We start from the raw sequence: 71,576 nt of genomic DNA, 5'->3' as shown, positions 1-71,576 counted from the left end.
AGGCCAAATACTTGGGTTCTCAGCCTTGAAGAAGGCTGCGAAAGGAAAGTCGGATACATTCTCTCCTCTCTACTGATTGTATTCTGTCTTTCACTAGCGAGTTTACATATTCCACTAATGACTACATGCTAAGTTAGCAGCTTCAGCTTGGGGCCTGTTGTTCAGGCTGCAGTATTTCAATACTTTAGCACTTTTTACACCAGCATCAGTGGGTTGTTATAACTTAGTACAACACCTGTTAGCACAATGGTTATCAGTTATAAAATATACAGGATTCATCTATAGGTCAACTCAGGTTTGGGCCTGTTGTCCAAGCCTTAGCACTTCATTCGGTCCTTTGACCTATAGGTGAATCACGGCTCTCAAACCATTTCTATGATTAGTTACATTAGTTTTCATCCATCAGTTGATGATGTCTCATGTCCCGATCCACTATCTGGGAGGTTTCTTAAATGATCCTAGGAGTGAACTTAAGACACAAATGAGGTTAGATGCCATACAACCTCGTAAGCTCTATTTCCCATAACAAGCAATAATAGCGATAGGACAGAGAGAAGAAGAAAAAATCAGAATACCTAAGCCTGCAAACGGAAGAGATGCAGCAAGATCATTTACCACCACCACGAATCCAGCGACATTCCGTTGTCTCATTCTCAGTACAGGTTATAAGGTTGCTCCAAGCTCCGCCAAGAGAGAGATGATGTCGAAATCCCGAAATTTCAGCTCTGAGTCCTGAGAGAGTAGTACGCAGTCTTTTTATTGTCCCAGTCCCCACAATTCCTCCAAAGAGTGTGCCCATTTCCACGGAGGTCATCGTACATGCCACCCCGTGTTCTTCCATGTTCACAGGCCCAGGTGTTCATGGTGGTCTTCACTTGGCTCGCGTGCAAGCGCAGTTTGACAGGCACTGCCAAGGGTGTTGTTGTTCTGGCTTCAGGCAAATATGGCGGTTTCTTCAGGGACAGTTCATCTCCTTCAGAGCGTACTCCTCCGTGGTGACAGGATGTTGAGGCCAGGTAGTGGTAGTGGAGCAGCAGCAATGTCAAGACAAGCACAGTCTAACACAGTCTTTTACACCATCCCGTGGCTCGACATCGCTGTCCTCGTGGTGGCATGAAGGATAGATATATAAAGAGAGAGAGAAAGGATAGAAATAGCACGCAACATGATAACTAATAACATTTCTGATGGATGTATAAATTTTCTGTTAATAAACATGTAACTAACAATATCTTTAACAAATATGAATATCTTCAGTTAACAAGCATATCTAACAACATCCCTAACAAATACGTCATGCTCAAAATTAACTAACTCTACAAAACCAAAACATTTTATAAGACTATATAGTAAATTGGAATCACCACCAACATGTGATCCATTATTCTTCCATGGTTCTGGCAATGTACCACTGTTTGTGGCCCTGACAATCCACACGGTCTGCTGCCCTGGTCTGCCGAAGTTGGGGTCAGCATACGCAGCAGGAAAATTGGTTTCCACGCCCCCTTATCCTAAAGCACATGTGTCATCTGGGCCTAGAAACGTCAATCCCAGATTTAAACAAAGGTAAATGAGCAATAACACTACAAATAACAAATAAAACCAATATTAACACTAACAATGGTTAACAACATTTTAACCAAACATAAAGGTAACAGTAACAACAACCATGTCAATTAATAATATTTTAACTAAACATATTTAACCAAAATGTGTCTGAGGCTGGGCCTAAGGATGTGTTCCCGGTCCTTGGGAATTGGGGGGAGAAGGTGGTTGTCTGCATGAATAAGCACAATTATAAGGCAGTTTACATGGACACTGACAAGATGAACACTTACATACCACAAGAGAAAATATGGCAAGAGCTAACAGAGCAACCTCCACAAAATTAAGTATCAAAAAGGGATAAATTCTGGTTGTTGTTGTCAATTGTGGAGCTGAAGATGGTCTGGCTCACTGGAGCTGGGGTCTGCCTACGCAGCAGGAAGATGTATTTCCACGCCCCAGCCCAGAGCGCATGTATAGTTTAGGCCTTGGTATTTCCATCTCGCCTTCATGGGCTCAGTAATGACCTTTTAAAGCCCAGGCCCCATTAGCAAAGAGACCTTCCCCTGATTTGGTATCTATTGTTTGCTCATAATACTGGCAACAGGATGACATAAAACCACAAATTTGCTTTCCTCCCATTCTTGGTTAACATTTAGGAAGCTGGAGCTTCCCCCTGAATCAAGGGAGAGAGAACGGTCACCCAAAGCAATTTTGCAATGATAGACAATACATCCTAAAAACATTAATAAGACAACATCAGCACTATACAAAAATTTAAATTCACATAAGGATCCCCTGTCGTGACTCAGGATATCTGTCTCCAGGGGGGTTTACCTGCAAGAAAAAGGAAAGAAAAGCTTCTCGGTTCATTTTGGGAACCGGAAGTGGGTTATAATTAGAAAGATGGAATAATCTACCTTGTATTAATTTTGTGCTCCTTTCCATGAGCATCTTTGGCTTTCCAGGTGTATTTGTTTATTGGGGTATCCAATACCAATGGTACTGATCCCACCTCGGGGAGTTTGACTAAGACAGGTTTTCCTGGCAAAGGAGATGGATTTCTGGGGTGGTCAGGGCCATGTGGGGCTGGTATGATTGTTGGAGGCTTTAGACAGAATGCTGTGATCTTTGGGCATCCATTTACTGACACATTTAACTCCACTTCTCCTTACTGCAGAGGCCATAAATCAAAAGCCTTTTGAATGGTCTCTTTAGCTAATTCAAAAGCAGCTTGCTGTTCATTTCCCCATTCAAATTCACACTTTTTCCTTGTCACCTTATACCAAGGGGTTAAAATTTATCCTAAATGGGGAATATGTTGCCTCCAGAAGCCGAATAGTCCAATAAATTTTTGAGCTTCTTTTTTATTTTGTGGTACAGCAAAATCTAAAAATTTTTTTTCTCTTTTTTTTTTTTTTTTTTTTTTTCTGGGCTTTAGGCAGTATTTCTCGATGCCCACAGTGCCACTGAATTCCTAGAAACTTCACTGTCTGAGACGGTCCTTGGATTTCTTGTAGGATTAATTTCCCAACCCTTCTGTTTCATGTGATCTACCACTAATTCAAGAACATGTTGTACCTCCTCCTCATCATTTCTTTGAATCAAAATATCATCTATACAGTGACTTAATTGTGTGTGAGGAGGCAGCTGTATTTCATCTAAGTGTTCAGCTATAATTCTATGACAGATAGTGGGGCTGTGCAACCACCCCTGTGGTAATCTAGTGGAAGTATATTGCCGGCCCTGCCGTGTGAAGGCAAACTGATCCCAATGCTCTTCTGCAATCGGGACGGTAAAATAATGCATTAGCCAAATCTATTACAGCATACCCAGTTCCTGGATGTTTCTGAACTTCTTCTATTAAAGTGACAGTGTCCGGCACAGCTGCTGCAAGCAGTGGAGTATGTTTGTTTAGTTCTCTAAAATCCACCATCATTCTTCAGGATCCATCATTTTTCTTGACAGGCCATATTGGATTGTTCCATGCTGTCGTGGTTGGCTTTAAAGCTCCTACGTCTAATAAATCTCTAATTGTCTGTGATATCTCTTCATGTCCTCCTGGAATTCTATATTGCTTCATTATGACTAACTTAGTTGCAGCTGGGATCTGCGCAGGAGGCATTTTCACTTTACCAATGGTAACAGGTCTGGCACTAGTATAGGGTTTAACTCCAAATTGATACCGGCCATCAGAAAGATTTAAAGTTAGTCTTTTTAGAATCTCTGTACCTTTTATATATCCACAAATGGGGACAATCTTGACTGAATGTAATCATTTTGGGAGGTTTCTTATTTTCATTTCTATTTGTGTTTGTACAGCTTTAATTTATTTTCCTCCTAAACCTGTAATAACTACAAGTTGTCCTTTAAATTTCTTGTGATTCCAATATATTGAGGCCTCTGCTCCAGTGTCAAACAGGGTATTTACAGTTTGCGGGGACTGCTTGTTCTAAAAAAAATTTTAAGCTCCACATGGGGTCGTTGGTCCTTCTGCACCCACTGCCCTGGAGCTTGGCCATTAATTCATTTGTACTGATCATAATATTGATTCACTTCCTTTGCCTCGTGCAAAGGGTACAAGTCAGAAAACAGTGTCTAATCGTCTTGCACCCCCGGAAGCGGTGATCCACTTACGGTGGGGGAAGGGGGCCTTCTGTGGGCAGATGCATGGTCCCGTTGAGGTTCAAGAAGGGGTGCTGTAGGCTGAGTTGTCCCTGGATTCTTAGTTTTAGAACTCTGCACTCTCTTGCTAGGTTTATTCAGCCCTCTCTGTGTATATATTCACCACAGCTCGTTAGTTGGAACTCTATCATTTTTATTTTTATTTTTTTTTTCACGAGACATGCTGTCTTTTAGCAAAGCCATAAACATTTCCTTACGAGAAATCTTATTTTCACTGTCTTTAGGGCTGTCTTGAGTATCTTGATTCCCTGCACTCCTTTGGGGGTCCCACTCCCCAAGGTCACCCTACTGCTGTATTTTTCTATCTCATCAAAAAGGGGACTTCCTATCTCAGTAATCAAAAGAGTCATGATAACATTTTTACAGTAGTACTGCATCTCACACACTCACACACACTCTTACATTAAACAGATCGATCTTATATTACCACACAAGGAGCTCCCTTACACCATTTACACAAACAACACAATTACACTTACAACCACAAGTACCACTAAGACAATTATGAAAAACGACAAATCTAAATTTAACACCATACGTACAAGTTCCAAGTCTCAGAGTCAATATCAGTGCCAATGGTCAAAGTTCACAACAAATCCAGCCCTCTCCTTTTTCTATACTTATATTGTGCTACTTGCACTGTGGCTTTCTCTGCCACTGTCTGATAAGTATCCAGCTTATCAGCAAGCAACTTATTCCAGCATTACAACATCACTATTTGACTCCGTAAGCCACATATCTGTTGCTCCATCTGGGAGCGCTCCAACAACAGCCTCTCTTTACTCTGGTGTTGTTTTCTATATGCAGTTAACAAAATCCATCCTCTTTTACTTTAATTTGTAATCTCTTTTCCTTTTCCAATAGGTATCCTTTTCATATAATTTAGAACATCTAATGGTTCGGCTTCTTGCAGCCAGCTCTCCCATTGTTCACACGGTCCTCCGACCTGAGCCCACTGCTGGGCCCAGGAACTACAGGGAGGATTTTTCAAACCGGGAGTATCTGGTGGACTTGACAAATTTCCTTTGAACTTAAATAATGGCATTTTTTTTGTCGGATCCCACTTCTGACACCAATTTATGTTTTGCTGATTAAGGATACCAATTAAACTCGGACACCAGAGTGAAAAGAGTAGGCGTACTTTACTAGTGATAACCAAGTAATGTAACAGCGTAATACAGAGAACATGCAGTAAGAAGAAGCAGAATAGTGCACTTAAAGCAACAAACAGAGTAATGCATCAAATCATTACTACACGAGAGAGAGAGAGAATAGTAATTAAGAGAAATACATCACCACTTGCATATATAATCATCATCATCCAGCCCCGCAGGCGCTGGGCAGCCCCGGTTACAGCGAGGATTTGTTGAGCCTGTCCTGGCAAGTGGGAAAACCTACGCGGTGCGTCCACCCATAGGTGAGGCATCCAAAGTCGCTGTGAACGGGCCCAGCCTTATATACCAGAGATCGACAAGCCAGAATAGCTGGCACCTTTGTTTTGAGCGGAAAGTTTCTGGTTTCATTCTCCTGTTGGATTCCACCCAAAGCTTGGCCAGGGCTTGGGGGGGAACCAAGGGAGTTTCTAACAAGGCCAAATACTTGGGTTCTCAGCCTTGAAGAAGGCTGCGAAAGGAAAGTCGGATACATTCTCTCCTCTCTACTGATTGTATTCTGTCTTTCACTAGCGAGTTTACATATTTCACTAATGACTACATGCTAAGTTAGCAGCTTCAGCTTGGGGCCTGTTGTTCAGGCTGCAGTATTTCAATACTTTAGCACTTTTTACACCAGCATAAGTGGGTTGTTATAACTTAGTACAATACCTACTAGCACAATGGTTATCAGTTATAAAATATACAGGATTCATCTATAGGTCAACTCAGGCTTGGGCCTGTTGTCCAAGCATTAGCACTTCATACAGAAAACTAATTTTCACTGTTTTGCTAAATCTAAAGCAGTTTTAGGCTATTAGGATCAGTCTCCTAGTGCATTACATGAACTTTAATGTCATCAGTGAGAGGGGGGAGGGATAATCAGGCTTAATAGGCTTAGCCAAAATACAGCCACTGGCATTCAACCACATGCCGATAGTTGCCAGCTTTCTGGATCTCTGAGGCTACTGCACCATCTCCAGTGCTACTGTACGATAAATCAACTTTTTAAAAATGTAGCCATAGAACCAAGGTCAAACTGATATCCCCATAGCTAAAATGACCTTGCAATAATCAAAAGATGAACAGGTACCCTTCATTTTTCTGCTGAATTTAGACATGCACATAAAAAGATACTCATTTTAGTTCTGCTTTTCTAGCAATAGGTGGCACTATCAAATGCCACTTTCAGAATTATCTACTGTTGCACCATAGCATTCTATATTCCAGTGGAAGAACAGCAAGGAACATGGCTGAGGTTATTTTTCTTTCTGCTTCCCCTAAACAGAACAGCAAATGCACCTTGCAGTTGTTTTATTTTTTTCTGTTTTAAACTGTAATCATGCTCAAATACATTTTTACACCAGTTAGAAACTTGAGAGAAATATGTTATTGTTTTTTAGAGTATGCTACTTTAGACAAGTGGCAAGCAGATAAACATGCTCCATGCTCCACCAATCTCTATGCTAATATTAATACTTTTAAAAATCATGGTTTTAAAAATAGATGTTCTGTCAGCACTTTCAACCACCTTTTTGTGACCTGTTAAAGTACATAATATCACTACTTTTTCCCTCAATTTCCATATTTTCCCAGATTTGTAGATAATACACACGGTTCGCAAATAACACATCTTCTTAGCTTGCAAAATAAGCACTCTGCTACTCTTCCCCTTCAACTTGTTGACCACCTTTCTCTCTCTTCTTTCTCCAAACTCACCAGTTTCATTCTCTGTGCAACTGCCCGTGCTGCACCTTTCCTTCTCCTGCTCCAGGCATGCTGGCTCTGCAGGCCTGAGTTCAGAAAGATGCTTAACAGCTGCAGCACAGAGTCAGAACCCTGAGCTCAGTATTTTTGAGGCTGCTCATGTACAAAACATTGTTTTGGAGATTTGCCACTTCTCCAGTGTAATTTTTGAAGCCCCAACTCTCATAGAACATGCTTCTCACCCGAGCTGTTTGCATAAGGGATAGACTTCGTAAGAAAGAAAAGTATACCAGACTAAGTCTCTTTTGGATTTGAATTTCTTTTGTTTCAAAGTAAAATGCGCTGGAAGCCCAGAAAAAACTTCCGTTTGTCTCAAAGCAAGGAAAGAATTAAACACCAAAGCTGTTTTCTGAAGTCTTCGGGTTATTATGGCAAAAGCATCAAATCGGTCTTAAAATTGCTACGTGCCATTAGGCAACCTTCTACTTTCTCCACAGATCAGCCACTTCCCTGCAATTTCACAGCACTGTCTAAGGCAAAGTGTGCCCAGACTGCACCGACAGTGAGCTGACACGACACACTTCATGTTCCATTGCCCACTGTCCTTAGCTGTTGGTGACTCAACTGCTGTTCCCACAGAATAACGACACACTTGGCCTCTGCCTGTGACTCACGTGTTGCTACAGGGCTTCTTTTAACTGAAACACACAGCATGTACTTTCTGTTTTGGAGCAACAGCCAAACATGTAGTAGAGAACTTATTTACAATGCACACAGTGACAAACAGACGGCATCCTAGGAGGAAAAAAAAGGATTTCAATAGATTTTTAAAAAAGTTTTTAATTTACAGTGCAAGTTAAAGGATGCAAACCAAGCAATAAAGCAGATACAACTGACTGTTCTTTTAGAATTGAAAGAAACACTTAAGTGATATTTCTCATTAGCTACATCATTTAAGGTTCATCTTAATTGAGTCCATGGACTGCAAGATTAGAGGATCAATCTTGTCTCTGTTGGTGTAAATGGCCGTGTTTGCTGTGGCTTTAGTCAGTCAGGGTTATTCCTGACTCCAGTGATTTACATAACATCAGACGGAATGTTTTTCCTTTGTTGCCACAGCAATTCACCTGCTGCAGGTTCTGCAGTTTTGGGGGAGGCGACTGCTCAAACATCCACTCAATTCCCCCAGAGCTCAGTGACATTGTTCAACAGCTCTGAAATACCGATTGGGTGAACCATGACACTCACGACTTTCTAACAGCAAAAAAATGCAGCGGCTTCCAAAGCACTGCACAAATGGAGAGTGGGAGCAGCGATCTGCACGGCAGCAGGTCTGATCCATGTACACACTGACATGACCAGGAAGTCTGTACAAAATGTGCCTGGAAGTCTTTTTGTAATGCTGATTTCAACTATAAACCTGTCCCTGTTGCTGCAGTGTCGGGTGGATTCACGTTATGTTACCTTGTTTTCTGGGTGAAATTAGTATAAAGCAGCTGAAAGAGCTCAGACTATGATATGAATTAAACCCAGACTAACTCTATAGAAAATCTCACGAGATTCTTAGATCTCAGGCATAAACTACAGCACAGCTGCTATGAAGTGCACACCACATACAGCACCAGGGCCACGCACACACGCCGACACAGCCAGTTCCTTCTGGAAGGAATCCCGCCAGCACGGACTGACGGCAGTGTGCGGTCGCTCCGTGTCAAAGGAAACCGAGCTGCCTACTAGGAAGTGTAATTTGGAGCAGTTGCAGTGTTGATGTGTTGAATCTTTTAGAAACTCTGGTAGGAGAAAAAGCCAACTGCTAACGAACCAACATAATATGAAGTAAACTAGGATGGGAAGCCAACTGATGATTTAAGCAATAGTTTTCCCAATACAATGTCATGCAAATGCCCTAGAACATAGCAAGGAATCTGCTTTGCTTTCAGAAAGAGCCAAAATCCAGTGCCTTTGGTGTAAGAGGCAGCATTCATGTCTAAACTTAGGGCAAGAACATTCTTGCATTTGACAATGCCTTTCTAAGGTCTTGCTGTCATTAAAAAAGACAAATGAATAAGATAAAGCTTTCTGAAATTAGGCAATGCTAGATTATTTTTTATCTAGATTAACTCCCTTATCCCTTCCATGACACAGCTGCACAAATGCTTGTAGTGGCAGAAAGCAAAAGACTAAGATGAAAGGCCAGCTTGGAAAGCAGAGAGGAGAAGACAGATACTACCTTTTTGCAGTAGCAGCGCTGAAACTGTGGCCTGAGACATCTTGCTATTGAAAACATCAAGTCCTTTTAACTTGTGCAACATATCTGAAATCAGCCAGAGGTAATGCTGACTGTCCTTGAATTCATCCTGCGTTATGCTTACAGAAGCTTAATTAAATTAGCTGTGTGGTGTGCACATGCTCATTACAACTGACTGTACTCTGTGTTTAAAAAACAAACCCAATAATCTTCCTTTGGAAACACATGCTTTCATCAGGTGCACAGGTGATAAATAAAGTAATTTTCAGCAGATTATTGACTTCAGGTTTCTAAGCCAGTTATGTAATTTAGAATTCCAAGCACATACACCAGTGCCCTGAAATCAATCCTGTGGGTCACCACTGTGTCTGTTACAATGCACACTCCCTTTTCGCTGATATACACCTCTGCACCTCCATCCCATCAGAGACAGACAGCTTTTCACCTCCCCCAGTATAATGCACACGCATTGCCATACTATCAAACCCAAATCCAAGATTTGTTAAGTACGCTTCTTTAAAAATCACTGAAACTCTTTCACATCCCATTTAATCTCTGCATTCTTCTTCTCTAAGGGTGAATATAACTTCCCAGCTTCCAGCAGTCTGGAGATAATTCTGGACAAGCCTCTAAGTAATTAGCTGGGGAGCAAACTTTCTTTTTCCATCAGCAATGCTAGTGAGAAAAAAAAAAGAAGAAGCCTGCGATGCTTTTTGTTAGCTGTAATGGTGGGAAAAGCTGAAAAATTTGTGGTGAGTGCATGTCAATTAGAATTAAGAAGAAAAACCAGATGATTAGTTATTATTCCTACTATATGTCTCCAAGGTAAATCTAAGCAACAGAAAATGAGAAGTGGAGACAAGATGACTTTAAGAACTGCCAGAAGTGTTTCACGTCCCAGTATACTCACTTGTTTATGGCTCCTTCAGTTCTGCAGGTCAAAGATTCCCAGAACCCTGTAAATCATACTTACCCTAGGTATTGCACATCCCTAAGTGACTACACACCTACAGCCTCTTTGCACTATTCGCTCGAGCCGGTGCTAAATACTCCACTCCTAGGCTAGCAGAAAAGGCAGGTATCTCCGTAGAAACCTGCAGCTTGCTGAAGCGTGTGTGCAGGTGGCACAGAAATATCTACTTCCCACAGGCACTTAACAAGAACATACTTGCTCAATAATTACACACAGTGTAATTTAATTACACACAATGTAATTTAATAAAATATTGCAGTCTGGTAAAGGAGAAGGAAGAGTGCTGAATTTCCCTTTCTTTCCTGATGGTTTGCGGGGAGCCCAGCACAGAGTACCAAGTGCTGAACACGGAACCTTCTGGATGATGCTGGAATTGCTTTCTGCACACGAGCTCTGGTCTCTGCCACGGGAATATCAATGGCAAGACAAATTGTTTTGACCAGCTGAAATAATCTAAGCTTTAATCAACAGTGGTGAAGGACAGTTATATGCTTTGCTTATCCTCGACGTAGTTTTGGGCAGTTTGGAAACAAGTGCTTAATATTAAACAATTCATTTCTTTCCAACGGTCACACAAGAGAGATTCCCAGAGTCTTATTACTTGAATTTACAGGCAGCAGTATTGCTGAGGTAAAGGACTTTACTCAGCCCCGCGGAGTTACAGATGAGGACAGACACTGAAGACTCATCAAGGAAAGCTATTCCTACTCTGATTTGACTCACATAAAACACCTGCTGCTGCAAAAGAGCTCTCACGACACCTTGTTGGTTTTGCTTACCCACTCGCACAGCAGGTGCTGCTGATTTCCACGAGGATTGGACAGTGTCTCCTGTCACTAGACAGCAGTCCCTCTGGCTGATTGTAAACAAAGGGTGCTGATGGGCTCTGAAGGAAGCTTCATTGGTCCTGTCCAGAGGAAAGTTTAAATCTTTTTGAAAAGTGTTTTCTAACATTGCTGAACTGTGTTAGCAAAACAAATTTGCTTGTCCTGGCCACTCCGCTAACTGCTTTCAGGGACACATTCTCTTTCCACTGAACTCAAAAACAAAACTCTACTGTGTTCCGGGCATCAAGATTTAACTTTCAGTGTTTCCAACACTTGCCCCTTGTCAAAGAGAAACATCTGAGAAATGTGTTTCCTCCTCAGTGTCTACTCTGACATCTAAAAGAGTGAACACAACTCGATGTATTTGCTGGGTAGCTGCCAATGTGTCAGAGGTGCATAAACTCGGTCCCAAACTTAATTCTTAATATACATCAAAATCATTTGTATACTACAACAGTTATGAAGTAGAAATTCAACCCTCAGAGCAGAGGTGGGTTTTATTTCTCTGTCACTGAAGCTGAAGCTGGGAGGCAGTGAGAAACAAGGGATATTTGTGAACACAGGATATTCAACCATATTGAGTAATTAGGCAATCCGATGATTCCTTACATTGCCTTGGCCCAGTGCAGGTATCTCTTGGAATGCCTCTAGAATGATCCAAAAGGGTAGTATCCCAGAAGAACAAACACAGGACAATCCTCAAGAATTTTTTTCTTTACAGACTGACCATCAGTTTGAGTGTACTGACATTCCAGAAACATTGGTTATTGTCTAGCTGATTTCCAGTGATGTATTTCTATAAGAAATGTGTAATTCAGGGTTTTTATAAAACTGAAATACATTTTAAAAATAGGGTTTCTTAACAAAACACACACTTATTTGAGTTGAATTATATAATCGACTTCTTTAAATATAATCACTGGAATATTAAGCCACGACTGAAAAACCCAAAGCCCTGCCAGTAACACCAGTTCAGGGCCAAACCAAGCGCACAGACCCAGATTTGCTGTTGGGCTGGACAGGCTGCAAGGCACTCGGGAAAGCCAGCAAGAGAATTCCCTTCCACCACCTTCTGTGTGCCTGCAAAGGACAAGTGTTTGGATTGTTCTGCTGGATGTGGCAAGAATGCTTGTTCAGGGCCAAGCGCACGCAGAGCCCCAGGTTTGCTGTTGGGCTGGAGAGGCTGCAAAGCGCTCAGGAAAGCCAGGCAGAGAATACCCTATTCTCACGGACACAGGATTTCTTAAAACAAGCCCATTTATTGGATTTTGAGATGCAGAGGCTATACGGCCTCTTGACAGAAACCCGGACTTGGTCACGGTGGGACCGTGACACAGCATCATCTCCAGAGCCAGAACAGCTCCCTTCAAACCATGGTCCAGAAGAAGCAAAGGGCATGCCCCAGTGTCCAGAGATGCCAGCTCAGCTGGAGGTGTGTGGTGCAGCCCTGGGTGGGAACAGAGCTGGGAGCTGCAGCACCATCACGTGCCAGGGGCCGGGAGCGCAGCAAGAGGGGGTTGGGATGGACGGTCCTGGCAGCTTCAGAGGCAGGACCTTGTGCAGCCAGTGCAGAACGGACACGTCTAGGTGGGAAGCAGCTCAGGGTGTGCATGCTTGAGCACCCCCAGGTCCTTCATGACTCCGGGAGGTGGAAATGTGGCCGGCGGTTGGCAGGCCTGGTCCTCTTGTAAGGTCTGTCAGGGGTGCTGGGGCTGATCAGTCAGGGGGGCTGCAAGCACACGCCATCCACAGGACTGAAAGGGTCTCTCTCTCCTCTTGCTCGGGAGCTAGGCCAGCTTCAAGTTCAGCAGGGAATGGCACACGCACGCAGCACTGCCACCCGTAGCTGGCCCTAGACACGGGGTGTTTCCAACTGACGGGTCCCTCTGACCTGTGTTCCCTTCTGCCATTGCTAGCAGGCAGGCCTCTGGAACCACCCCTCCCGGGTACAGAGTGGGGCCACGCAGAAAAGGATTTGGAACTCACGTGTGAGTAGCTCCTTGATCCCCCCTTCTCTCCATTTTCTGTGCTTATACATCCCCCTCATCTTCCCCGACTCCTCCCTTTCTCCACCCTTATCTCCTCTCACACAAGGGACCCACCCCTGGTTGTTTTTCCCCCTTGCTCCCAGGTTTGCTCCATCTGTGAACACATTTGGTGTTTCAGGTGCTCTTAGCGAGGTCACCTTGGACTTCCATGGCATTCCTCATGCTGTTTCCTGGGTACTGCTGTCCCTGCCAGATTCCTCTCCCTAAAATGACCCCATCTCTTCCTTCAATTATCTGTGAACTGCGGCCATCTCCCACACCATTCTCCCTTAAGCACATGCAAAATCTGGTGCTGGAAGAGCAGAGTATCCACGGAAGACAAGATGCCTTCTCTCAGGCCGCCTTCTGCCTGCTCTGAGCAGACCTGGGGCACCACCTTCAGGCCAACTTTCAGAAACCGAAGCGGCCTTGAGTCCAGTTTGGGGCCCAGCCCTGGTGCCTCTGAAGCCGTGCTACACCTCAAGGGCCCTGAGAGCAGCTGTTCCACTTTCAGACGGAGCCTGCCCTGGCATCCTAGGGACCAGGCTGGGCACTCAGCTGCGTGCCTTATGTCTATCCACACAAGCCAGGATGCCAGCAGGGAGCTCCCACCACACCTTTCGTGAGCTTTGAGGCTGCCACTCTTCAAGCCACGGCCTCCAGGGACCCAGCCCTGCTTGGCAAAGGCAACGCAGGTGGCTGGCTCCTGCTTCTCTCCCGTGACTGCCCTGCACGCCCGCATGTGAGCACGGCTCCGCCATACAGCTGCAGAAGGGAGACTGACGAGCTGAGGCCGATGCAGGATTGACCAAAGCCATGGAGAATGGCATGTGGGGCTGAGAGCAGGAGCAGCCTTCTCTGTTTAGGGCTTGCAGTTGCCTGTCCTCGGCCACGGGTACCAGGTGCCACAACCGCCCTTGTCGGTGCTGGCCCAGAACAGCAATAGAGCGCACAGACAGCAAGGACAGGAAGCCTGCCAGAGGGGGTTGCTGGGGCTGACATGGCCAGTGTGGACAGTGCTGCATCTGTGCCGGAAAGTTGACACTGCTTGGGTCTGCTCGGTTTATTGCACTCGCACATCACTGCTTGCCTGCCGCGGCTGTAACCAGATCGGCTCTGCAACACCCAAAAGTGCGTACTGCCTGTAGTAGTCACGTTCTCTGGTGTACGTTTGTTGGGAAGGACCTGGTGGCAAAGGGCTGCAGAGAGCAGGGGGCAGCGAACTCCCCGAAGAGGCTGTGGTGCCACACTGGATTTTTCCTGCTCGCCGTTGGCAGGCGGTGCTGGGGGCCGACGCTGCTGCCTGCCACAGGGCCTGCACACCCCGTCCCGCAAGCCGAGCATTCAGCGGGGTCTGTCGGGGGTGTCCGATCCCAGCTTCTGCCTCCCCTCCTGCTTGGAAACCCCCATGTTGTGGCCCCCCCCGCCCCTAGAGACGACCGCGCCCAGCCCCCGGAACCAGCGACACTGTGACATCAGCCCCGTTGCCAAGGGTACCACGGGCACCGCGAGCCCTGTGGGCAGTCTGTCAGCTGCTGCACTGGTGGTGACAAGCCCTCGGTTCTGGCAGCTGGCACATGCCGCTGGCAGCGATGCGTTTGCTCCCGCTCCTCATCCTGCTGGCCCTGTGCTGGCCTGCGCACGGCGCCTGGGACAGCTGTGGGTAAGTGGCTGAGGCTCTGGGAGGGAGCTTGGGCAACCTGATGGGGTTCCCTGGAGGGTGCCTGCTTGTGCCCCGTGGCCACACCACGGCTTCCCCAGCCCCATGCGGGAGCCTCGGCTCCTCGCAGCACCCGGGCTGCTGGCACAACTCGCCTGCGGGGCTAAAGCAGAAACGGGGGCGGCTGCCTGCCCACCCCACGGGGCTCCGTGGCCTCACTGTCCATGCAGCACCTCGTGGGGAGGGCAGACGGCTGACCTTCAGCCGGGACAGCAGCCAGCCGTCGAGCAGGACGGTGATGAGTTTCTGGTTACAGGGGGACCTGCGGGCTGCGGCCCATGGCTGCTCACTCCGGCACCTCGCGCGTCGTGGGGGGCACAGACGCCCAGCCAGGGGCCTGGCCCTGGATCGTGAGCATCCAGGATCCCTACGCAGCAGGCACGGGGCACATATGCGGAGGGTCCCTCATCAGCCCGCAGTGGGTCCTCACAGCAGCCCACTGCTTCATCAAGGCCAGGTAAGGAGGGCCAGGAACGGGGATATCCCCCCAGCACTCGCAGGTGCCCCGTCCACAGCATCACGTGCTACTCCCGTCCCCTTTTCTTGCGGTACGCCCAGTGCCTGGGCACTGCAGAGCCTGGCTGAGAGGCTGCTCAGGAGAGGGCTGGGCTCCTGCCACGGCTTCCTACAGCCTCCAGCTCGACACGCCATGAGCCCAAGGCATGCAGGGGCAGTCGCAGCTTCTGTAGTGTGCTTTCCTCTCGCCCGTGTGAAGCAGATGACAGGGAACTGCTGGGCTGCTGCAGCATGTGGCTCCTCTCCCTCTGAGCCCTCTCCCCATCTGCCTTCCAGGCACATCAGCATGTGGCGCGTGGTGATCGGGGCCACCCAGTTGACTCATCTGGGCCCGGAGGCCCAAGTGCGCAACATTAAACGGCTTCTGGTTCACGAACACTACAGTAGTATCTCGGAGGAGAACGACATTGCGCTGCTGGAGTTGGACCAGCCTGTCCAGTGCAGCTACTACGTACAGCTCGCCTGCGTGCCCGACGCCTCCCTGCGAGTGTCCGAGCTGACGACCTGCTACGTTAGTGGCTGGGGGTCCACGACGGCAAGAGGTGAGTTCCCAAAAGTGCTCGTTTCCCGAGTGCGAGCTCGGCACACGGGGGAGGTGGGCTTGGCTTCCTGACAGCAGGGCTGAGAGCCAGAGTGCGGCTGCGGGGTCGTGTGCCCATAGAGAGATGGGCCTGGCCCAGGGCCCATGGCCAGACAGAAGGGCAACGCCGGTGCAAAGCCAAGCCCCAGGGAAGGGCTCACCCAGACAGGGCAGGAGACCTGGCAACGAGCTGCTGGGTGTTAATTCCTTTCTGTGCCCACAGCCGGAGGATCAACGGATGTCCTGCAGGAGGCCAAGGTCCACCTCATCAGCGTCAAACTCTGCAACAGCAGCCGGTGGTACGCAGGGGCCGTCCACCCCCACAACCTGTGCGCTGGCTATCCGCAGGGCGGCATCGACACCTGCCAGGTAGGAGCCTGCGACAAGGCAGCGCCCAGCGGCACAGGCAGCCCCGGCACAGCCGCCCAGACACACCCCGGCACGGGCTTTGCCTGGCCAGTCGCCCTCCCACCGCTGGGTCCCCACCGCTGGTGGGGCTCACCTCCCCTTCCCCAGCTGCAGGCCCTTGCCCAGGGTCCCACTTGTCCCGGGACTCTGCCCAGAAAGCCCATCCAGCGCTCCTGGCAGCCCCGAGGTCCAGATCCCCATCCCAAAACATCCCTCTTGCACACAACCAGCATCGCTGTGCAGAGATGCGAGAGAGCCCTACCGCACAGGCTTACTACCCTCTCCCTGACAAGGTGCTGCAGGCCCCAGCACTGAGCAGAGCCTCTCTGTGCAGCACATACAGCCCTGGCCCGTGCTGGCAGAGAGCCAGGGAGCCAGCCCTAGTGCTGCCAGCGGCCACCCGACACCACCTGAACCCTCCCTCTCTCTTCTGCTGCAGGGTGACAGCGGTGGTCCTCTCGTCTGCAAAGATAAGAATGCTGACCACTTCTGGCTTGTTGGGGTGACCAGCTGGGGGAAAGGCTGCGCAAGAGCAAAACGGCCTGGAGTCTACACCTCCACTCAGCACTTTTATGATTGGATCTTGGTGCAGATGGGGCTGCACCCAGCAGCAACGGCTCCTCCAACGCCACGGCCAGTCTTCACATCAACACCCTTTCAGAAGCCGAGGCCAACAACGCAAGCGGGCAGCTCTACGCCCTGTCCATTTCCACGCCAGAAGCTGGCGCAATTCTTTAAGCTGCTGCAGGAGCTCCTGCAGGGCCTGTGGGGGAAAGAGGCTCCAGCAGCAGCATGAGCAGGACCCAGCTCAAGCTGCAGCGCACCGCGACCATCTGCTGGGGCACTGCCTGCTGATCCAAAGGCAGCCTCAGTGTCAAAGGCTGCTCGGTCCTGCCCACACACACAAACGCTCCAGTTGAGCATTCCAGTTGTTGAAATAAAGTTGCTGGTTTTCACCATGCTGCAGTCCAATTCAGTCTCCTGTGCAAGGCAAAGATTCCATGCCCGGCACCTGCAAAATGAGGCTGCAGGCAGCCAGGTCGGGCACAAAGGGAAAGAGTCACTCCGAAGGGCTGGTCAGAGGGGAGGGTGAGGGTGCGGTGGAAGAGGGGGGTGAAAGGTCTTGGGGACAGCAGTTGGAAACGCAAAGTGTCTTACGCCGGCTACCGGTGGGACCCGTGTGTGTGTGTGTGTGTGTGTGTGTGTGTGTGCACGCGCGCACAATGCACCAGTGAACTTGAAACTGGACTCTCTCATGACACAGGAGACACAGATCTGGAAAGACCCACGGTTTGCCCCGATGACTGGGTAAGGAGCTTGACATCCAGCCATGGATATTACATGGACTTAATTTCCATTCCGTTAGTTGAGGAATCTCTGCACGTGCTGTGCTTATGAATCGAGGGAGTGAAGGTGTGTTTATGTTTCGCTAGTAAACACCCAATCCTGATCATCTGGAAAGGCAGAAAAGGACTGGCCTGTGCTCATGTTTATGTAAGCGGTGGTTATGAGTACATGGGCGCTGGTAAAGGCATCGCTCTGCCTGTGTCAATCTGTTTTGCCGTTCACATTAATTGTGTAACTCTGTGTGTGTGTTTGTTTACGCGCTCTTTGGACGCAGCAGAATGTGGGAACAGCAGCAGCCACATCCATCAGACTGGGACAGGAGAAGCCTCCGGGGTGTGAGAGTCCACCGGGTTCAGCTCTCGTGGACCTGAAAGGAGAAATCCCCCGTGTTCAGAAGTCTGCTGGATCTGGCTGCTCTGTAACAGAACGGGGAAGGGGGCCCAATGAACCTCTGCAGCAGAGACGATGGTGTGGACAGAGAGGCAGCAGTGCCTGGGCTGTGGAAGCAATGGGGAGGGCTGGCAGCTGGACTGGCACTGGACAGTCACTGGGCTGCCTGCTAACAAAAGGGCAGGAAGGATGCAAGCTCAAAGCTTTATAAAAAAAGTGATTTGGTGTTTGTTTTCTCCAGTAGGTACCATTAAAGCATCTGGGCAGGACCCTTCCCTGCAGGCCCAAGAGTGGCTTAGCTCTCCTGGCAAGCTTTGCCTTGAAGCAGCATGCAGTAACAGCTCAAAGTTTTGATAGCCAGCCAGCCTGTATGCTGGCACAGGAGGATGAGTCCAGATGATCCCCCTGTTCCCACAGAAGCCACAGCTGAAGTAGTTCACACTCCAGACGCTGGCCCGTGAGCCCTGCCCAGGCAGCCGCTCCCTACCTCTTTGGGAGAAGCTGGATTAACTGTTCTGCAGACTGGGCCTCTTCATTTCCTAGTCTGGGTGGAACACAGCAAACAAAGACAAGGCACAGGACTCTCCTGAGCAGTGTCCACTCACACATAGAACACTAAGAATTCACCTACACACAGGTTCTGTCTACAATACGGCTGTAACACCACATCCATATGCCTCAGTCCTCCGGCACAGTCCGTGCGATCCGTGCATTCAAGGCTGGCTTGACACATCCTACAGGAAAGGCTTTTATTAGGCAAGATCTATCATGCCCCAAACCACACCCCTGAACCAAATGAACTTCCCTAGACTGCAGTGGGAGCCCAGACACCTTCTTCAGGTGGACACACCTCGTCATAGCTGCCATGATTTCTACCATGAATGCCAGCAAGGAAGCCCATGTCTGACACTGTACTGATGGAGAACAGCAGGAGGCTGGTCCTGAGGGTATGTGTTCTCTCGCTGATGCTGAGCAGAAAGCATTATGCACTCTGACAGCATGCAGGAGACAGACCACAACCCAGATGACAACAATAATGAGTTCCTGAGAGGAGGGAATCATCCAGTGATCCGCAGAGGAAGGTGAACAGCTTTGCCAGCAGGTCTGTTTAGACACTGTAGCCCAGAGAAGTACCACAGAACCCTGCAGGCCGAATTACCAATACAAAGGCAGTTACTGACTGTATGGGGGAGGGGAGCCACATAACAGGTTATGCTCCTTTTCCATCAAGACATCCTGCAATTTTTATCTAGGTACTGCTCCAATCAGCTTTTGAGTTCTTGCTGGGGGAAATGGGCAGTGGGGTAAGGACAGAGTTGGAAGGACATCGCTTGAATAAGATTTAAATGGATCAAATCAGTATTTTTAATTGCTAGCAAAACAAAGAAAAGAACCTGTAAGACAGCATGCAAGGTCAGTAGAGGACCCAGCTATTCATCTGGCAAAATACAGCCCTGAAAGACTAATACTCAAGAACTCATCTGGACCTAACAGATGTATGACATTCCTTCTCAGCCAGGTCAGAATCCTGAGATGTTGAAAGAAGATATACTGGATATACTGAAAGAAGATATCACTGGAAGAGACAAGAAATACAAGGCAGAGTAATCATAAAAAGCACTGTACAGGAGAAGTGTCAGCTGGGACTGTTATTTGTCAAACTCCCCCAGATCACAGCTGTGACACTACCCTTACCGTGACACAAGCAGGACCCTTATGGTAATAGGTGCATGGGTGCTCTGGAACCTCTCCTGCCCAGCCGTGTCCCAGAAGTCTGTACACACAAAAACCAAGCTTAGAACGACACAACTTCCCAAGCCCTGCGTTCCTCACAACTTAAAGCCAGGATGCAAAGTCCAGTCCACCTACCCAGGGTCACAAATTAGGTTTCACCTCACTGATCTGAAAGATTCCAGGGCTGAGATTATGCAAAACTAGGGCCTTTTCTTAGCTAGGCTTAGCTATGAGTAGTGCAGACACTGAACATCGCTATAATCATACTAGCAAAAGAGAAGTCATCAGTAGACATGACTTGTAAAGGATAGTAAGACAGAGCTCGTCAAAAGTGCAAAGAGTGATAACAATATACGATACTTTATCACTAGAGATGACAACAGGAAACAACATCTAAACGTCTTGAAACAGCTTGATTTCTGACACAGTGATAAATAGCCAGGTGCCTGCCATGGGAATTGTTCCCTCTCCTTTCACAGGCAGGAGTGGCCTTGGGAGGGGAAGCATTTCCTCCAAACTGCCCGGGCAGGGGAAGGGAAGGTGATCACTGCTGTAGGGCTCGTTCTCTTCAGATCTGATCAAAGCACACTGGGATTTTGACCATTTGATGTAGAGAGCTGTGAATCACGGTATTCTTCTTGTTGTGGTCCTCAGAATCCTGACACTGTGGTCAAACCAAGTTATATTTTCACCCTTCCCAGACTATTAACCCAATCCCAGAATATTGTCAGTGCAACAAACTCTGTATTACCTTATTCATTTAGACCCACAAGATGATATGGCTTAGAGACACAGAATCAATCCACAGAACAAAAAAACAGGCATTATGCGATGCTAATCGCCTTCAGCAAACAGCAGATTAAAAAACCTCCACAGAGTTCATGGCTGCTTTTTGTCCCTTCATGATTTTAGTAGATTTGTTTTCTTCCATTACAGATAGCAGACACTCTGTTCTACAAAGTGTCCCAAACACCCTACATTTTGGTGGGAGGGTTGCTGAGGGGATCAGGGATGAAGGACAGAAATCTACAGGCAGTGAAGCTTCATTAATTCCACTAATCACAGACCAATTTGTTTACAGGAAAGTTTTGTGGTTTGTTTGTTGTTTGCCTTACAAGGGTGAACAGCTGTCCTAATATCTTCTGTGTGTGGAGTAACAGAGGAGCAGCCACTACTGAGAGCGCTCTGCTCAGGCTCAATTCATGAATGGAAAAGTGATTCTGCATTCGACAGCAAGGATAAAACGGAATCCTGCTCTTCAGTGGGAGACAGAATCTAAATATCCTGTAATATAGTTTGCTACATCACCACATGTCAGGCTTGACTTTCCTAATTTACACCAGTAAGTTCTTACAGAAGAATAAATCTTTTCAACTCAAGGCTTCTGATTTACACCAGGGCAAATGGAAGTGCAGGAGGCCCTTCTTATCCTAATAAAATGTGTCAGCTACTGTTAAATGCAGTAATGGCAGATACAATAACATGTTAGCATTGTATTGCAAGATAACAATATCAGCACTGGATTGAAAGGGGAACTCAATTACTGTTTGTTGTTGTCATTTACACCACCATTCTCAAAAATCAATTAATTGGTTGCAGTGCTCTCCAATTCCAGCTGCTTTTTAATTAAAAGAATGAATCAAACCACTAGTAAAAAGAAATCAGAAGCACCCACTTTGGGGAAAAAGTTTTCAAAGGATGGCTTTAACATACGCTATTGCGTTCAATTTTAGGTGATACAAGGCCACACAGAAGGTATAATTTCCTTCAGTAAAGTCACACCTGAAACTATATGGGGAGTGTTTTTTCTCCTTCCGTTCCCAGATTCTTCCATGGTACAAGGGTGTTTGGCCGCAGATACATAGTTTGTAGAAGACAGTGCCAACAAAACACCAATCACAATGCAAAGACCCCTTGTCTAAATGATTCTCATTAACATTTAAAAAAAAATTACTCCGTTTTTAAACAAAGATAGCCAGTTTAAAGGTGTTTGGGCTAGAGCTTTCAGCACTATTCTCATTTTCAAGCTGAAGTGCCCTCTGCTGGCCACGATTCCAGGTGCCTTTGCTCATACATTTCGTATGGAACTTTTTCTAAACATCAAACTTCGTTAGAAGAGGGCAGACTTCTATAACAATATATCATTTAACTGTTGAAAATGATTTTCCTTTTTACATCAACAGGATCTGCATTAGGGGAAATTATAAAGGGCATTTAAACTTTGCGCCAAGAATCGAAACTTCGTTGGCTTTGCTCAGGTGCTCTGATTCGGTGGATAGATGACAGGCAGGTGAATGAAGAAGAGAACAGCAAAACAGGTGGACCAGTGCTACAAACACAAAAGAGAAGATTAAATGTGATGGAACAGAGACTGCAGAAGAGATTCAGCATGGAGATTCAAGAAGAGAGAACATACAAAATCCATCCAGGAACTAAACCGTTAGGCAGCTACATCCCTCCTCTTCTGCATACTGCAAAATGTAGTTGCTAAAGGGTTTGTGCTGGTTTTGGCTGTCACAGCATTCAGAACGACAAAGACAGAGGGGCTAACCCCAAATATACAGGGGAAAAGACCCCCCAAACATTCAAAGAGGTTTTGGAAGAGAAAGTATATCCTGGATCAGTGGAGAAAGGGACAAAGAACACAAGTGACCTCAAATTCAGGTCCAAGATGCAACTAGGAGAAAAGAAAGTTAGATACCATTTGAAGGGGAAAAAAAAATAAATTAAAAAGTCAATAAAACCAGACTTTCCATTTGGCTAAATTAGATTTCAGCCCTGAACTTACCTAGGATGGTGAAGTCAGATTTCTCCACATCATTTCTCTGGTCAGCAGATGGGTAGGTCATCCTTTATTTCTCCTTCTGAACCTTCTCTCAATCTACAGATGCCTGTAGACTCGAGAGCTGCTTCCTCCGATTCCCTGGTGCTTTGCAGCAATCTAGTTCTTCAGAGCTCAGCGGGGGTAACAGGAGACTTGTCTGTCTTTGAGGATGGAGGACAGCTTCAGCCAAAGAATGTTAGCTTTGTGAAGCAGCAGTAAACTCCCGAGAGGTACCTGCCTGGACCCGAGGAAGAACAAATTACTCCCGAGCTGTTCCATCTTTTCCTGCTCTTACCTTGCCATCCAGATGCTTCGTGAGGAAAACAACGCAGAGGAGACATCTTTTCTTTCCCTTATATATTACAAGCCCAAAATGTGCATTTTTTTTAGGATAGGGTGTTTCTCTGGTAGAGATGAACAACAGCACTGAGGCAGTAAGAAGGATCTGTAATGCTGAGAACCACAATTAAAACTTAAAACTGATCTCAGGCTGCCCCTATAAATCTTTCATTTTTCTTACCATTATCATTAGTTAGACTTGTATAATAAAACAAATATCATCTTTCAAAGGGCAGGTGGAGAAATCAGGTTTCATGCTTGCTAACTGAAAGACCTGATAAAGGAGACGAAGTATTAAGATGCATCCAGATCATTAAGTCTTTGTCTTCAAAGGATTTTCGTCATTAGCAAGTTACTTTTCATAGAATTTTTGGGTGCATGTTGAAAATATTTTATTGCCTTCACATTCACATTTCACATTTAACATAAAGATTTGCCACTTCTCCAGTGTAATTTTTGAAGCCCCAACTCTCATAGAACATGCTTCTCACCCGAGCTGTTTGCATAAGGGATAGACTTCGTAAGAAAGAAAAGTATACCAGACTAAGTCTCTTTTGGATTTGAATTTCTTTTGTTTCAAAGTAAAATGCGCTGGAAGCCCAGAAAATACTTCCGTTTGTCTCAAAGCAAGGAAAGAATTGAACACCAAAGCTGTTTTCTGAAGTCTTTGGGTTATTATGGCAAAAGCATCAAATCAGTCTTAAAATTGCTACGTGCCATTAGGCAACCTTCTACTTTCTCCACAGATCAGCCACTTCCCTGCAATTTCACAGCACTGTCTAAGGCAAAGTGTGCCCAGACTGCACCGACAGTGAGCTGACACGACACACTTCATGTTCCATTGCCCACTGTCCTTAGCTGTTGGTGACTCAACTGCTGTTCCCACAGAATAACGACACACTTGGCCTCTGCCTGTGACTCACGTGTTGCTACAGGGCTTCTTTTAACTGAAACACACAGCGTGTACTTTCTGTTTTGGAGCAACAGCCAAACATGTAGTAGAGAACTTATTTACAATGCACACAGTGACAAACAGACGGCATCCTAGGAGGAAAAAAAAGGATTTCAATAGATTTTTAAAAAAGTTTTTAATTTACAGTACAAGTTAAAGGATGCAAACCAAGCAATAAAGCAGATACAACTGACTGTTCTTTTAGAATTGAAAGAAACACTTAAGTGATATTTCTCATTAGCTACATCATTTAAGGTTCGTCTTAATTTAGTCCATGGACTGCAAGATTAGAGGATCAATCTTGTCTCTGTTGGTGTAAATGGCCGTGTTTGCTGTGGCTTTAGTCAGTCAGGGTTATTCCTGACTCCAGTGATTTACATAACATCAGACGGAATGTTTTTCCTTTGTTGCCACAGCAATTCACCTGCTGCAGGTTCTGCAGTTTTGGGGGAGGCGACTGCTCAAACATCCACTCAATTCCCCCAGAGCTCAGTGACATTGTTCAACAGCTCTGAAATACCGATTGGGTGAACCATGACACTCACGACTTTCTAACAGCAAAAAAATGCAGCGGCTTCCAAAGCACTGCACAAATGGAGAGTGGGAGCAGCGATCTGCACGGCAGCAGGTCTGATCCATGTACACACTGACATGACCAGGAAGTCTGTACAAAATGTGCCTGGAAGTCTTTTTGTAATGCTGATTTCAACTATAAACCTGTCCCTGTCGCTGCAGTATCGGGTGGATTCACGTTATGTTACCTTGTTTTCTGGGTGAAATTAGTATAAAGCAGCTGAAAGAGCTCAGACTATGATATGAATTAAACCCAGACTAACTCTATAGAAAATCTCACGAGATTCTCAGATCTCAGGCATAAACTACAGCACAGCTGCTATGAAGTGCACACCACATACAGCACCAGGGCCACGCACACACGCCGACACAGCCAGTTCCTTCTGGAAGGAATCCCGCCAGCACGGACTGACGGCAGTGTGCGGTCGCTCCGTGTCAAAGGAAACCGAGCTGCCTACTAGGAAGTGTAATTTGGAGCAGTTGCAGTGTTGATGTGTTGAATCTTTTAGAAACTCTGGTAGGAGAAAAAGCCAACTGCTAACGAACCAACATAATATGAAGTAAACTAGGATGGGAAGCCAACTGATGATTTAAGCAATAGTTTTCCCAATACAATGTCATGCAAATGCCCTAGAACATAGCAAGGAATCTGCTTTGCTTTCAGAAAGAGCCAAAATCCAGTGCCTTTGGTGTAAGAGGCAGCATTCATGTCTAAACTTAGGGCAAGAACATTCTTGCATTTGACAATGCCTTTCTAAGGTCTTGCTGTCATTAAAAAAGACAAATGAATAAGATAAAGCTTTCTGAAATTAGGCAATGCTAGATTATTTTTTATCTAGATTAACTCCCTTATCCCTTCCATGACACAGCTGCACAAATGCTTGTAGTGGCAGAAAGCAAAAGACTAAGATGAAAGGCCAGCTTGGAAAGCAGAGAGGAGAAGACAGATACTACCTTTTTGCAGTAGCAGCGCTGAAACTGTGGCCTGAGACATCTTGCTATTGAAAACATCAAGTCCTTTTAACTTGTGCAACATATCTGAAATCAGCCAGAGGTAATGCTGACTGTCCTTGAATTCATCCTGCGTTATGCTTACAGAAGCTTAATTAAATTAGCTGTGTGGTGTGCACATGCTCATTACAACTGACTGTACTCTGTGTTTAAAAAACAAACCCAATAATCTTCCTTTGGAAACACATGCTTTCATCAGGTGCACAGGTGATAAATAAAGTAATTTTCAGCAGATTATTGACTTCAGGTTTCTAAGCCAGTTATGTAATTTAGAATTCCAAGCACATACACCAGTGCCCTGAAATCAATCCTGTGGGTCACCACTGTGTCTGTTACAATGCACACTCCCTTTTCGCTGATATACACCTCTGCACCTCCATCCCATCAGAGACAGACAGCTTTTCACCTCCCCCAGTATAATGCACACGCATTGCCATACTATCAAACCCAAATCCAAGATTTGTTAAGTACGCTTCTTTAAAAATCACTGAAACTCTTTCACATCCCATTTAATCTCTGCATTCTTCTTCTCTAAGGGTGAATATAACTTCCCAGCTTCCAGCAGTCTGGAGATAATTCTGGACAAGCCTCTAAGTAATTAGCTGGGGAGCAAACTTTCTTTTTCCATCAGCAATGCTAGTGAGAAAAAAAAAGAAAAAGCCTGCGATGCTTTTTGTTAGCTGTAATGGTGGGAAAAGCTGAAAAATTTGTGGTGAGTGCATGTCAATTAGAATTAAGAAGAAAAACCAGATGATTAGTTATTATTCCTACTATATGTCTCCAAGGTAAATCTAAGCAACAGAAAATGAGAAGTGGAGACAAGATGACTTTAAGAACTGCCAGAAGTGTTTCACGTCCCAGTATACTCACTTGTTTATGGCTCCTTCAGTTCTGCAGGTCAAAGATTCCCAGAAACTTGTAAATCATACTTACCCTAGGTATTGCACATCCCTAAGTGACTACACACCTACAGCCTCTTTGCACTATTCGCTTGAGCCGGTGCTAAATACTCCACTCCTAGGCTAGCAGAAAAGGCAGGTATCTCCGTAGAAACCTGCAGCTTGCTGAAGCGTGTGTGCAGGTGGCACAGAAATATCTACTTCCCACAGGCACTTAACAAGAACATACTTGCTCAATAATTACACACAGTGTAATTTAATTACACACAATGTAATTTAATAAAATATTGCAGTCTGGTAAAGGAGAAGGAAGAGTGCTGAATTTCCCTTTCTTTCCTGATGGTTTGCGGGGAGCCCAGCACAGAGTACCAAGTGCTGAACACGGAACCTTCTGGATGATGCTGGAATTGCTTTCTGCACACGAGCTCTGGTCTCTGCCACGGGAATATCAATGGCAAGACAAATTGTTTTGACCAGCTGAAATAATCTAAGCTTTAATCAACAGTGGTGAAGGACAGTTATATGCTTTGCTTATCCTCGACGTAGTTTTGGGCAGTTTGGAAACAAGTGCTTAATATTAAACAATTCATTTCTTTCAAACGGTCACACAGAGATATTCCCAGAGTCTTATTACTTGAATTTACAGGCAGCAGTATTGCTGAGGTAAAGGACTTTACTCAGCCCCGTGGAGTTACAGATGAGGACAGACACTGAAGACTCATCAAGGAAAGCTATTCCTACTCTGATTTGACTCACATAAAACACCTGCTGCTGCAAAAGAGCTCTCACGACACCTTGTTGGTTTTGCTTACCCACTCGCACAGCAGGTGCTGCTGATTTCCACGAGGATTGGACAGTGTCTCCTGTCACTAGACAGCAGTCCCTCTGGCTGATTGTAAACAAATGGTGCTGATGGGCTCTGAAGGAAGCTTCATTGGTCCTGTCCAGAGGAAAGTTTAAATCTTTTTGAAAAGTGTTTTCTAACATTGCTGAACTGTGTTAGCAAAACAAATTTGCTTGTCCTGGCCACTCCGCTAACTGCTTTCAGGGACACATTCTCTTTCCACTGAACTCAAAAACAAAACTCTACTGTGTTCCGGGCATCAAGATTTAACTTTCAGTGTTTCCAACACTTGCCCCTTGTCAAAGAGAAACATCTGAGAAATGTGTTTCCTCCTCAGTGTCTACTCTGACATCTAAAAGAGTGAACACAACTCGATGTATTTGCTGGGTAGCTGCCAATGTGTCAGAGGTGCATAAACTCGGTCCCAAACTTAATTCTTAATATACATCAAAATCATTTGTATACTACAACAGTTATGAAGTAGAAATTCAACCCTCAGAGCAGAGGTGGGTTTTATTTCTCTGTCACTGAAGCTGAAGCTGGGAGGCAGTGAGAAACAAGGGATATTTGTGAACACAGGATATTCAACCATATTGAGTAATTAGGCAATCCGATGATTCCTTACATTGCCTTGGCCCAGTGCAGGTATCTCTTGGAATGCCTCTAGAATGATCCAAAAGGGTAGTATCCCAGAAGAACAAACACAGGACAATCCTCAAGAATTTTTTTCTTTACAGACTGACCATCAGTTTGAGTGTACTGACATTCCAGAAACATTGGTTATTGTCTAGCTGATTTCCAGTGATGTATTTCTATAAGAAATGTGTAATTCAGGGTTTTTATAAAACTGAAATACATTTTAAAAATAGGGTTTCTTAACAAAACACACACTTATTTGAGTTGAATTATATAATCGACTTCTTTAAATATAATCACTGGAATATTAAGCCACGACTGAAAAACCCAAAGCCCTGCCAGTAACACCAGTTCAGGGCCAAACCAAGCGCACAGACCCAGATTTGCTGTTGGGCTGGACAGGCTGCAAGGCACTCGGGAAAGCCAGCAAGAGAATTCCCTTCCACCACCTTCTGTGTGCCTGCAAAGGACAAGTGTTTGGATTGTTCTGCTGGATGTGGCAAGAATGCTTGTTCAGGGCCAAGCGCACGCAGAGCCCCAGGTTTGCTGTTGGGCTGGAGAGGCTGCAAAGCGCTCAGGAAAGCCAGGCAGAGAATACCCTATTCTCACGGACACAGGATTTCTTAAAACAAGCCCATTTATTGGATTTTGAGATGCAGAGGCTATACGGAGATGCAGAGGCTGCGTGGGAAGCGGGGACCTGGCTTCTGTTCAGCTCGTCACGGGGCAGAGGAGGAAGCACAGCACGTTGTCCGGCAGGTGCTCCACCGGGATGCAGGAGTGCCTCGCTGGCGGATCCCCCACGGTGCCCAGCTCTGGTGGAAGACGTGCTCGAGGGGTGGTCTCAGGGGCACCAGCAGCAGGCGGTTGGTGATGTTGTTCTTGGGGGTGCTCAGGTGTTCGTAGGCGCTGCCCCATCCCTAGGCTGGACGCAGCCCTGTCAGAAAGGAGCTCTTGGGAAGGGCTTGGCAGATGCAGCGGGGGTCCCCACTCGAGGGTTGGCTTGAGCCAAGGTGTCATTGGGGTCTGCTTTGCCCTCGCAGTCATCCTCCTCTCCCTCCTCCTCAGCATCGCTGGAGCTTCCCCGCTGGCTGCCGCTGTCACAGTCAGCGCTCCTCCGCCTGCGCAGCCAGTAGAGATCAAGGAGCACGAGCAGGGTTTCGGCAGAGGCCCAAAACCACCAGTGCTGGCAGACAGCAAGGCGCACGCCTTCCGGAATGAGGCCGCATGACTCCTGGCTCCTCTGCTCCATCTGCTCCGATGAAATTCCTAGGAAAGCCACCAGTTTGCAGCCCAGGTGAACGTCTCCTTGTGTACCCACAGGAGATAAACAAAAGAGGAGGTGAAGACAATTTGTCTCCCATATCTCCTCCCAAGTGCTTTGAGGTAACGCTTACACTCAGAACGGGGAGACACAGAAAACCCAGGCACTAGACCTCTTCAGGTTCTGGCCTCCTCACAGCTGTCAGGAGGTGAAGGGTGTCACTGCAGAGAAGCTTCAGTGAAAGAGACACCTGCTCCTCAGCTACTGCTGCCAAATTGTAACTCTCAGTCAACTGTAATCTCTGCCATAGCTGAGCTAGTACCCTACATACAGAACTCCTCTCCCTGCTAATCCCTGGAATCATCCCATCCACCTGGAGAGGGCAGTGGAGATCCTCCTGATTCCTCTAGCCAGCCTGCTCCTCCATTAAGGACATGTAAAGCAGTTACCTGGAAAACGAACCCCTGCGCTCTGCTCCTTTGGAGTCTTTTTAGATTCCATCCGCTCCTGAACCATCTGTAAACTCATCGAGTCTGGACTTCTTCTTTTCCCTGTTAAAATAAGTTTGACCTTTATTACAATTACAGCTTGACCTTTATCACAAAAAGACACCAAGAAACAAAACATGGCCAGTGTGAGAACATGCATACTGCTTGCAGATGCAAAGGTGGACATGCTATTTAAGCAACCCCAGTTTAGAATTCCTACAAGTCTTAGGGAAAGTTTTAGGATGACATTTGTCTTGTTTTAGTTTTGCATGTTTACCACCTGCACCCAGAAAGTCTATTGGAGAAAACACTCTGTCAGTTTTGCTGATGTCAGATGCACTCGAGTGTAACTGCCGTCCGACAGGCCATCGAAACACAAACATGAAAAACAGCCCAACTTCATTGGGCCAAACCCCCACTCTTCTTTAAGTCTCGTTGTTCTCTGTCAAACTCCTCCCTAGACAAGGGAGGCCAAAGACACCCTGCTGTGTCAGAAATTGCAGCAGGACCAGGGGAGCGACGGTCCCCCTGTCCTCGGCTCTGGTGAGGCCGCTCCTCGAATACCGTGTTCAGTTTTGGGCCCCTCACTACAAGACAGACACTGAGGGGCTGGAGCGCGTCCAGAGAAGGGCAACGAAGGTGGTGAAGGGTCTAGAGAACAAGTCCTGTGAGGAGCGGCTGAGGGAACTGGGGGTGTTTAGCCTGGAGAGAAGGAGGCTGCGGGGAGACCTCATCACCCCCTACAGCTCCCTGAAAGGACGTTGTAGCAAGGTGGGTGTTGGTCTCTTTTCCCAAGTAACAAGCAATAGGAGGAGAAGCAGCGGCCTCCAGTTGCACCAGGGGAGGTTTAGATCAGCTATTGGGGAACATTTCTCCACTGAAAGGGTTGTCAGCATTGGAACACGCTGCCCAAGGAGGTGGTTGAGTCACCATCCACGGGTAGATGTGCTGCTGAGGGACATGGTTGAGTGGTGGACTTGGCAGTGTTGGGTTAACGGTTGGACTCAATGATCTTAAAGGTTTTTTCCCAACCTCAGTGTTTCTATGATTCTCCAAAGGAGGTGCTTGTGTCATTGGGATGGCATTTGAATGAGCCATTGGAACCGCTGCTGGTGACGTGTCTGCAGGAGCTGGGGGATATCCTGGAGGAGGGAGAGTGCACCCAGCAGATGGAGGCTGCCCAGGTGGAAACTGAGGAAGAAATGGTTGTGGTGGTACCCCCAGGGGAAGAGGAAGTGCGGGGGGTGGTGGAGGATACAAGGGAGGTGGAGGCACAGGCACAGAGAGCGGTGTTGATGCTGGTAGTGCTGGGGCCTGAGTCCTCTGGGTACATTCACTGTGCGGGCGTCCTCGATTTGAGCTTCTAAAGAAACCCCAAAACACCAGTCACTGCTTGTTACACTCTGCCCTGATTTTAAAGAGGAAAGTGAATGGAGGAGGAGCATGGTGGCGAGCACTTCTTGTTCTCAACTTAAGCATTTTTCTCCCCGCTTTTTGTTCATTTGAGACTACTCTCATTTCTTGGTCCTCATACTTGCCTTCCACATCCTCACCCCCAACAAATCCCTCAGTCTCCCCTTCTTATAGTCAGTTGGGCAACTGTGGCTGAGGCTGCCCGTGCTAAAAGAGACACGTGCCAAGCGCTCTTCTGCCACACCTTGACACGCTTAATACTTCACAGTTCTGATCTTCAAAGTACTGCACAGACATTAACTCATCTTCTCTCAAACTTCTTTTAACATCTTCCGCACACGCTTCCTAGGTTGTTGCCTCATGGTGACGTCTTTGGCCCGTTCTTGGCCCTGAATTGTTAGTTTTTGCTTACTGAACTTGAGGTTTTAGACAATCTGTGGGATGGACCCTGGTTTTTGTTTTGACTTATCTTTAAGATTTTATACACACAATGCACCCTTACAATCGATCTATAACACAGAGATACCAAAAGGAAGGACTAACGATGCTGCAATAAACCAAAAGAGACTCCTCTCTCTCCAACCGAGAGAAAGCAGCTTGGCTACTTGAGATGACTAAATAGTAAAATAACAGCCTTGCCTTTTCCAATAGTTTGCTCAATCAGTATTAACTAAGGTGTTAAAAAAAGAATATTGGACGCTGATTTCTATTGGGAAATCAACCTCTTCAGCCCTATTCAGCCAATAATCAAGAGGGTGCCTTTCCATCTGATCCTTTAATTATGTTTCATTTATATATGTAATTATGATTTCCTCAGAAAGACTTCATTCTTCAGAGTCCTCTTTTCAATCATGTACTGCAGTTTTATTTTAAATAATCTTCCTGAGAGCACAGATCCCCTTTGTGAAGGCCAATTCAAATTAAGCCATTTAAAAATTAATTACCACATGTATTCTCCACAACGATCTGTGCATACTTATTCCCTTATAAATCAGCTGTTGTGTCCGTTATGTGTTACGGCCTCGTTTAACAGGTTACAAGCACCAACATATTGAATTTCTGTAGCATACTTACACTTCCCAGTCTGGTCTGCCACTGGCCGAGCGAATTTTGCCGGCTCTCACTGGATGACCTTTTGGCATGGGGAGAGAAAAAAAATCCCTTTCAGTTTACCTGAAGAGAATTTTTTAAGAGAAATTTGTAAGTTACGGTTACTTACCAGTTGTGGGTATCGATCGTCCTTGGTAGCCCAGAAGACTCGGCAATGCTGGCTGTCTCAGTCCAGGAACCTGATAGCCCTGGTGAATCAGTGCAAACAGTTGGAAAATAAGCTCTACTAAAATACGAGAATCACTGCATATGGTGGAAGAAAACCTACCTTCTCTTCCCACAAGCCGTGCATTGGCAGGGGGGAAGATTGAGGACGTTCCGTGGCAGCCACCAGCGCGGCAGGAGTGGTCAGAGCCACGAGTGCTGGTGGAGGTGCTGGTGGCTGCTGCTGCTGCTGCCGCTGCCTCTGCTTATGGATCATCTGTGCATACCCAGTTCCATTTTTGAAGTTGTTCACAGCCTAGAGGCAGGAAAACATTTACAAAGAGGTAACATGAACCTTCAGTAGCTCGATGAACAACAGCCTCCACAGAGTAGAATTACTTGTGTATTCCCGTATATACTCTCCATCCTAAAATAAACCAACACACGGATATATTCAGATTAGATGTAAGGAAGAAATTCTTCCCTGTGAGGGGGGTGAGGCCCTGGCACAGGTTGCCCAGAGAAGCTGTGGCTGCCCCCTCCCTGGAAGGGTTCAGGGCCAGGTTGGATGGGGCTTTGGGCAACCTGGGCTAGTGGAAGGTGTCCCTACCCCTGGCAGGGGGTGGCACTGGATGGGCTTTAAGGTCCCTTCCAAGCCAAACCCTTCTGTGATGCATGAACACATCCCATTAAACACTGGTGTTAATGACTGGTAACTCAGACTATCTGTGTGTAAAGCACTCCGGTGTTAACACTGAATTTAAACTGAGGCAATCCTGTTAAACACAAGTGTGACCTGAATTTGCCAGCTTGTCTCTCAAGAGTTGTCAGCTTCTGTAACAACAGGTCATGTATTTACAAAGTAAATTTAGCCTTATTCCATTCAGCCTTGATAAGCAGATGTAAATTAATATTTTCTTCCCTTTCAGCTAATTGACTGACTAGACTTTTCTTACAAACAGTTTATCTAAAAGTCACTGCATTACCTGGCGTAGGCACTTGTTGGCAACTAAAGTATCGGGAGAAACACCTGCCTGATGACATGGTGGGCATGTGTGTTCCTCACGTTCCAGTAATGCCGTTCTAATACCTGGGTATAATCAGAATCATCAAAATAGGTTTTAGCTAAACTAAGGAAACTGTTGGGGTTCTAATTAGTTATAAAAGCCCTTAGATGGTTAATGGGTGAATATGGTCCTGAATTGAGAGCATGAAGCTATAAATGCTCAGCAGTGTAAAAAATTTCTAGTATGCAGGAAATAGCTGCCCAGTTTTGATATTTCACTACTGTAACATTTGAAGACGTAGAGCAGGCCGTGTCTTGATGTTCTGACTAGTCTGTTCTCCACTGTCCAGCACAGTGAGAAGTCCCCAAGCTCAAGGTTCATGAATAAGACACATCTCCAAAAACCATTAGTAGGTTCAAGTTCTGACGGTTTTAACCAACTCTCCCGTGGAGAAGAATGTGGATTAAATGCCCAACGAGCCATTTGCTGCAGACCACAGTAAGTCACCAGCGTTGGCTCTATAGTTTTGTATGAGAGAAAGGACTGTGCACAAACTCAATGCATTTGCTAACTAACACTGTAATCAGCTGCAGCATTACGCACTCTTCTTGTACTCATCCTTCCGCATGGAAAGAGGATTTAACTAGATGCATAAAGAGGGAAAAAAGCCTTCTGCCTTTGTTTTTTCATTTCTACAAGAAGAGTCCTTTCCTATTCAGGGTATACTGAAGTATTAAACAGAGCTGGTAACAAAGGAATTTTACGATCTTTCTGCTTTCAGAAGATCAGGTGTGATGTTTTGAATTAACAAACATGGGAGTAAAACTTACAGTCGTCACAGTAACTGTTTCGACAGCAGGGAATAATAACTGCATCGGCCACGATTCCTTTACAAATGCAACATAAGAGCTCCTCTGGAATAGGGTCGTCTGAAGAAAAGGAGGAAGAGGATGGCTCCTTTGGTAAAAAGGGAGGCTTTTTCTTCTTTCCTCTGGCATAAGCTTCCCTGGAGGGGGGATGGGGAAGGAAAAAGAAAAAAAGTCAAAGATGGGTAAAGGAGAACTTTCCCAAGCTTTGGATTTTATCCAATGAAGACAGTAGGTGGCATTCTCACTCCACATTAGTCTTCAAAATACAGGCATTTAGTTTAAACTACTTTTCTATAGCCAGAGCACTAGAAAAGGGAGGCGGGAACAATTTTCCTTCTGCAGAACTCTTCCATTCATTGGATCAACTAAGAAATTAGCTCAGACTAGAGAAATCATTTTCTGACAGCTAGAAAGCAGGTGAAACAAATCCCACCTCTCCTTTGCCAGACGGGAAATGTAAATTGCAGGCTCAGGATAAAGTCAGTCTCTGTGTAATTATGTTTTATAAATGCAAGAAGAAGTCTATGTTAGAGCTTCTGCAAAAGGAGATCCATGACGGAAGAACAGAGCTGCTACCGAGTGCATTTTAAAACAGCCACTCTTGTCAGCACACAGCAGGATTTTCTTAGTTTACAGCAACAGGAAAACATCCCTCTGCTTCACACATGGGATCTGATAAATGTCAGAGGGGGAGGGAATCTCAGTCCAACAGCTATTTGTTAAATTCTGCAAGAAGCCTTAGCAAGATAAAACAGAAGCAAAAGCAGCTTGCAAAAAGAATGACGCCACTGTAAACACGACTGAAATGTTTTGCAGAAATACGGATTCTTAGCATACCACAAGCTTAACCAACGTTCAGGGGCGTGAACAGCAGCACTGTCCTATTTTAATATTAGAAATCATCACAGATTTTAAGGTTAAGATACAATGACAGTGCTTCTTCCCCCGTAATTACAGATGCTGGCCAGCTTGGTGGCATTGCCACTCAGACACTGACACGTGGCTTCTCTCCTTCGCTTTTTGGTCAGACCAGCTAATTCCATACTCACGCATTAATAATTGGTATTGCATATCTTCCAGTCTTTGTCAGCATAGCGCCCTTTGTATTGGGATCTTCCACCTCCACCATGAAACTCCTGGGAATTCCTGTGCACTTTTTAAGTCTGGGAACAGACTGAAAATTACTGTCCTGTTAAGAAAAGCAATGCAGACATAGCTCATCTTAAGACCCACACTTAAAATGACATTTCAACCACTATTTTGAGCAGGAAAAGCCTTTAATCCTCTCCTTTTACCTAGCCTAAGGGTTGCTCGACTGAAATACTCTTTTTCCTAAATGAATACAGCCAGGATGCTCCAAAGGCTCGAGCAGTGTTCTGAACTCAGTCGACATTCTTTGGCTCAACTTCAGGGTCCTTAAGGGTGAAATATCCCTCAGCTCCCCATCCCCTCAGAGGAGGGGCACAAACCCCCTCCTCCTCCAAAGCGCAGTTCAGAGGGAGACCTTAATGCAGGGCTCTGGATCGGCCACTGGGGAAACTGATATTCACCCGCTACGGATGAAGGTTGAATTCAGAGCTGATGCACGTACGTTCAGTGAGTAACGTTAAATGGCATGAATACTCAACCAGAGACTTGTGTAATTATAACACGCAAATATTCAATAGATGGGGTCAAGAGAAACGTCATCTTTTTCTACAAAATACTGAAAACTGCAAAGTGTCATTAAAAAGAGTTAAGACGAGAAAAATTTGCAGTAACATTGGAATATATAAAAATATACATTAAAGTTCATAGAGAAAGATCTATGCACATATATAATGACTATGACCTCGAAGAAAGAAAATTTCCCATTGAAAATCCCAGCTTTCCCTGGAATTTTGAAGGGCTTTGCACCACTGCCATAGAACCTCTGTATTTCAGCCCAAGAGACACAATTCCTAATAGGGGTATTCATGTAATTGCTGTGTAACTGCCAAGGTAAAACCATTAAAAACCAAGTGACACCAGAAGCGCCCCACAATCTTACCCCATTTCTTGGGCAGTTCTTTATATAGCGCCCAGGTTTTCCGCAGCGAAAGCAAATACTCGGAATGGCAGAACACTAAATCCACTGCCCAGGGGGAACAGAGAAGCTTTGGAGATGAGCACAGAGCACAGCGCTGCCAACTCTTTAACAGCCAGCAGAGCACACCTCCTCCCGGGGGGGGCAGCTCTAACTGCCACACTGCTGCCAGTGAGGACAGGGGAGGAGAGTCAGGACAGCTGCAAAAAGTTCATGAGACTTCTCAAAGGGGAAAAAAAGGAAACAGAAAATAACCAAGATCTTTTTACCAGGCTGCCTGTGACATGAGCCATCAAAACATGAGAGTGGGTGATGGACAGCTGGGGAGAACAGTCAGGATTCGACAAAACAGTTCAGACAGCATGAAATCAGAATGAGAATGAACATTCATTAAAAAAAATCTCTTAGTATTTGGCTTTGCCCGAGAGGCACCTCTGTGTCACAGGGTAAATATCCCATTCCGCTGCCAAGATGCAGATTTATTCCAACAGAGAGTTATTCCACTAACCAAGAGCTTTTCTACACAATGACCTCTGCAGCCTGGGGCAATGCAGCCGTGCATTCGAGTACATGCACACCCAGGGTGTGCAGGCTGGCAGCTGAAACCTTTGCATACTTCTCTCTTCATTGCTGCTGAAACATTTTGACTCCCCAACCCTACACTCTGGTTCTGCAACAATTCCCCACACACTCAAACTACACTTTCAGGCACATCCCGTTGCCTGCCCAGGATGGAATCCCCCAAGTGCGACTGTTCCCAATTCCATTTTTCCCGTAGGAAACAATGGGATAGAGAGGAATGTGTGCAGGCACTTCAGCAATGCACACAGCCGAACCACACAGGAACAGTGGTGTGAGGTGGCAGATGGTGAGACAGAAGCGAGACCTCTGGGGTTGTCAGCTGCCAGTTCAACACCTGGGAATGACAGAAGTAGTAGAGGAAATTCTAACTGCTTTTAATATACCAAGAAATAACTGCTACTTGCCCGAGGTTTAGAGTGGAAAATCCCTTTATAACACAAAATTAAACTTCATGATGTCCTGGTGACCCTGTGTGACCCCTCCTCAAACAGATCACCATTCTGAAACCTCTCAGCTGCTTCTCCTGTGACACTGAACACCTGACAAACTCTTTCACTGCCAGTGGTGCTGCTGCCTCTCCTGATCCATCACATTTTCATCTCCACCTTCAGATGCCTGCTGCTCAGCAAGGTCAGTGAAGGATGAAGGAAAACAGGACCATGACAACAACAGTAACCAGAGCAGGGTATGAAAGAACTGACAGCAGAGCTCTGAAACAGAAGGCACAGACAGCAAGGCATTACTGTGCACAAGCTTTCACAGTGCAGACGCAGTATAGACAGGGTAAGAATCTGCTCCCCAGCTCTGGAAAACCCAATCCCCTCAGCAGCAGCACTACTGACACCTGCAAGCTTCCTTCCTTAAGTTCTAAGGACAGAGGAGCATCCCCTGGATCCAGATGCAGCCCCCCTCTGAGCACTGCCATTCTGAGGTGTTGCATTTTTCGTATCGAGCAGCAATAACTTATAAAGCAAGATTTCAGTTAACTGTCTTAAAACCTCAATCCCCAACAGGAATTGCCTCAAAAGGTCGATCAGAGACGAGCCGGCTCCACCTTCTGCATGGCCTCCCCTGCCCACCACACACAAAGCTCAAGCCCTCCCCAGCCTGTCCCAGCCAGCGCCCCAGGAAGGTGCTGTCAGACCTCTCCGCTCCCCTGACAGCCCCCCGGCCAGCTCCCCAGCACAGGGCACACGCCGGCTGCAGGCCACCAGCCAGCCTTAGGGACAGGGAGTCACTTCAGGAAAACTCACGTTTTCCCCAAAGACCACGTTCTGCTCCGAACCCGAGCTACCGCCACGAGCCCGCAGCACCCTGCCTCTCCGCAGCACCCGAGGGGTGCAAACCCCGACCCGGAGCAGACGCCAGCCCTGTCCCACCTGCTTCACACGGCATCCCTGCAGCCACAGGCACCTCCTGAAAGGGGGGAACCTGCGAGAGCAGTTTTTAAATGTGTTTCCATGAAGACCAGGCAGTTACAGAAAACAGATTTCACAGGGAGAAAACCAGGGAAAAGGAGGAGGAGGAAGTCAGTCTGCCTGGCTACATGAAATGGGGATGAGAACAAGCAGAGATGCAGGGCACAGCAGAACTGAACAGGAGCTTGAAGGTGACAGGAAGAAAAAACAGGCAAGATGAACTACACAGGTGTTCTGAACAGGAGACTTATTTTGTTTAAATATTGATTAATTCTTCCTTATCAATTATTCTGATGATTAATTCTATTTCCACACAGGCATTTTGTCAACATTTAAGAAGATGCACAGGGGACCCCAGGAGAAGCCCCAACACTCACCTAGGAACGAGGTGACGATCTGCAGACTGACAGCACATCGGGCGGGACAAGCTTGAAAAGAAACACGGTGGCAACCAGTTACATCACGTTTACAGCAATCCACAGCCACAGGCAGTGAAAAGCGACTATTTTCTGCAGAGCTGGTGCAGAGCAGAGAGGTGGAGGTGAAGGAGCAGCTGACGGGGGAGGCTGAAGCAGTGTCACCCACGGCAGGAGCTCTGCCCGCTGTTTGCAGGCTCAGAGCAAGTGGTGCTGCCGGATTTCCCAACCAGAAGCACTCCCAGGATCCCAGCACACAGAAACTTGTCCTTTAATTACTTTTCAATTACATCTTGTACCTTCATTGTGTGAGATTTCTGCTCTGCCTGCAGATGTCAAGAGATACTTTTCTGAAAGCGGAGCAGGTCGTTCCAACTTGAAACAAACAGGATTTGTCTTTTGGGAAAGGTGCAAATTAGAAGCTCAGCTCAGAAACTGAACTTTGTCCAGAAAGCCAGAGGAGCAGCAGGGCTCTGCAAAGGGGCTGGGCTCCAGCACACCCCCCTGCTCACCCCCCCACATCTCTCCCAGCACTGCCGAGCTGGGAAAAACTGTCCCACAGCCAGAAGGCAAGAGCCCGCCTGGGCCAGCTCTCGCCCTCGGGCTTAATGCCGGTTTGTGATCAGCACCTCTTGGCTCTGGTGACTGGCACCCTCTGAAGCACCACTCTGAGGGGTTTCATCAGATTGAACCACCCAACCCAAATCACCACAGAGAGCAGAAAATATTAAATGCGTCACTGCTTTCACACTTGTAGTAAAAATAAAGGGCTAAAATTCACTTCCCTGGGGTAACCTGACAGATAAACCCCGCAGACACAACAGACCCTTACAGACAGCAAAACCCACCAAGTTCAAGGTAAAAGGACAAGCACAGTCACACATCAGAACGTCTGAACAGCCCCAACTGTGACAACAAACCTTATTTGGAAAAAAAAATCAGAACCATGAAAAATTAATTGGGTTTTTAGACCACAGCTTCCCCTTCCCCGGCGATCCCACCACCCCCTCCAGGGAAATCGGCCCCAGCCCCTGCACTCACCCACTGCTAGGCCGGGGACACCACCTCTAGTGATGGCTCTGGGGCTGGTGCTGGTTCTGGTGCCACCTTTGCAGGAGACAAATTCCTTCAGCCATCCAGAACAAAGCGAGTGTTTTAAAAGGAGGAATTCCCACTTGCTGGGTGAACCAAATCTCTGCATGGAACATCCCTCAGTGCAGACCCCAGAGAGCTGGAGGACCTCCTGCCTAGGCCGCCTCACTGCAGACCATGGAGCCCTGGCAGACTGTCGGCAGGAAGTAGGCCCTGTGGGGGCCAGGGGATCCCCGGGGGGGCTCCAGCACGTTGTCCCCCCCCCCAGCACCTGCCCACACTCCTGCCTGTGCCGTGAGGGGGGATTGGGGACCTGGGGGGGTTCTTGGGGGGGGTGTTATTGGGGTTCTGTGGGAGTTGTGGGGGTCATTGGGGTGCTGGGGGTGGGATTATTTGGGTCCTAGAGGGAGTGTAATGGCGTCGTGGGTGGTTGGGGGTCCTGGAGGGGTTTGGGAGGGTTATTGGGGTCCTTCGGGGGGGGTCTTGAGGGAGATATTGGTGTCCGAGGTGGGGGGATTGGGGACATCCTGGAGGGGGTTCTGGGGGAGATATTGGGGTCCTGGGGGTGTCTTGAGGGAGGTATTTGGGTCTGGGGGAGGTTCTTGGTGCTTGGGGGGTGTTATTGGGGTCGTGGGGGAGTTGAGGGGGTTATTAGTGTCTGGGGGGGGGGTGTCTAATGGGCTCCTGGGGGCGGTTTCTGGGGGAGATATTGGGGGGGTCCTGGGGGACAGTAATGGGGTGCAAGAAGGGTCCAGTGGGGGCTACTGGAGTCCTGGGGGGGATCTTGTGGGGGATCTTGGGGTCCTGGAGATCTCCTGGAGGCGCTAATGGGGCTTAGGGGAGTTCTGGGGGTGGGCTGGTAGGGTACCGGGGAGATATTTGGGGTCTTTGGTGGTAAAATGGAGAACTGGGGGGCCAATAGGATCTGAGGGGCACTAAGGAGGTGGGGGGGGGGTGGGGGGGCTGAGGGTGTTTTGCAGGGACCTGGGGGTGGAAAATGCAGTTTGGGTGGGTTGCAGGGGGGATTTGGTATTCCTGGGAGTCCCAGGGGTACCTCCCCCCCCCCACAGGTGCTGCTGCTCCAGGGGTACCCCGAGAGTGTCAGCCCCGACTAACTCCAGTACCAGTGCTGGGACGCCGTGGGGGTGGGGGACGGCACCTCCACCATCACCAGGGCCACCCTCACCTGGGTGCTGTGGGGTGAGTCCCCCTGATCCCAAACCCCCCCTTTTCACCCCAAAATGGCCCTTGGTCCCCAGATCGATGTTTGACCACAAATCCCCCAGTTTTACCCCAGAATTTCTGTTTGATCTGATTCGCGGAAGCAGACTCTACAACTCAGAGAGAGTTATACAGCAGGTATGTTTACTCTGGCACTGGGGTGCAAGGGGATTTCTCCACAAAGCTTGCACCCCAACAGCACATTTTACCAGAAACTTCTGGAGTGTGGATATACATATTCATTGATTACATAACACAAACATCCATATACACGAGTGAGGCTGGGTTAGCTGTCGTGGTTAATAATTGTGCCAGCAGCCAGAGTTACCACACATGTGGGGACAGCTGCGAGGCTTTGGGGCTTGGTCAAGTGAGACTTTGAATCATGGTCAAGATGACTCTGATTAGGCATAAAAAATTCATCAAGGATAGACTTCGATCTCCAAACCCTAGAAAATCCATAGAACACCCTGGACCATAAAGAGAGTGTCTGGGATTGTGCTGAGGATCAGTTATTTGACAACCTGGCAAAATGGCTAATGGATTAATTAACTTGGCAATGAAACTAACTTTTGAGTGTCCTGAAAGTGAACTGCCTTCATTATAATACTAAAACCACGCCCCCTGCCCAGGTTAAGACCCTTCCCCTGAGCATGTGTAGGAGTAGCAGCATTATGTAAGCTGTATTCTAATTTATGTTAATCACTAACCAATCAGTATCTAATAGGCATGTTAGGAAAAGCACTAACCTCTGCCTTTTGTGTATAAAAGAAACACAAAAACCTGCTGTTGGGGTGTTTGATTTGTAAAAAAGTCCACGCAGCCCCCAGGCCTGACTAAACACAGCACCTCTGCTGAGCGTGTTCAGGGGGGTTATTGCACACCGGGCACCAACCCGCTGTCGGGTAACAGGCTGAACAATTTCTAGTGTTTCCTGCAGAGCGTGAAAGCTGCAAGAATTGTGGGTTCTGCTGCTGAAGGTCATCCTGTCCTTCTTTACGATCATTGTAATCAATGTTAATAAGCAAGTAAGTTAACTTTAAATAACAACTGAGACCCAGAGGACTGTGGCTGCTAAGCAGGGATGACTTAATCTCTGATCAATAGTGATTTCTCAGGCAGAGGTCCCTACTAGGGTGGTGTCATCTCTCCAGGTGGCAGCTACTCACAGTCTGGAGTTTACGTTGAGGTAGACCTGTACCAAGTGAGGGTTTCTTCTGCACACTGGATTGCAAACTGGCCACTCAGCAGCTCCGCTGTGAATAGCTGAGACATCACTGCAGAGAGAGGCTTGAAGGACGGCTGGAGGCAGCAGCCACAAAAAGCACCACAAGAGAAATTGTTTCCTCTTGTCCTTCAGACCCCCAAACATATGTTAGGGGGTACTTGCTGCATCGACAAACAGGGACACAAATACATTACAGTGCTTTAAGTATTAGCAGAAAAATGTGAAAAGGGTTTTTGTTATGTAAGGCCATTAAAATGGGTAGAAGTTACGTGCCTGAAATCCTGCCTATAGAAAAACTTTAAAAAGCAGCAACCACAGCCTGTTACCTTCTGATTTTTCTTTCTTTTTTTTTTTTTTTTTTAACCGGCCTGTTGGATGGTCGTCACCAAAAAGTCAGTGCAATGCTGCACAATTTACTCCGAGATCATCAGGACACAGCACAAATACTTCAAATTAAACATCTATGAAGGAACCCAGACTAATGAAATTATAGAGCATTCACATACTGTAATGGCTGTTGGGATGGATCAGATAAAGGTATGTGCTTATGTCAGATAAAGAGCAGGTGCTTAAACTGTAGCTTTTGTACAGTGCTGGGAGTGTGAAGCTGGTGACAGTAGAACAGCCACGTTTCAGTTCAGTTTGTTCATTACTAATGGTTAGTTTTGAGCACCTGTGTCGAGGACTCACCCAAAAGGGTTCTGTCCCTGTGCTCAAGCTCCACCATAAAGGGAAGCTCCTGCGGGGTGGAGCATCCAGCTCTCCGTCCTGATCAACACCCCAGGTGTGAGCTGCAAACACAGACTGGCCCCTCTCACCCACAGAAGGTGGTGGTCTCGTTCCCCCAGGAGAGTGGCCAGCTGGTAGTTTTGCTCAAAGCAGCAAGTTTAAGTGTTGAAGCACAAACAGATTCTTCTTACTAAGCAAATAAATAAACCAGGGCGTGTAAAACAGAACAGAGTGCTAGCTGGCGTAAGTGACACCACGCTCTGGCAGGCAGTGGAGTGCCCTGCCAGCAGGCTCTCCAAACTTTTGGTTATCTTTTTTATTTTTTGTGTGTGTTTGTGGAATAATTTCAAGCAGAGCTAGGACCACAAGGCAGGGATCTCAGCTCCTTGTTCCTTGCTGTGATCATTAGGCAAGTTCTTCTAAAGGTGAAGTGCTGTGCTGGGATCAGTTCTGCACAGGGTATACACAAAGAACGATGAAGAAGTATTTGGTCTGAGGTGTATCAAGCTGAGTGTTTTCTGCTCTGTTTAGTTTCAAAATACACCAAAAACTGTGGCTGTGTCTTGAGTTGCCTCTGGTGTGTGCTGCTCCGCGACTCCTGAGCCCCTGCCTGGGCTGCAGTGCCGTCGGAGGGTCCTGCCTCTCGCTTGGCCACTGATCTCCTGCAAAAGTGGAACAATCAGAAACTGCCGGGTCTGAAGCTGCTGCGGTGCAGCTCGCTTTGATGTCAGCCTTAACCCTTATTTTATCCTGATGTGCGTTTTATGGGTCTGCGGAAGAAAAAGCTAACTCTGAGGTGAGAGGCCATTGTGTAAATCAGAGATGTGTTCTTTATCAGGGACACTATAGTATGTGTGTAGAACAACATCATCAGTGGCACAAACATCACCCTGGGGCTTTGAGTCCAGATCTCTGTTACTGTGACGTAAATCTGGAAGAATTGGGAGCTATTTGGTACCTTTGAATGTTTGATCTTATACTGGACTTTAGGAGAGAAGAACAGGAAACATAAGAGAAACTGGATCCCCAGAACATGTAAAAAGGTGCTGAAATAGTAGTTTAAAGGTAAAGCTTAGAAATAGGAATAGAAAGCCTATAATCTTTATCTAACTTGGACAGAAATGATGAGTTAAAAGAAACAGGCTTATCTTTAATATTGGAGTTATTCTGCTGATCGGATGGAGGGAAGGAAGGGGTGGGGAATGGATAAGGGAAGATAAGGAGGTATATTTTAAGGCTGTTGCTGCAGACTGAGTTGAGCTCTTCGAAAGGAACATGTTGCGGGAGACAAACAGAGCTGCTGTGGGGATGATGCCGAGAGAAAAGACGCTGGAATCCCACCACTGGCTGTGAAAGCAGAGGGTGGGTTACTCAGGTCACTTTAAGAGAGGGTTTGAAGCAACAAGGAAACTGACATGCTCTTAAGGAAAAAAAAAACCAACAACAACAAAAAAAACCCACAAAAAACCCCAAGTGATGGCAGAATGGAAGAAAGGGGTGTGTTTGTTAAGAACATCTGCTTTTGGCAGGGGTGAACTTGTGCTGCAGAAATCAGTCCCGAGCATGGACCCTCACGAACGTGATGCTGACTGAGGTTCACTGACAGCTGCTGATTATCACTGCCTGGAACTGCAGCTGAAAGGGGAACCCAGAGGGGAAGGAGTGTGTATTTTATGGCCAGTCTTCTGAACTGCCTGCAAGATATATTTCTAGGAGTTAATCGAAAAATAGCCAATCTGGAAGAGATTTTTTTCTTTCAGACTCCTCGGAAGCTCATTCCTGAAACCTGTCAGTCACCAAGAGAGAAAGAAAGTGGGAGGGAGAGAGTGGCTAAGACAAGCCCGAGGAAGGAGAAATTGTGACTAAGAAGAAAAAAAGGAGGAGAATATTTTCAAGATGGAAAAGTTAACAGCTTTCAGTAAGAGACTTTTTTTTTTCCTTTTAAAAGATTGTATTTTATTTCCAAGTACCAAAAAGAAAAGTCAGTATAAGTCAGTGTGTGCATAGTGATGATCACAACATGCTCTTAAAATTTCTGAATGGTTTGTGGTTTCCACTTGCTCCAGTACTGGATCTGGACCCCTGCAGGTCCTGGCCCCTGTCTCTAATCAGTGACTCGCTTTCCAAAGAGCAGACAGATCTGTGTGACTTCACAAGACTGACAGGATGCGCATTTCATACCAGCTTAACAGGCAGACGTGTTCTGCTTGGTTTGCCTTGTGAGTGCCCCACCTACCACGGCTTGTAGGCACATCGGCAACCAGCTTCCACCGAGCGCAGCTATCGATTGCTCCCAGCACCAGCGACAGACACTGATGATATTTATCACCATCCTCCTCTCACCAAGTCATTCACAAGGAGTGTTCTCACAGACAGCAGCATTTTGGAAAGTACCTTTCCCAGGCTTCCCACAACATGAGTTCAGCACGCTCCAGTTCATAGAGCTGTGCTGGCTGGGGAAGGAGATCAAAGTGGTCTTTTGTGTGCCCGTCAGTCTCTTCTGTCTGGAGATGTTTGTTTTTAAGCAGAATATATAGAAACTTATTAAAGCTTGAACACGGGTCTGTATACGAATGGCTGGATGGTTCACTGGGAGAATTTATCTGGAGAATTCCCAGTGAGAAAATTGCCGATGTTTGTTAAAGGACATAATCTGGAACAATAACATGTGAATATATAAATACATTAATATATAAATATATATCTAAATAAATCAGTGACATTACGCAAAACACAAGCCCCCCAAGAGCACTAGGAAAAAAGTATTATCAAAAGATGAGAAGGGTTTTTTTCTGGGTTTTAATACACTGTAGTATCATTCTTTATCTTTTCCATGATGACAGCAGGTTGGAGAGACCATCAAGCCAGTAGCCCAAACAACAAAACAACCGTGTAATTTGTACTGGTTCACAGGAGCCGGTACAACCTCCTGATGACGGGTGACAGGGACGAACAACACAGCGCCAAGCAGCGGTGCCTCACAAACCAGCACCTGCCGCCTTCTCCATCCTCCGTGATAACACAACTGTTATCGAGGACATCTGCAGAGACAATAAAACGCCAGTGTTGCAGCCCAGAAACAGAAAAAGGCTCTCCCAAAGGCAGCTCTCCTGTGTCCCCAGCGCCAGCTCTTCCCAAACACGACCCGCGTGTGTCACACCGACCCCAGCACAGGCTCGCCGTGGGGAATCAGCGCAGCGGCTCCCACTGCCAACCCGCAGCAGGCGCTGGTCATCATTCAGCAACACCCCGGGATCCCGCGCAGCTCCTGGGGGACCAACGCCCTCCAGCCCCCGCTGTGCTCTCCGTCCCGGCACAGAGGAAAAGCAGCTGGCCAGGAGTGAAGCCAGTGAGGAGTCAGCACGGGGCTCCCTGTCCCCCCGCTCTCCTCTCCTTGGCCCTGAGCGACACCTTCCACCCCTCCAAACTGGCAGCAGATACGGCAGGGACAGAGTAGTTGTGGCTTCATCACTGGCATTAGCCAGCCTGTGCCTCAGCTTCCTCCTGCGTGAGCTGGTACCAGGGCAGTTGGTGCCTACATCTGGGGAGCTTTACACCAGGCCAGATAACACTGAAAAGTTGCAGGGGAGTCACAAGGCTGTTTTTGCTCAGAGCAGCCATCAACAGGGTGTAGGTACAGGGCCCAGTGACATCTGGGCTGTGGGTAAGCAAAGGCTGAGGGCAGCCATGGAGCGAGGGGCCGGAGTGTCCAGGACCCCATTGCCTGCGGAGCAGCTCACAGCTGGCCCCAGGTTACGGGGTGTCGTTAGGGCTGATGTCATAATGGGGCAGATACAAACCACCCGACGACAGGGTGTCAGAGCGTCAGTGCTGCAGCCGCGCCGCCACCAGTCACTGCAGACATGCTGCGCTCTGTCCCGGGTCTGCCGGCGGCCTCTGAGCCTGCCCAGCTGCCCCCCATCACCTACCAGCTGCCCCAGGCCAGCGTCTGGCAGGGGGGGCCAGGGCCCACGGGGGCCCCGGGGCAGCTGGTGCAGCTCCACCCCGGCATGTGGCTCAACCCCATGGTGCAGCTCTACCCTGGGGTGCAGTTCTGCTCCTTGGCTGCTCCCTGTCCCCCTGCCCACGGCTGGGGACAGCAGGTGATGGTGGGGATGCTGGTGCCCCTCCAGCCGATGGGGGTCACCGAGGACAGCATCCGCAGTGCCAGCCCTCACCTGGCTACAGCACCAGGAAAAACCACGACAAAGCGCACAGGTGAGATTTGGGGGTGGCAGAGCCTGCGGGCAGGTGTCCCGTGTGCAGGAAAGCTTGCATGGCCCCGGGGCTGGGCTGACTTTGATTGCTTTTTCAGCAGGGGTGACCATCCCCAAGGCCCCGGCCATGCCCCCGGACCTGCCCGAGCTGGGGTCAGACGCCTTTGCCGAGGCCTTTCCTGAGCTGGCAGGGGACAACGTGCTGTTTGAGGACGAGCTGTCTTTCACCATGGACATTACCGACACGCTCGCCTGGCTCGACGCCGTGGATGGCAAGGACGCTGTCCCTGAAGTCCCCAACAGCCCCTGCTCGACCGCCCTCTTCCAGAAGCTCGAGTATGTGGCAGAGGGTGGCTGCCCCAAGCAGCAACCATCAGTGGCGGGGCTGGGGCACAGCAACCCCTTCTCGGGGGTGGCGACATCCCCCTTGCCAGACCCCGAGGGGCGGCAGGGAGAGGTGGCAGCGGTCCTTGCCATGGGGAGTGCCCTGGAGCCTGCTGTGGAGAGTCCCCTGGAGCATCTTCTGGAGAACCCTCTGCCCAGTCCCCTGGCTGCCCCCCAGCGTCACCCACCCCGCACGGCCGGGCTGACGGAGGAGGTGCTGCAGAGGCAGCCCCGGGTGGTTCTCACCCGCCTGCCCCTGGAGAATCCCCTGAAGGGTGCTCGGGAGACCCCTCTGCCCAGTCCCCTGGCTGCCCCCCAGCGTCACCCTCCCCGCACAGCCCGGCTGACAGAGGAGGTGCTGCGGAGGCAGCCCCGGGTGGTTCTCACCCGCCTGCCGCTGCCCTTCGGTGTCAACTGCCGGGGGGTGCCCGGATTGGGCCGGGCGCACGGCAAGCGGGCCAAGCGCCCTGTGCTGGCCGGCAGCCCCAAGACGCAGGAGACCTCCCCGCCACCCAAGAAGAGGAAGAACATGAGGGACGCCGGGGGACAAAGGGCCCCACACCCCCCCAGTCGCTATTGACAGCGTGATGGAGAAGGTGTGGAGCACGAATCCCCGCAACATACGACCTGCACCTGCCCGCTCCCGCCCCAGCCCTTTCCCATATCTCTCTTTCTTCCATAATTTATTAAAGGTTTCATGTTTGTTCCACAGCGCCTCTGCCTCGGCTCATTCCTGCAGCGGGAGGCAGGGGGTTAATGCAGCCCCTGACCCAGGTGTAGATCTGACCCTCCACCTCTTCACCTACTGTATGAGGAACCCCCCATGATTCTGGGTGGAGATGTTTAATCAGAACATTAATTCCCAGACTCGTTCTAAACGAACTACAAAGAGCTCTCAAAAATCTGTCTGCTCCCATGGAAGCAGGAAAATCCTTCTTTAGCTTTGAGAGCAGGACAAAACCATCTGGGACTCGATACGCTCACCCTGCAACAAGGAGGTGTCCGTGCACTGATTCAAACCCCCTGTTGCACCAATGTTACAAATCTCGACAAATCGAACACCATGTCCCGTGCCGTTTCCAAACATTCAAAAACATTACATCAAATCGCCATAGCTCCTGATGGATTTTCACTTTCTGACCTGTTTAGGTGGATACCATCCTTAAATTTTGCCCCGGTTTGAGCCCAGAGGGCAACTGCGCACCACGCAGCCGCGCACTCACCCCTTCCCCCCCAGCGTTGGGAAGGAGAAAGGAAGCAAAAAGCTCAGGAATCGAGATAATGACAGGGAGGGCTGGCTCACCCATTACAGTCACGGGCAAAAGACAGACTTGTTAGGGGAAGAAAACAAGAATAGCACTTGAATTCAAACACTAACAACACCACCACTTAACAGACACAGTGGGACAGTGAAAAGCGTTACGATACCACACCTTAAAAACCCCTCGCCCCACCCCTCCCTTCTTTCTGGGCTCAGTTCCATGGATAACGTCCTTGGCTCCATGGGGCTGCCCTTCTCCTCACCCTGTCCTTCTAGCACTCCTGCCCCACGGAATGCACTGAAACAACCCCTGAGAACAGGTTACCTCAGGGCAGGGGTTCTCTCCTCCACTGATGCTTCTACCCCCTGTCCCTGTAAGTGGCAGCCTGCGAGTCTGCAGAGCGGGGAGGAGGAAGGCAGCTGCTGCAGCAGACACGATGCCGTTGCATTCCTGGAACAAGACACAGCAGACAGAGCCAGCAGTGCCTTCTAGTGTGTGCAGCGCACACCAGGTGCCACCAGGAAGCACCTGCAATTTCACACCTGAAGCATAACGGTGATTTCTGGTGAGTCACGTGAACTTCTTCCACTGGAACCATGACTGCCTGCACACTCTAAAATGGTTAGTCACACTCATTGCTTGATAGTTCCTCAAAGTCTACTCACAATCTCCTGGTTTAAGCAGTTATGGATGTATCAAAGCAAGGTTATCAAGCAGACCAACAAAAAGAGAATGCCAAAGCAAAACGGACAAGGCTACGGAAGATTTCTTCCTAGGTTCTTCCGTTATGGAGCTTCTGATGGCCTCAGTCAATGGCACAAACACTGGAAGAAGTTACTGAAGGGGAACAAAACCTGCTTAGAGATGTAGAGCTCCAAAAAAATCTATCCAAGTAGCACTTCCTCTCTCTCTGCCTCCAGTATCACCGACACAAGAACACCCCATCGTTCTCTCTCACACGCACACCTGAGACGCTTGTTGCAGAGACAAACCCCTGCAGGTGAGTAAAGCCTCAGCTCCTCGTGGAGGCAGATCAGATGCAGCAGTCCTGCCATCCAGACCCCTCTCAGCACAGGCCTCCCAACAGCTCTTCAGACACCCCAGCAGAATTCCTACTTCCTAACTGATAAAATTGCTGATGTCTGAATTGTTTTCCCTTACAGCCAAGACAATCTGTTGCAGGAAGTGATGGAGGAAGTAGGAACGACGAAGAGTGAACCAGATCCATGCGATGATGTCCCAAACCTAGCCGGTGCTGGAGTCCAACAGTCAAACATACTGCTCCTGTCCTGAACTTCCATCTTGACAGAGGGGAGCCGAGTCACTGAACATCTGGAGGAGTGAAGAAAGCTTTCGGAATGGATAAATGAGTGTTATGTGGGACCTGGGCATGATGTCAATGGTATGGAATAAGGGGTGGAGACTGTACTGGGTCTGGCTGAGCCGGAATTGGTTTTCCCCTGTAGCAGCCCTCATGGTGCTGTGTTATGTTGGGAGCTGGCAGGGTGTTGATAGCACACTGGTGCTGTGGCTACTGCTGAGTGGTGCTTACACAGCACCAAGGCTCTTTCCGACATTTTCCCCCCCACAGTGGGACGGGGTGGGCAAGATCTTGGGAGGGGACACAACCAGGACAGCTGACCCCAACTGACCAAAGGGATATTCCAGACCATATGACGTCTGCTCAGTATAAAGCTGGGAGAAAGGAGGAAGGGGTGGGGGTCACCGTTGGTCCTCCGAGGCAACCACTACGCGTATTGGAGCCCTGCTTCCTGAGAAGGCCCGACATCGCCTGTTCATGGGAAATAGAGAATAAATCTGTTTTCTTTTTTTTGCTTCCGCGCACGGACCTTTGCTTCGCTTTGCTTATATTAGAACTGCTTTTGTTTTACCCACAAGACTTGGTTGGGATTTTTTCCTATCTTATATTCTTTCCCCTCTTTGCCTTGTTGAGAAAACAGGGGAAGGGGGGGGGAAGTGATAGAGTGACTTGGTGGGTACCTGGCATTTAGCCAAGGTCAAACCACCACACAATCATACACAATTAATATATCTGTAGGCTTAATGGCAAGTCTTCAGTCAGAACACAGCACATTCACTCTCCCCCCACTAGCACACCTGCCAAAATATCCAGATGGGCAGACTCAGTGTTCTCAGAGCAGACTATCTGGCTTCACCTTCACTGGAACCCCAGTAAGTGCTGATTGTTTAGGGTCTGCAGTGAAAGCTGTCCCTCAGCCCGTGACCCTGGCCATAGATACCCATCTAACACTGGAGACACCAGGCTCAAAACACTGACCCCACTGAACCGATGAGGGAAATTCCTGCCGGGGTCAGCACAGCCTGAACCTCACCCCAGGACAAGTCCTGCAGCTCGGGGCTGGCACACGGGCTCTGCCAGAGGAGCAGCACTGAGCCTCCAGCTCCTCCCTTTTGCTGGAGATCAACACCAGGACCAGAGGGGCAACAAGAGCAACTGTGCAGCGTTTCTTCAGCTCCCCCAGGTTCACAGCGCTGACGTGCCGGAGTGTGCCAGCCAGCTTCACGCTGCGGGAGCTGAGGAGCAGCAGCTGCTGGCTGCTGTTGCTGTGCTGACAACCTCCAGAGAAGGGAGACGAGCCACGGGCAGCAACACCTTCCACCACGGCTGCTGAATCCAACAGACTCCTCAGAGCAACAGAGCAGGTCCTCGCCAGGTGGAAGAGAAGGCGGCAGCCACTGAGACACGAAAACACAAATGCTCGAAGGCTGTATACGCTTGGATCTGCCAAAACCAAAAGGGCCAGGATCGGAGAGAAGAAAGAAGCCGTAAGATCCATTTTTTTTCCTTCAGGAAGCCCCGGTCTGCACAAAAACACCGCCTTCCCGGTTGTGTTCAGCCCTACCAAAATAAAAGCACGCTTACACGCTTCAGTGAAGCTCCAGTGCCCTTCTGCGCCTTCTAGAAAAAAGAGAATTTGCTAAATCATGGTTGACACACTTTGGGTTGTTTTGGATGTTAAAGTCTACAAATAACTGGACACAGATAACATAAAACTACCACAGAATCTGACACAGCTGGCAGATGTCCTGACCCTGCCTGAGGCCAGGAGGCCAGACGAGGCGACAGCCCACGGCCCCGTCCAAGCCCACGGAGCTGCGTGTGGCAGCCCTGAGCCTCCCCACGGGGCCCTGCAGAGACACTGCAGAAGGACAGAGCTCACCCCGCTGACCTGGGACAGGAAGGCAGACACGCGCCCAGGACACCTCCGGGTACAAGGGCAAAATTCTCAGGCCACAGAACAAATCTCAAAACCAGAAGCTTGATGAACTGTTTTTCTCCCTCTCCTTTTAGAATCCCTACACACGCACACGCAGTTTTAATATGATTCCAGGAATTTGAAATGTATGTAAAAATATCTTCTTACAGCTATTATCTCCATACTACAGGTTTGACAGGAAACTCTGTACGGTGCCTTAAAACTGCAAAATAACTTGTCATCAGCTCCATCCACATTTCTCCTCTTACGAGCCTTCCCACCCTGCTCCTACTTCCTTATTTTCTTTCTTTTCTTTTTTGTTCCTAAACTGTGGAATTACAGCGAAAAGCAAGATGACCAAAGATGATTAGACGAAGGTCACAAGCTGAAGTATGAGAGATTTCCTATCAGCAGGGTTAAATACATCAGGGAGGAAGGAGATATATTGACAGCTGAAAGGTTTGTTCATTTGAGTTCACTTCTACGGCAAATTTTCTGCTAGATCCACTTTTGAAAAAGTCAGAATGTAATAAACAGAGTCATTCTCTGTAGGGTTATTGATGAGGGAAAAAAAAGAGTTATAAGTAGTATTGATTTGGGGTGAAATGGCAGAACGTGACAACCAATAGAGCTTAGTCAGATATAAAATAGAAGGAGTCACACCAGTCATGACAGGATTGTTACAGGAGCCAAATCCTGGTATCAGCTGAGGAAGGGAAGAAGCTCTAAATGGGATCCCCAATGTAAGCCGTGGATCACTTTACAGAAAAAATAACCCTAAACTATTCATTTTCCTTTTTAACACGTGAGATGGTTTGTATTTCAGCATATTGTCACTGCTGTTTTTCTAAAGCTTTTGAAACAAATTCTTTCCTCCTCCGTAGTATTTTCATTAAATGTCATCAACGCTCTTTTCAAATCTCTGTGAGAAGTGCGATTCTCCTGATTTACCAGGTAACGAGAAGATGGAAAGAGATTTGGGCTACATTTTCCCGAGCAGTCAGTAATGCTGGATATGCAAATCCATAAAACGAGAGCCCTACAGAGAGGAAATTTTCAAAGGTCCTGGGAAACTCTGACTTTGGTCGATGTCAACAGCTGCTTCCAAGTTCACAAACTCTGGGTCAGAGCCTGGGGGGCCAAAAGCGGAGCCTTCACAGCAAGCTGTGTACGCACAGCAAGCTCGCTCCCAGCTACACCAGAGCCTAAACCGGGAGGGATCCTAACTGACAGTCCTCTGCTCTAATTACAGAGCTCATTAATTTTACCACTCGAATGACTGGGGGTGAAAAAAGCCCAACAACCATACATTACACCCCGTGAAAGTTCTGTACATTTACCAGTATTTATATAGCGCCTCACTCCCGAGCACAGCCACACCAGAAAACAACAGCAATAACAACTTCAGAAAGCAAGGAATGAGTATTTCTCACCGGGTATTTCACCCACGCACCATCGCTCAGCTTATTGCCTTTTCCTAGACTCTGGACCCCCCAAAGTAATTCTTGAAAGATCCTAAAATGCCTCACAAATGGCATTTGACACAGAAGTAGTTACAGCCCCGAGGTGAACGGCAGCGGTGCTGATAACGATCAACATCCCGCCAGGACTCCCTGCAGGCTGGGATGAACCTGCTGCACCCAAGGGAGACACAAACCCTGTTGGGAAGAACCTCTGGCACCCATCAGCTACAGAAATGCCGACAGTCAGCCTGGGGGATGTGCACAGCCTCGGGGAGGAGGGGCCTTGGGACAGTCTCGTTTGTAGGAGCGGAGCCGTGAGCAGGAGGTTGGGGAAGGACAGGGGCTGCCCCAGCTCCGGCTGCGAGGAAGGCACAGGACAGGCAGAACGGCCCCGCCACGCCGAAAGGCGAGCTGGCCGGGAAACCGAGGGGAACGGGGAAAAAAGCCACTGATTAATAACGAGGGATTGGTAGAGACTGCGACGGTTTAAACGCTTGTTTAGCTGGAATCCCATTTCTGTTGGAAAATGGCATTATCACCCCCAGATTGAAAATTCGGAGTGAATCCCATTTCTGTTGGAAAATGGCATTATCACCCCCAGATTGAAAATTCGGAGTGAATCCCATCAGGAGGAGGATGGGTAGAGCTGCCTGGGCTGAGGCGCTCACGGGAGGAAACTCTGCCCTAAGCTCTGGCAGGAGAAGCAGCCCAGGCAGTTTTTCCCTTGGGCTCTGTCTGCCATCAGCGATGGGATTCAACCATAAAATGGCTCCTTCCCCCACACCAATATCTCACCCCGTGCCGCAGTAGGGATGGGAAGCTGCTCCCAGTGCCCAGCCAAGGCCATCTGGCAGCACAGCAGTTTCCTTCAGGCCTTTCCCAGCAATCCCAGTCTCATTCCGGAATCCATCGGAAGCAGTTTGTAATTAAAGGTACCTGCTGGAGATACCTCCCGGGCTCAGGGATTTACAGGGAGAGAGGCAAAATGGAATTAAAGCGGCCAGATGAGGCTGGGTCGCTCCTCCACCAGGACAGTGCTGAAGGACGTTGCCTTTCCAGCCCCAAACCGCTGCTCCCCCCCCATTTCAGCTTCCCCCGGGAATTCAGCACCAAGAGCCACCGGACAGCCCGAGGGGGGGGGGAAGCCGCTTTTCTGGTTTTTTTTCCCGTTTCCCCCCAAACCTCCCGCCGTTCCAGGGTCCCGCTGTACTCACCCAGAGCGGCTGCTCCCTCGCAGGGGCCGGGCAAGGCTCCCTCCTCCCGGGGGTCCCCACGGGGGGGCCGGAGGCGGCGGGGGGCTGGGGGGGGGCAGGACGGAGCGGCGCTTCGCTCCCTCGGAGGGCGCCGGGCGCGGGGGGGGCAGTTTCGCCGCTCGCCCCTCCCGGGGTTGGGGCTGTGGGGGCGGCAGGGGGGGGCGGTTCTCGGCGCGGAGCCGGGACGCAGCTTCTGCCCGGCAAAGGCGGCCGGTTCGCCGCCGCCGGCACCGAGAGAGCCGCTCCGCTCCGCCCGCTCCGCTCCCCCCGCCGGCGCCCGGGGCTCAGCGTCCCGTCCACACCCCTCCCGGCCCCGCCGCTCCCCCGGCCCCGCCGCCGCTGCCGGCCGAGCCCCCCCCGCCTCCGCCAGCGCCGGCTCCCGCGGGAACCTCCGCAGCTGCTGCCACCGCTGGGATCGGGCTGAGGGGAGGGGCGGGAAAGGAGCCCATTGGCAGCTGGAGGGGAGGGGGCGGGAACAGCAGCCCCATTGGCAGCTGGAGGGGAGGGGGCGGGGCCAGCAGCCCCATGGGCAGCTGGAGGGGGGAGGTCTCTGCCGAAAGCACCTGAGAAGGGTCTGGTAGGGAATGGGGCCCACGCTCACAAAAAGCTGTTGGATTCATGAGCTCATCTCAAGTGCCTCTATACCAATGCACCAGTATGAGCAACAACCAGGGGGAGCTTGAGGCCATGATGCAGCACGAGAACTATGACATAGCAGCTATAACAGACACGTGGTGGGATGCCTCACACGACTGCAGTGCTGCCATCGATGGCTGCAAGCTCTTCAGGAGGGACAGACAGGGAAGGAGAGGCGGTGGAGTGGCCCTGTATGTAAGAGAATGCTGTGACAGCTCAGAAATCAAGTACAGTGATAACGGGGTTGAGAGTGTTTGGATTAGGTTAAGGGCCAATAAAGCAGATCTTGCTGTGGGAGTCTGCTCTAGACTCGGCTACATTAATTAGTTGGTAGTACTCCACCTCCTCCCCACACAACAGCCTCGTCTCTCTCCAACCCCCGAGTGCCAAGCTGGACACCCCTGTGACAAGCCACTCAGTTTGGCCACTCACAGCTACAGCAGAACAGAGAGCAGAGACTCCCATCTCCACAAAATTCACTCCGCCCTTGCCTTACAAGAGTGGGCATCGTACACAGGAGGTTTAGGATTCCTGGCACGTGCCTACCCGGTGCAGGGCAGCAGCATGTCAGAGCCCCCGCAGTGGGACACACCTCGCAGGGAGCAGCCGAGGCTCCAGATGAGCACAGCTCAGCACCAGCGGCTCTGGGCCTGCACGGACACGGCTGGGCTCAGGGAACACCGGGCACCTGAAACATGCTGCTTCTGGAGCCGGTTCAGGCTGCTCTGCAAGGGCACTGCTTGGCATCCAGGCCGTGAGGGCGCCGAGGCGGCCACCCCGCTCCGTGCCGGGGGGACGAGGTTGTACCCCCTTTACACCGGTCACTCCCTCAGGCGTGTGAGCGGGGCTGGGGACAAGAGGAGCAGGCACAGAGGACGCAGCGGGGAGCCAGCCGCAGCAGCCCCGTGAGCTGATCTGCGGGCACGCCGCCCTGCACCCACAGCCTCGGGGACGGGCGGGAGCGCAGGGAGCTCTGCACCATCTTCCCACACCCGCTGAAAACGCCAACACAGGGGTTCTGTGAGCTGGAATGAGGGGTGTCATCGGTGGAATCACTCTTCCTCATAAGTGACAATCTCCCAGCCACTGCCTCTTCCCAGGGTCCCAGAACACAATTCGCCTGTTACTGGTGCTATGGGATTGCACTCACGTCAAAGAGATGGGAATTGGGCTCCCATTATGTACTTTTCCTTCTGGAGTAATAAGCAACATGCACTGATGTGTTGTAGCAAGTCACAAACAGATAACCCCTATTTAAGGACGGTTTGCTACTACTACTACTTTAGTAAGCACACATCTCTATACGAAATTAACCTAGGCTACAGTATTTTGTTAAATTAGTTCTCTAAACTCCTTCTACTGGAATTTGCAGAAGTCATTCTAACCTCACTTTCAATCATGAAACAGTAGATCCAGATTTAGTGTGGAGGCAGATGGTATAAAAATCCCATTTTGATACCACACCAACATTTTAGCCAAAAAAAAAAAAAAGATCTTGCCAGAATTGACATGAACTCTTTGACTCTTCATCCTCACCTCCTTCCAATAGGCTGCCTTTGTAGACACAAAGGTTTTCTCCTCCACAGTGCTGCTGATAGACTCTGATTTCACTCCTGCCATCAGCATCCTTGCCAGATAAACGGAGATTTTTTCCCACAAAGGCCATGGTGACACATGCGCCGCTGCGTACCGGGGGCCTGAAGACGACTCCAGAATTCTGCAGCAGGAAATACACAAAAAATGCATTCAGCTTCCAGCTCTAACAGAAGTTGCACACACAGAGCATGTACGTGTGGCGTACACTTGAGGCTTCCAGTCTTTTAAGGCCGGCCTTGAGCTGCTTAAATTGGAAGGTGCTTTGTAACATGCAGAAGGGGAGGAAAAGATTTCAAACTGAAAATCCACTGCATCGAATCGCCCAAAATTGCAGGGACCATGACCCGCATCGTGCCTCCCAATCCAGGGTTCCTACAATTTCCTTCACAGGAGTCAGAACTGGCTGGAGATACAGTGTAACAGAGGAAGTTTTCACACGCTCAAGGCATTTCACATACCCCTCTGAAGTTCTGGTACCAGATGTGGTCAGAGACAGGATCAGATTGACTAAACCAGAAGGCTTTAAGTAAGAGTTCCCATGGTTTTTCTGTTCAAGCACCCTTTTTCCCCCCAGCTGATGAAAAACACCAAATCTTTTAGTATATAGAGAGACGGGTGGCAGTTACATATTTTAATAGTTGTGAATTTTATTTCTTTCAAAAATTCAGTGAATCTTTATGCAAACTAGGTATACACACCTTCCAGCATTAGGCAAATACACCAACAAGGAAGATTATATACCTGTACATAAACAGAGAAGTAGACAGAGCTAACTTACCTTCCTTGGAGGTTGCTCTGTGTCAGTGGGTACAGTGATGGGACGCAGTTGTCTCCCTCTGGTTACCCCACCTCTCACTGGGTTTCCACCTCTTTGCTGGGGCGGAGGTGGCGCTGGTGTCAGACCGGTGTTAATGATGGGAGATATACTGGTCACGTATTCCACCGCCTTTGGACCTTTGACTTCACTCCTCTCCTCCTGTGAAAACATTTTAACCAGGTTAAATAGGTTATGCAAAACCAGCGACCGAGCGTATTGAACCAACCCTGTTTGACGGCTCTTTACACCGAGTAAGACGCACACTTCTAGAACAATTCCGTAACTCGGTGCTTGCAATTTTGTTCATGAAAAGATTTCTGTGCTAAAACCCTTTCTTTTAATTTGCAAGGCAACAGGCAGACTGCTTGGAAGCGTCACCCCCACAGGTCTATACAGCACTGTGAGCCGTGTGCTACTTGTAACCGTGCCGAGTTCTGATCCCCAGCAGACAGAGCCCCGCGGCACTGCTGCGCTCCCTCCGCTGGCAAGCGAGTTCCAAAGCAGCCGGAGTCTCCCAACAGTAACGTCATTTGGCATCAATTATACAAGATGGGGTTCAAAACGCTTCTCTCCCGTTTGTAGTGGAGGTCTAGTCCTCCTTCAGGATGAAATGCAAACAGAGGCCCAGGGCCCTGAAAAGCAAAAGACACCTCTAGAGAATAAATTCTGCAAACGTCGCGTGCTCTGGGTCTGAGCTCTGCGTCACGTCTGCACAACCTGTGACTGATCCGGCTGTTTTGTCAGCAGGGAGCATTAAGTAGAAAGTGCCAGCAAATTCTTGGAGAAAGGATCGTGCCCATCACAATCCAGAGCAAATGCAGGAGGGAGCTATTCGTACAGTGTCTGCCAGGCAGTGCTCAGCAGCCCTTTACACGTGCCACACCCAGAGTCACCATCCTCGAAAACATGATCCAGCCTCCACAGCAGGTAAGGGACACACAGTCACCATTCCTTTCTTTTTTTTTTTTTTTTTTTCTTTTTCACCTGCAAGCACTGACCAGTTCCTTTGCCTTCTGTAGTTTTCCCCAAACAAATTAGTCCACTGGAATGTTACCTGGTGGCTCATCTACAGACTTTGTGAAGTCTTTCTGATGGTTCTTCCGTAACCAAGGTGGAAAACTGGCACTTTGAAGAAGTTCTGTTTTCTTTGAAGAAGAACTTTGTTCCATTCCTGGCTTTGCCACAGACCCACCATAAACTCTGTAAATCAAAAATGTGGAATGAATGGGAACTGTTGCTGTATACTGTTTCATTTGTTTCATTTAGATATTGCCTATTGACAACCGTCAAGTCTGCTTCTCTTTACAGCAATAAAAACTGAAACTGAGTTATGTCTGTGTTATTAAGCGGCTTCTTCAGCTGACATAACAGAATTGTGTGGTGGTCACCACAAGTATTAGATGAAGCAGAGGAACTAACTCAGAACTATTGAAATGTGTGTCATGCACTGTTTTCCCTGTTCCCTGTTCCCCCCCCACCCGAGCTTGTTACATGTCTGAAACGTCTTGTGTAACCGCCCAGGGATGGATGAGCATGAATATCGAATCTTTTGTGCTCTGCTCTCTGAGGAAGATATTAATTAAAAGGTTTTGTATTAAGAGTTCAATTTTCCTTTCCTCCTCTCGTTGCCAGTCCAAGTCTGTTGAGCAGTTTACAATCTCTGTAAGGCACGCTTTAATTTGCACTGTAGTTTATTATCTGTAATTATTCATTTAAACTGTCAGACGGTTAGGATGGGCAATAAATTTGCTTTGATAAGTCTCCGTTGTGTCAGGCCTATTCTATGCTGGGCAGGTGCTTGACGTCTCCTTTGATTCTCGGCTGGGCTGGACCTGGGGGTAGTGGGGATGTTTCTGTCTGTGACATCTCTCCAGGAAGCACTTGGGGCACAGCTGCATGTGTGTCCCTTCCTTTTCTCACCCGTCTCTGTTGAGGCAGGGGCCTGCTTTCCTGTGCCCTGGGGCGGGAATTACACGTACATCACTTTTTGGATCCAGATGCCTGGACACATGATGCTTGTTGCTGCTGATTGTGGTGCAGGAGGCAGCGGCAGAGATGGGCCTTCGCGTCTAATAGGCGAAAGGGGTTTACACTGCCTGCCTTTAGCCATCTGTTCACTCCTCGTGTTCTGTTTCAGTCTTCCCTGTCCTCTTTGCACTCATTCCCTTTATTTTAGGACCCAGGGTGTAACTCCTCTCTTCTGGAGCACAGTTTTCCTATATGGAAACATTGGTGGACTGATCATGTTCTCATTTTATACACAGACTTCTGGTTTCTCAGCTTCTCAAAGCCAACCAAAGTTTTGACATGTGATGCTGTAGATGATGGGTTAATTTTTGACTCAGCTGATTTAGTATTTTGAGTTTGCTACCTTCTCTCCTGCCTGTGTCACAAAGAGGGGGAGAAAGCTGATGCTGGAATACAAAAGGGGGTCTCTTCGCTCCGTGTGATTTTCACTGGAAGGGGTGGGGAATGGGTAAGAGGAGATAAAGAGGCATATTTTAAGGCTGTTGCTGCAGACTTGAATTGGGCTCTTCAGAAGGAACATGCTGCGGGAGACAAACAGAGCTGCTGTGGGGATGATGCCGAGAGAAAAGACGCTGGAATCCCACCACTGGCTGTGAAAGCAGAGGGTGGGTTACTCAGGTCACTTTAAGAGAGGGTTTGAAGCAACAAGGAAACTGACATGCTCTTAAGGAAAAAAAAAACCAACAACAACAAAAAAACCCCACAAAAAACCCCAAGTGATGGCAGAATGGAAGAAAGGGGTGTGTTTGTTAAGAACATCTGCTTTTGGCAGGGGTGAACTTGTGCTGCAGAAATCAGTCCCGAGCATGGACCCTCACGAACGTGATGCTGACTGAGGTTCACTGACAGCTGCTGATTATCACTGCCTGGAACTGCAGCTGAAAGGGGAACCCAGAGGGGAAGGAGTGTGTATTTTATGGCCAGTCTTCTGAACTGCCTGCAAGATATATTTCTAGGAGTTAATCGAAAAATAGCCAATCTGGAAGAGATTTTTTTCTTTCAGACTCCTCGGAAGCTCATTCCTGAAACCTGTCAGTCACCAAGAGAGAAAGAAAGTGGGAGGGAGAGAGTGGCTAAGACAAGCCCGAGGAAGGAGAAATTGTGACTAAGAAGAAAAAAAGGAGGAGAATATTTTCAAGATGGAAAAGTTAACAGCTTTCAGTAAGAGACTTTTTTTTTCCTTTTAAAAGATTGTATTTTGTTTCCAAGTACCAAAAAAAAAAAGTCAGTATAAGTCAGTGTGTGCATAGTGATGATCACAACATGCTCTTAAAATTTCTGAATGGTTTGTGGTTTCCACTTGCTCCAGTACTGGATCTGGACCCCTGCAGGTCCTGGCCCCTGTCTCTAATCAGTGACTCGCTTTCCAAAGAGCAGACAGATCTGTGTGACTTCACAAGACTGACAGGATGCGCATTTCATACCAGCTTAACAGGCAGACGTGTTCTGCTTGGTTTGCCTTGTGAGTGCCCCACCTACCACGGCTTGTAGGCACATCGGCAACCAGCTTCCACCGAGCGCAGCTATCGATTGCTCCCAGCACCAGCGACAGACACTGATGATATTTATCACCATCCTCCTCTCACCAAGTCATTCACAAGGAGTGTTCTCACAGACAGCAGCATTTTGGAAAGTACCTTTCCCAGGCTTCCCACAACATGAGTTCAGCACGCTCCAGTTCATAGAGCTGTGCTGGCTGGGGAAGGAGATCAAAGTGGTCTTTCGTGTGCCCGTCAGTCTCGTCTGTCTGGAGATGTTTGTTTTTAAGCAGAATAAATAGAAACTTATTAAAGCTTGAACACGGGTCTGTATACGAATGGCTGGATGGTTCACTGGGAAAATTTATCTGGAGAATTCCCAGTGAGAAAGTTGCCGATGTTTGTTAAAGGACATAATCTGGAATAATAACATATGAACATGTGAATATATATCAATACATTAATATATAAATATATATCTAAATAAATCAGTTTTAAATACAAGCCCCCCAAGAGAACTAGGAAAAAAGTATTATCAAAAGATGAGAAGGGTTTTTTTCTGGGTTTTAATACACTGTAGTAACGTTCTTTATTTTTTCCATGATGACAGCAGGTTGGAGAGACCATCAAGCCAGTAGCCCAAAGAGCAAAACAACCGTGTAATTTGTACTGGTTCACAGGAGCCGGTACAACCTCCTGATGACGGGTGACAGGGACGAACAACACAGCGCCAAGCAGCGGTGCCTCACAAAACAGCACCTGCCGCCTTCTCCATCCTCCGTGATAACACAACTGTTATCGAGGACATCTGCAGAGACAATAAAACGCCAGTGTTGCAGTCCAGAAACAGAAAAAGGCTCTCCCAAAGGCAGCTCTCCTGTGTCCCCAGCGCCAGCTCTTCCCAAACACGACCCGCGTGTGTCACACCGACCCCAGCACAGGCTCGCCGCGGGGAATCAGCGCAGCGGCTCCCACTGCCAACCCGCAGCAGGCGCTGGTCATCATTCAGCAACACCCCGGGATCCCGTGCAGCTCCTGGGGGACCAACGCCCTCCAGCCCCCACTGTGCTCTCCGTCCCGGCACAGAGGAAAAGCAGCTGTCCAGGAGTGAAGCCAGTGAGGAGTCAGCACGGGGCTCCCTGTCCCCCCGCTCTCCTCTCCTTGGCCCTGAGCGACACCTTCCACCCCTCCAAACTGGCAGCAGATACGGCAGGGACAGAGTAGTTGTGGCTTCATCACTGGCATTAGCCAGCCTGTGCCTCAGCTTCCTCCTGCGTGAGCTGGTACCAGGGCAGTTGGTGCCTACATCTGGGGAGCTTTACACCAGGCCAGATAACACTGAAAAGTTGCAGGGGAGTCACAAGGCTGTTTTTGCTCAGAGCAGCCATCAACAGGGTGTAGGTACAGGGCCCAGTGACATCTGGGCTGTGGGTAAGCAAAGGCTGAGGGCAGCCATGGAGCGAGGGGCCGGAGTGTCCAGGAGCCCATTGCCTGCAGAGCAGCTCACAGCCGGCCCCAGGTTACGGGGTGTCGTTAGGGCTGATGTCATAATGGGGCAGATACAAACCACCCGACGACAGGGTGTCAGAGCGTCAGTGCTGCAGCCGCACTGCCCATGGTCACTGCAGACATGCTGCGCTCCATCCTGGAGCTGCCGGCGGCCTCTGAGCCTGCCCAGCTGCCCCCCATCACCGCAGCTGAGTCCCCTGCCCAGCCCCTCGCATCCCTCCCAGCATCACCCGCCCCGCACGGCCCGGCTGATGGAGGAGGCGCTGTGGAAGCAGCCCTGGGTGGTTCTTACCCGCCTGCCCCTGGAGAATCCGCTGAAGGGTCCTGAGGAGAGCCCTCTGCCCAGCTCCTCGCGTCCCTCCCAGCGTCACCTGCCCCGCACAGCCCGGCTGACGGAGAAGGTGCTGCGGAGGCAGCCCTGGGTGGTTCTGACCCGCCTGCCGCTACCCTTGGGTGTCAACTGCCGGGGGGTGCCCGGATCGGGCCGGCTGGGCGGCAAGTGGGCCAAGCGCCCCGCACCGGCCAGGAGTGCCAAGGCACAAGAGACCTCCCTGCGGGACAACATCCCACCCAAGAGGAGGAAGATGGTGGTGCGACGGGTGGGAAAACACTCAAAAACCCCACGGGAGGCAAAGTCAGACAGCGACGGCGTGGTGACGGGCAGCAGCAGGCAGCAGGTGGGCAGCAGCAAGCGGAGAGCACCCGATGGCAACAACGTGCCCACCAAGCGAGCCAGAACCCTGAGGGACGCCATGGGACAGAGTGCCACCCGCCCTCCCCGACCGCTTCTGACAGGCGGACAGAGAAGGCGTGGAGCCGGATCCGCGCCACACGCAGCCTGCACCCGCCCGCTCCAGCCCCAGCCCTCTCCCGTATCTCTAACTCTTTCTTAATTCATTAAAGTTTCAGTGTTTGTTTCACAGCGCCTCTGCCAGCGGTCATTTGTGCAGTGGGAGGTGGGGGGTTAATGCAGCCCCTGCCCCATGAGCCGATACTAACGAAAATTGTCTGGAAGCAACAATCAGCATGTTGATGGGGTGATTGCGCACCAGGTGAAAGAACCCAGTTTTGGGACAACAAACACACACGCACACCCTGACTGCACACCAACACACGCACACACACACACACACACACACACACACACACACACACTCCCTGACTGCACACCAACACACATACTCCCATGGACAGCACTCCTCAGCCTCCTGCTGCCACTGCTCCCAGCCTCTTGCCGCTCCATCCCCTTCAGTTGCTCCACACTGGAACCCTGTCCCAAGCCCACCAGACCCCCCCCACCCCCAGCTAACCCAGCTCAGCCCTAGAGCTACCCTGCAGCTTTGTCCCAGTGACCCCTCTGGCTAACGGGGCACTGGGGCAGCCAGCTGTGGGCTGGGGAGATGACCAGCCCTGCTCGGAGGGCAGCTCAGTGCAGCCTGGGCTCGGTGCTGGGTGTCCAAGCTGAGGCCTCTTGACAGAAACCCGGACTTGGTCACGGTGGGACCGTGACACAGCATCATCTCCAGAGCCAGAACAGCTCCCTTCAAACCATGGTCCAGAAGAAGCAAAGGGCATGCCCCAGTGTCCAGAGATGCCAGCTCAGCTGGAGGTGTGTGGTGCAGCCCTGGGTGGGAACAGAGCTGGGAGCTGCAGCACCATCACGTGCCAGGGGCCGGGAGCGCAGCAAGAGGGGGTTGGGATGGACGGTCCTGGCAGCTTCAGAGGCAGGACCTTGTGCAGCCAGTGCAGAACGGACACGTCTAGGTGGGAAGCAGCTCAGGGGGTGTCCGATCCCAGCTTCTGCCTCCCCTCCTGCTTGGAAACCCCCATGTTGTGGCCCCCCCCGCCCCTAGAGACGACCGCGCCCAGCCCCCGGAACCAGCGACACTGTGACATCAGCCCCGTTGCCAAGGGTACCACGGGCACCGCGAGCCCTGTGGGCAGTCTGTCAGCTGCTGCACTGGTGGTGACAAGCCCTCGGTTCTGGCAGCTGGCACATGCCGCTGGCAGCGATGCGTTTGCTCCCGCTCCTCATCCTGCTGGCCCTGTGCTGGCCTGCGCACGGCGCCTGGGACAGCTGTGGGTAAGTGGCTGAGGCTCTGGGAGGGAGCTTGGGCAACCTGATGGGGTTCCCTGGAGGGTGCCTGCTTGTGCCCCGTGGCCACACCACGGCTTCCCCAGCCCCATGCGGGAGCCTCGGCTCCTCGCAGCACCCGGGCTGCTGGCACAACTCGCCTGCGGGGCTAAAGCAGAAACGGGGGCGGCTGCCTGCCCACCCCACGGGGCTCCGTGGCCTCACTGTCCATGCAGCACCTTGTGGGGAGGGCAGACGGCTGACCTTCAGCCGGGACAGCAGCCAGCCGTCGAGCAGGACGGTGATGAGTTTCTGGTTACAGGGGGACCTGCGGGCTGCGGCCCATGGCTGCTCACTCCGGCACCTCGCGCGTCGTGGGGGGCACAGACGCCCAGCCAGGGGCCTGGCCCTGGATCGTGAGCATCCAGGATCCCTACGCAGCAGGCACGGGGCACATATGCGGAGGGTCCCTCATCAGCCCGCAGTGGGTCCTCACAGCAGCCCACTGCTTCATCAAGGCCAGGTAAGGAGGGCCAGGAACGGGGATATCCCCCCAGCACTCGCAGGTGCCCCGTCCACAGCATCACGTGCTACTCCCGTCCCCTTTTCTTGTGGTACGCCCAGTGCCTGGGCACTGCAGAGCCTGGCTGAGAGGCTGCTCAGGAGAGGGCTGGGCTCCTGCCACGGCTTCCTACAGCCTCCAGCTCGACACGCCATGAGCCCAAGGCATGCAGGGGCAGTCGCAGCTTCTGTAGTGTGCTTTCCTCTCGCCCGTGTGAAGCAGATGACAGGGAACTGCTGGGCTGCTGCAGCACGTGGCTCCTCTCCCTCTGAGCCCTCTCCCCATCTGCCTTCCAGGCACATCAGCATGTGGCGCGTGGTGATCGGGGCCACCCAGTTGACTCATCTGGGCCCGGAGGCCCAAGTGCGCAACATTAAACGGCTTCTGGTTCACGAACACTACAGTAGTATCTCGGAGGAGAACGACATTGCGCTGCTGGAGTTGGACCAGCCTGTCCAGTGCAGCTACTACGTACAGCTCGCCTGCGTGCCCGACGCCTCCCTGCGAGTGTCCGAGCTGACGACCTGCTACGTTAGTGGCTGGGGGTCCACGACGGCAAGAGGTGAGTTCCCAAAAGTGCTCGTTTCCCGAGTGCGAGCTCGGCACACGGGGGAGGTGGGCTTGGCTTCCTGACAGCAGGGCTGAGAGCCAGAGTGCGGCTGCGGGGTCGTGTGCCCATAGAGAGATGGGCCTGGCCCAGGGCCCATGGCCAGACAGAAGGGCAACGCCGGTGCAAAGCCAAGCCCCAGGGAAGGGCTCACCCAGACAGGGCAGGAGACCTGGCAACGAGCTGCTGGGTGTTAATTCCTTTCTGTGCCCACAGCCGGAGGATCAACGGATGTCCTGCAGGAGGCCAAGGTCCACCTCATCAGCGTCAAACTCTGCAACAGCAGCCGGTGGTACGCAGGGGCCGTCCACCCCCACAACCTGTGCGCTGGCTATCCGCAGGGCGGCATCGACACCTGCCAGGTAGGAGCCTGCGACAAGGCAGCGCCCAGCGGCACAGGCAGCCCCGGCACAGCCGCCCAGACACACCCCGGCACGGGCTTTGCCTGGCCAGTCGCCCTCCCACCGCTGGGTCCCCACCGCTGGTGGGGCTCACCTCCCCTTCCCCAGCTGCAGGCCCTTGCCCAGGGTCCCACTTGTCCCGGGACTCTGCCCAGAAAGCCCATCCAGCGCTCCTGGCAGCCCCGAGGTCCAGATCCCCATCCCAAAACATCCCTCTTGCACACAACCAGCATCGCTGTGCAGAGATGCGAGAGAGCCCTACCCCACAGGCTTACTACCCTCTCCCTGACAAGGTGCTGCAGGCCTCAGCACTGAGCAGAGCCTCTCTGTGCAGCACATACAGCCCTGGCCCGTGCTGGCAGAGAGCCAGGGAGCCAGCCCTAGTGCTGCCAGCGGCCACCCGACACCACCTGAACCCTCCCTCTCTCTTCTGCTGCAGGGTGACAGCGGTGGTCCTCTCGTCTGCAAAGATAAGAATGCTGACCACTTCTGGCTTGTTGGGGTGACCAGCTGGGGGAAAGGCTGCGCAAGAGCAAAACGGCCCGGAGTCTACACCTCCACTCAGCACTTTTATGATTGGATCTTGGTGCAGATGGGGCTGCACCCAGCAGCAACGGCTCCTCCAACGCCACGGCCAGTCTTCACATCAACACCCTTTCAGAAGCCGAGGCCAACAACGCAAGCGGGCAGCTCTACGCCCTGTCCATTTCCACGCCAGAAGCTGGCGCAATTCTTTAAGCTGCTGCAGGAGCTCCTGCAGGGCCTGTGGGGGAAAGAGGCTCCAGCAGCAGCATGAGCAGGACCCAGCTCAAGCTGCAGCACACCGCGACCATCTGCTGGGGCACTGCCTGCTGATCCAAAGGCAGCCTCAGTGTCAAAGGCTGCTCGGTCCTGCCCACACACACAAACGCTCCAGTTGAGCATTCCAGTTGTTGAAATAAAGTTGCTGGTTTTCACCATGCTGCAGTCCAATTCAGTCTCCTGTGCAAGGCAAAGATTCCATGCCCGGCACCTGCAAAATGAGGCTGCAGGCAGCCAGGTCGGGCACAAAGGGAAAGAGTCACTCCAAAGGGCTGGTCAGAGGGGAGGGTGAGGGTGCGGTGGAAGAGGGGGGTGAAAGGTCTTGGGGACAGCAGTTGGAAACGCAAAGTGTCTTACGCCGGCTACTGGTGGGACCCGTGTGTGTGTGTGTGTGTGTGCGCGCGCACAATGCACCAGTGAACTTGAAACTGGACTCTCTCATGACACAGGAGACACAGATCTGGAAAGACCCACGGTTTGCCCCGATGACTGGGTAAGGAGCTTGACATCCAGCCATGGATATTACATGGACTTAATTTCCATTCCGTTAGTTGAGGAATCTCTGCACGTGCTGTGCTTATGAATCGAGGGAGTGAAGGTGTGTTTATGTTTCGCTAGTAAACACCCAATCCTGATCATCTGGAAAGGCAGAAAAGGACTGGCCTGTGCTCATGTTTATGTAAGCGGTGGTTATGAGTACATGGGCGCTGGTAAAGGCATCGCTCTGCCTGTGTCAATCTGTTTTGCCGTTCACATTAATTGTGTAACTCTGTGTGTGTGTTTGTTTACGCGCTCTTTGGACGCAGCAGAATGTGGGAACAGCAGCAGCCACATCCATCAGACTGGGACAGGAGAAGCCTCCGGGGTGTGAGAGTCCACCGGGTTCAGCTCTCGTGGACCTGAAAGGAGAAATCCCCCGTGTTCAGAAGTCTGCTGGATCTGGCTGCTCTGTAACAGAACGGGGAAGGGGGCCCAATGAAACTCTGCAGCAGAGACGATGGTGTGGACAGAGAGGCAGCAGTGCCTGGGCTGTGGAAGCAATGGGGAGGGCTGGCAGCTGGACTGGCACTGGACAGTCACTGGGCTGCCTGCTAACAAAAGGGCAGGAAGGATGCAAGCTCAAAGCTTTATAAAAAAAGTGATTTGGTGTTTGTTTTCTCCAGTAGGTACCATTAAAGCATCTGGGCAGGACCCTTCCCTGCAGGCCCAAGAGTGGCTTAGCTCTCCTGGCAAGCTTTGCCTTGAAGCAGCATGCAGTAACAGCTCAAAGTTTTGATAGCCAGCCAGCCTGTATGCTGGCACAGGAGGATGAGTCCAGATGATCCCCCTGTTCCCACAGAAGCCACAGCTGAAGTAGTTCACACTCCAGACGCTGGCCCGTGAGCCCTGCCCAGGCAGCCGCTCCCTACCTCTTTGGGAGAAGCTGGATTAACTGTTCTGCAGACTGGGCCTCTTCATTTCCTAGTCTGGGTGGAACACAGCAAACAAAGACAAGGCACAGGACTCTCCTGAGCAGTGTCCACTCACACATAGAACACTAAGAATTCACCTACACACAGGTTCTGTCTACAATACGGCTGTAACACCACATCCATATGCCTCAGTCCTCCGGCACAGTCCGTGCGATCCGTGCATTCAAGGCTGGCTTGACACATCCTACAGGAAAGGCTTTTATTAGGCAAGATCTATCATGCCCCAAACCACACCCCTGAACCAAATGAACTTCCCTAGACTGCAGTGGGAGCCCAGACACCTTCTTCAGGTGGACACACCTCGTCATAGCTGCCATGATTTCTACCATGAATGCCAGCAAGGAAGCCCATGTCTGACACTGTACTGATGGAGAACAGCAGGAGGCTGGTCCTGAGGGTATGTGTTCTCTCGCTGATGCTGAGCAGAAAGCATTATGCACTCTGACAGCATGCAGGAGACAGACCACAACCCAGATGACAACAATAATGAGTGCCTAGGCTGTCGTTCCTGAGAGGAGGGAATCATCCAGTGATCCGCAGAGGAAGGTGAACAGCTTTGCCAGCAGGTCTGTTTAGACACTGTAGCCCAGAGAAGTACCACAGAACCCTGCAGGCCGAATTACCAATACAAAGGCAGTTACTGACTGTATGGGGGAGGGGAGCCACATAACAGGTTATGCTCCTTTTCCATCAAGACATCCTGCAATTTTTATCTAGGTACTGCTCCAATCAGCTTTTGAGTTCTTGCTGGGGGAAATGGGCAGTGGGGTAAGGACAGAGTTGGAAGGACATCGCTTGAATAAGATTTAAATGGATCAAATCAGTATTTTTAATTGCTAGCAAAACAAAGAAAAGAACCTGTAAGACAGCATGCAAGGTCAGTAGAGGACCCAGCTATTCATCTGGCAAAATACAGCCCTGAAAGACTAATACTCAAGAACTCATCTGGACCTAACAGATGTATGACATTCCTTCTCAGCCAGGTCAGAATCCTGAGATGTTGAAAGAAGATATACTGGATATACTGAAAGAAGATATCACTGGAAGAGACAAGAAATACAAGGCAGAGTAATCATAAAAAGCACTGTACAGGAGAAGTGTCAGCTGGGACTGTTATTTGTCAAACTCCCCCAGATCACAGCTGTGACACTACCCTTACCGTGACACAAGCAGGACCCTTATGGTAATAGGTGCATGGGTGCTCTGGAACCTCTCCTGCCCAGCCGTGTCCCAGAAGTCTGTACACACAAAAACCAAGCTTAGAACGACACAACTTCCCAAGCCCTGCGTTCCTCACAACTTAAAGCCAGGATGCAAAGTCCAGTCCACCTACCCAGGGTCACAAATTAGGTTTCACCTCACTGATCTGAAAGATTCCAGGGCTGAGATTATGCAAAACTAGGGCCTTTTCTTAGCTAGGCTTAGCTATGAGTAGTGCAGACACTGAACATCGCTATAATCATACTAGCAAAAGAGAAGTCATCAGTAGACATGACTTGTAAAGGATAGTAAGACAGAGCTCGTCAAAAGTGCAAAGAGTGATAACAATATACGATACTTTATCACTAGAGATGACAACAGGAAACAACATCTAAACGTCTTGAAACAGCTTGATTTCTGACACAGTGATAAATAGCCAGGTGCCTGCCATGGGAATTGTTCCCTCTCCTTTCACAGGCAGGAGTGGCCTTGGGAGGGGAAGCATTTCCTCCAAACTGCCCGGGCAGGGGAAGGGAAGGTGATCGCTGCTGTAGGGCTCGTTCTCTTCAGATCTGATCAAAGCACACTGGGATTTTGACCATTTGATGTAAAGAGCTGTGAATCACGGTATTCTTCTTGTTGTGGTCCTCAGAATCCTGACACTGTGGTCAAACCAAGTTATATTTTCACCCTTCCCAGACTATTAACCCAATCCCAGAATATTGTCAGTGCAACAAACTCTGTATTACCTTATTCATTTAGACCCACAAGATGATATGGCTTAGAGACACAGAATCAATCCACAGAACAAAAAAACAGGCATTATGCGATGCTAATCGCCTTCAGCAAACAGCAGATTAAAAAACCTCCACAGAGTTCATGGCTGCTTTTTGTCCCTTCATGATTTTAGTAGATTTGTTTTCTTCCATTACAGATAGCAGACACTCTGTTCTACAAAGTGTCCCAAACACCCTACATTTTGGTGGGAGGGTTGCTGAGGGGATCAGGGATGAAGGACAGAAATCTACAGGCAGTGAAGCTTCATTAATTCCACTAATCACAGACCAATTTGTTTACAGGAAAGTTTTGTGGTTTGTTTGTTGTTTGCCTTACAAGGGTGAACAGCTGTCCTAATATCTTCTGTGTGTGGAGTAACAGAGGAGCAGCCACTACTGAGAGCGCTCTGCTCAGGCTCAATTCATGAATGGAAAAGTGATTCTGCATTCGACAGCAAGGATAAAACGGAATCCTGCTCTTCAGTGGGAGACAGAATCTAAATATCCTGTAATATAGTTTGCTACATCACCACATGTCAGGCTTGACTTTCCTAATTTACACCAGTAAGTTCTTACAGAAGAATAAATCTTTTCAACTCAAGGCTTCTGATTTACACCAGGGCAAATGGAAGTGCAGGAGGCCCTTCTTATCCTAATAAAATGTGTCAGCTACTGTTAAATGCAGTAATGGCAGATACAATAACATGTTAGCATTGTATTGCAAGATAACAATATCAGCACTGGATTGAAAGGGGAACTCAATTACTGTTTGTTGTTGTCATTTACACCACCATTCTCAAAAATCAATTAATTGGTTGC

General features: G+C 49.3%; 1 protein-coding gene across 2 annotated transcripts; it reads right to left on the bottom strand.

The window, feature by feature from the left end:
• Positions 1–41,867: 41,867 nt before the first annotated feature.
• Positions 41,868–59,033, bottom strand: LOC141927331 (glutamate rich 3-like). 2 transcript variants are annotated; one of them, XM_074834499.1, is made up of 4 exons: positions 58,904–59,033; positions 57,811–58,008; positions 56,973–57,153; positions 41,868–42,414 (listed from the first exon to the last, which is right to left on the bottom strand). In XM_074834499.1, the coding sequence occupies exons 1-4, from the start codon at positions 58,913–58,915 to the stop codon at positions 42,401–42,403; spliced, it is 405 nt and encodes a 134-aa protein (XP_074690600.1). In that variant the 5' UTR covers positions 58,916–59,033; the 3' UTR covers positions 41,868–42,400. The 2 variants fall into 2 exon arrangements, with proteins under 2 accessions (XP_074690600.1, XP_074690599.1); XM_074834498.1 differs by lacking the exon at positions 41,868–42,414 and adding an exon at positions 43,151–43,644.
• Between the last annotated feature and the right edge of the window lie 12,543 nt (positions 59,034–71,576).

The sequence above is a fragment of the Strix aluco genome, chromosome 9, assembly GCF_031877795.1.
Source record: "Strix aluco isolate bStrAlu1 chromosome 9, bStrAlu1.hap1, whole genome shotgun sequence".
Classification (NCBI taxonomy): domain Eukaryota; kingdom Metazoa; phylum Chordata; class Aves; order Strigiformes; family Strigidae; genus Strix; species Strix aluco.
The sequence above is the reverse complement of the archived record's forward strand: the minus strand, read 5'-3'. Positions and strand labels throughout refer to the sequence as shown.

Excerpts from the sequence above, each read along its gene's own strand:
- LOC141927331 (XM_074834498.1), bottom strand. Across the intron at positions 57,154-57,810 it reads CAGAGCAACCTCCAAGGAAG|AATTCTGGAGTCGTCTTCAG; the intron begins GTAAGTTAGCTC and ends TTCCTGCTGCAG. Across the intron at positions 43,645-56,972 it reads AGGCAGCCTATTGGAAGGAG|GAGATCAGTGGCCAAGCGAG; the intron begins GTGAGGATGAAG and ends CCACTTTTGCAG.